General features: G+C 38.7%; 2 protein-coding genes across 2 annotated transcripts in view; one reads left to right on the top strand and one right to left on the bottom strand.

Annotated features, from left to right (window-relative positions):
• Window positions 1-39,143: 39,143 nt before the first annotated feature.
• LOC123462856 (endogenous retrovirus group K member 25 Env polyprotein-like) lies at window positions 39,144-41,315 on the bottom strand. Its single transcript, XM_045157000.1, has one exon. It carries the CDS (start codon window positions 41,313-41,315, stop codon window positions 39,144-39,146), a length of 2,172 nt encoding a protein of 723 aa, XP_045012935.1.
• A 30,693-nt stretch (window positions 41,316-72,008) lies between these two features.
• The window catches only part of LOC123462978 (COP9 signalosome complex subunit 9-like), a 316-nt gene continuing 235 nt past the window's right edge, over window positions 72,009-72,089 (top strand). Inside the window, exon 1 of the mRNA XM_045157747.1 lies at window positions 72,009-72,089. This exon is cut by the window's right edge and continues 235 nt beyond it. Coding sequence (XP_045013682.1) covers window positions 72,009-72,089 — 81 coding nt within the window.

Raw genomic sequence — 72,089 nt, 5'->3', positions numbered from 1 at the left:
TCGCCGTGAGTTCAAGGCCACCCTGAGACTCCATAGTGAATTCCAGGTCAGCCTGGGCTAGAGTGAGACCCTACCTCAAAAAAAAAAAAAAAAAGAATCTGGTCTTCAAATAGGCTTGGAATAGTTTAGACTGGACATGTACTCTACAGCAGAAAATAAAATTTATACTTATTCAAAGGCTACAAAAGGCAGAAATACATGACTCTTGAAAAATCTCCACGTGAAAGGAACATTAAAAATATCCACAGGAGTGTGTGCATAAATTAACTCTATACAACAATATCATTAGGTAGAATTTCAAAATAGGAAAATAATAGTATAGAATAAAAGGCCAACATGTTTTGGAAAGGTTCCATTTATGGCTCAAAGGTTTTACCAAAGTGTTGAGAGGAATAGAGTGGTAAGGGCAACCATACAAGATCAACTTTTGATTTAAATGTCTGTTACCGGGGTTGGGAATTTAGCTCAGTGGATGAGTGTTTGCCTAGCAAGTGCAAGGCCCTTGGGTTCAGTCCTCAGCACCGGAAAAAAAAGACAAAAATCACAAAAAGACCAAAAAAAATAGGGGAACTAAATGTCTCTTACCTTCTATTAAGTTATAGGAGGCACATTTTTAAAAGAAAGAGAAATTCAATAGATATTCTTCATTTCTGAAACTAATACTCATAAAGACAAAGCTAAATGTCCAATATTATAGTGGCAAAAAGTTAATTAGCTGCACAGGGGAGTGATCATTGATCCCATGGAGATAGCCACTACTCAGCTCATTTGTAGTGTCTCCTGGGAATTTGACTTTTAAGTTGCTCTGTTTTTCCCATGTGAGAAGCATCAAAAGAATTGCATGGTTACAGAAGAAGGGAAGTAGAAAGATTTTGAGGTAATGTATTAGCTATTATACAATAACCCTCATTCAGAGGAGATAAGCTTGGAGTATGAATTGCTTGGAATGACTAGATGAGGGATTTTATACTTGCACTCATGGTTTTATAAATGCAATTTGAAAAAAAATGAATCTGAAACTCCTGATCTGAAAACACAATGCCTATAATTGATGATAGGGGAATATGTAGATCTTATTCCTATAACCAGTTATAGAATATTTGCTGCTGGATGCCTATGTGTGATCCAAAATAGTGTTGGGTGATAATGGGGATGTAGTTGAAAGTTTTTCCTTTATCTTTTGAGTTGATTGGTTCTACATAAAACTTGTGTATCATTGGATGAATTTATTTCAGAGATTTTGAGAACACAGACACAAAAACATAGAAAGAAAATATAGGAAGTTGTTTTGAATTGTCTGTATCTAGAGTCCATGGACTGGAGAGATTGCTCAATGGTTAAAGAAGCTTACTTGCAAAGCCTGGACACCTGGGTTCGATTTTATGTGGTAATGACACATAAAGCCAGGTGCACAACATGGCATGTATTTGGAGTCTGTTTGTAACGGCAGGAGGCCTTGATGTGCTCATACTCACTCTCTTTCTGTCTGCCTCTTTCTCTGTCTGTCAATCTCTCTGAAATAAAATATTTAAGAGATTCCAGTGACCTGAGAAGGAGATAATCATGCTGTTATTCCTCACTAAAGAATGTGCTTTTTACATATAGCAGAGAATACCAAGGAGACTCAAGACCCACTGGTATGACAAGGAAAGAAAGCCACTGTCTAGCAGGAAACAAATCATCTCTGTCATATCTACCAGGGCCCAGGTAACAATACAGAGGAAGTGGTAGATTAAATAGGAGTGGACTTCTCACTGCTGAGAACCTCCTCTAGGGTGATGGCAGTAGACACTGAGGAGACTCAAAACTCCTCAAAGCAGAAAAATCAGAGACTGCTGAGAACTCAGCACTAAAGGATACTTACACCCTCCAAAGCTCAGGGAACATTATAAAAAGAGGGGATGGAGCCAGGCATGGTGGTGCACGCCTTTAATCCCAGCACTCGGCAGGCAGAGGTAGGAGGATCGCTGTGAGTTTGAGACCACCCTGAGACTCCATAGTGAATCCCAGGTCAGCATGGACTAGAATGAGACTCTACCTCAAAGAAAAAAAAAAAAAGAGGGGATGGAAAGAATGTAAGAACCGCAGAGCAAGAAAGTGTACTCTGTACTGTACCCACCGCAAAGACTAACTGGTGCACTCATAACCCCACAGTGAATACAAATGACCCCACTGAAGAGGGCCTTCAGTGAGATGGAGTGGAAAACAGGGGACATAAAAGTGTAACACAATGTAACTATGACCAACATGAAAGATGTTCATACAATAAAGTTCTCAAAAAAATAAAAATAAAAACAGCATCTGTATGAAGTCATTAGGAAGAGCCTAGTGGATCCTGCAGAGAAGATAGGTTTTGTTATTGATGTATGCAGAGCATAATATCTCTATGGATTTGTTTGAAGTCTAAAAGTTTCAAGGTCTTATCTTTGTATATAAGTGTCTTTAAGAAGGTTTTTTACTGAAAGCTGTGTTTAATTTTCTCTTATTTAGAAATGAGGGAAATAATTTTCTTTAAATGAGCCAAAGAAAAAGGAGGTTGATTCTAAATTAATTTTTGCAAAAATAATGACAATGTAAAAAATTTATGAATAAGAAAGTCTAGAGAATAATTTTATCATAAATATAACATAAAACCATTACTTATATAGGATGAGGTAATAAATTTGTTGTTTATGGGAATCATAATCAAACAGAAGAGATAGAAAATTTTTCTGTTGATTCACAGAAATTTCTTCTACAACCCAGTGAGCACTACAGAGCCCAAAAAAATTATTCCACTACAACACTATGCTCCTGTCCTGTATGTCTTTGCTCTAAATGGGAGATCACATGCCCAGCAGAACAGCATGTTCAGATAAATGAGGAATTATCTAGGCAAAAACAGTTGGTGATCTGGACATAGAGCATGCTGTAGTTTGAGGTATATTGGATAATGGATTTTCTTCATACTAGAAAGTTGTTAGGTGAACAGTGGGACAGAAGATAAGTTGATGGGAGACCTAACAGAACCAGAAGAAGCAATAGTTTAAAGCCACATCACCTGAGAATGGCTGAATTTTGAGCTAGACTCAACCTTCAAAAGGAATTCATCAGAAAGCCCATAAACTTGCAAACACAGAGGTAGAGAAAAGTAGCTGAAAGGAGAAAAGGAAAAAGAATGGGGGAGTAAATTCTTTAATCATATGAGCTTTGCTTAAACATGTGAGGATAGCCTAGACACCGTCCACTAAATTACTCATGCTGCAATTTGTCCACAATTTGTTGGGTTTGTGATATTATGGCAGTGAGATAACATTTTGCTGACATGGAACATAAAATGAAACCAATAAGGCATATATGAAGAAACCAAGAGTGATTAATGTTATCAAATGGAAGGAGCTCTCCTAGATTTAGCTTTAAGGAAAAAAAAAAAAAAAAAAACACTGAAGCTGATGATCTGAGGAATGAAGAGATGTTACAGCCAAAAAAAATGAAAGACAAGAATTAAGAATTTGGCTAGACAGTATAGATAAAGCACAGCTTCAGAGATAAGACAAAAGTTTTTACGCAAACAAGCAAAAAGCAAAGAGTCTCTTATATTGCAAGGAGACAGTATGATATTTTGTAGTTTGGATTAGTAAAATGGAGGTCAGGCCTTGGAATACTTTATACAGTCTAGAAAGGATATAATATAATCAAATAATATATACATATATCTTAATATGAATAATATATAATAATATAATAAAAGTATAAGGAAGTATGTTAAGCATCTTAATAAAAGATAGTATTAGAAGGAGTTTAGGGTAAGATGTTGGGATGCAAGCCACATTTGAGAATATAGAGGAACAAAGACATAGAAACAGAAACTTCTGGGTGACCCCTCTGCCCAGTTGAACTGCAAGTGCCAACTCCAGGACAGACAGAGCAATAACTATGATGCACCTGGATGAATACCTCTTGCCTCAAATGTCATTGAACAGTCAAGTGCTGGCTGCTATGGGCCCCACCAGGGCCCAGCCTCCCCAGTATAGAACACAGACACTGCAGAGAGTAAGACTGGGCCGATCTCTAAATTCCCCTCCCTGGAGTAGCTGACAAGAACACCTGTAAGAGTGACCACATGGCTTTCCTCTGGCAGTGAAGAGTTAACTTTCAGGTGCCCAGAGGAGCTTCAGAGATGCTGGTGAGTTCGTCCTAGCCCCAAAGACCTGTCACCAAGGCTGCTACAAAAACAAACTTCAGCAACTTTCTGATAGACAGATCTATAATTCCCAGCATGTCACACCAACACCTACTGGGGGCACTAGCTGTTCCTTGACAAAAGTTGGGCTTTGGAAATTAAGCACTTTCTTGGGCAGTCGGAAGCTGTGGTTGCAGGGAAACTCAGTGTCTCAAGCTATTACAGTGGCCCTTCAGTGGGCAAGAGGTCCAAATTCCTCCAGCCTAGGAAAGTCCCTAAGAGAGGCCTAATCTCAATACTATAGGGGAACAGATTCCATTTTAGCTAGCTACCAGAGCAGCCTGGGCCTGAAAACTGACAAAAAGGGATATTTTGTTTTGTTTGTTTTATTTTGTTTTTTTCGTTTTGTTTTCTGAACCAGGCTGACCTAGAACTCACTCTGTAGCTGGTGCTGGCCTTGAACTCAAGTGCAACCCCCTACCTCAGCATCTGGAGTACTGAAATTGTGGAGGTGACCCACTAAGCCCAGCTGTCTTCACTATAAAACTTGTTCTTTCCTGAATGGCTTACACCCAGACTTAATCTGGCTGACTTGGGGTACTGCCATTACAAAGTATAAGCCAAGGTAAGGAAGAAAGGATATTTACATTTTCATGTGTATGTATATGTGTGTGTGTGTCCATTCCCTTTTTCATTTTTGTTTTGGTTGCTGTTCTTGTTGGACAGTGTAATTCTTCTTTATTCCTGTCTATTTTTTCTTCTTCTTTCATCTCTCTTGTCACTTTCTTTTTTTCTTTTAAAACAGACTGTCATGGATTTTGTGGTTATCTTGACTTTTATTATTGATATTGTTCTTGTTTATTGATGTCAATGCCATAGTACTTTAGCCATTTTAACAGCATATTGGTATTAATACCTGAATTGTTAAGCTAATCAGAGTTAATACAAGAGTATCACAAAACCAAAAGTACCAACAAATATATGAGGGTCACAATAAGATCCTAAACCTCAAAAATCTCACTGGAACACATTTCCAAGTGAAGCTAAAAGGACCTGCACAAGTAAAAAGAAACAACCAGGGCTGGAGAGATGGCTTAGCGGTTAAGCGCTTGCCTGTGAAGCCTAAGGACCCCGGTTCGAGGCTCGGTTCCCCAGGTCCCACATTAGCCAGATGCACAAGGGGGCGCACGCGTCTGGAGTTCGTTTGCAGTGGCTGGAAGCCCTGGCACGCCCATTCTCTCTCTTTCCCTCTATGTGTCTTTCTCTCTGTGTCTGTCGCTCTCAAATAAATAAATAAAAAATGAACCAAAAAACTTTAAAAAAAAAAAAAAAAAGAAAGAAAGAAACAACCAAATGGAGCAGGGAAGGGGTAAAGAACAAAGAAAACAGCAGAGTTGGGGAAACATTGATACCAACAAATGTGCAAGACCCTATAAAGTGTAAGGGAAAACAAACCACCACAATACACTCTCAAAATCTTAACTCCCCCATTTTTGGAGCAGAAAACAGATTGCTTAAATGTTAGAGAAAAAAATTTAGAACTCTACTTCTAAAATACAACTATCAACATATAGACATCTCAAATAGGCAGATGAGTGATTATGTGTGTGTGTGTGTGTGTGTGTGTGTGTGTGTGTGTGTGTACATATATATACATTCTCAAGATCTCCACAAGATATCCTCCAAAGTGAAAGAAACAGTGAAACACTGGAGAAAAAAATAGTAAGGATATTAAAATACTAGAATAGAATTTAAAATGTGAGAATGAAATCAATTGTGGTGGTTTGATTCAGGTTTCCCCAATAAACTTAGGTGGTCTGAATGCTAGGTTCCCAGCTGATGGAGATTTGGGAATTCACACCTCCTAGAGTGTATTGTTGGGGGCGGGATTATAAGTATTATAGCCAGTGTCACCTTACCAGTGTTTGGCACATTCTGCTGTTGCTATTATCCACCTTATGTTAGCCAGGGAGTAATGTCCACCCTCTGCTCATGCTGTCATTTTCTCTACCATCATGGAGCTACCCCCCAAGCAAATGGAAATAAGAAGCAAACAGGTGTAGCTATACTTATATCAGATAAAATAAACTTCAAATCAAAAGTAATCAAAAAAGACAAAGAAGGCCACTTCTTACTTATCAAGAGAATGATCCAACAGGAGGATATCACAATCATTAATCATTATGCACCAAATACAGGTGCAACACAATTCATAAAACATAACCCACTTGACAATAAAACAGAAATAACCACCAACACCATCATAGTTGGGGATTTCAATACTCCAATATCAGCAATAGATAGATCATTCAAACAGAAAATTAACAGGGAAGTAAGAGCACTCAACAACACCACAGATCAATTAGACCTAATGGACATCTACAGAACATTCTACCCAAAATCTATACATTACACATTATTCTCAGCAGCCAGTGGAACCTTCTCTAAAATAGATCATATATTGGGTCATAAAGCCTGCCTCCATATATTTAGGAAGATCAACATATTTTCCTGCTTGATATCAGACCACAATGCTGTATTGTTAGAAATCAGCAACAAAAGATGTGCTAGGAACAAAACTAACTCCTGAAAACTGAACAACACACTCTTAAACAATAAGTGGGTAGTGGGTGACATAAAAAATGAAATTACAAAATCTATAGAAATAAATGACAATGAGAATACAACATACCAAATCTTATGGGACACAATGAAGTCAGTCCTTAGGGGAAAATTCATTGCGCTAAATGCCTTTATAACAAAGACAGCGATAGTCCAAATCAATAACCTAACCACCTAACTAAAGGTGTTGAAAAAACAAGAAGAATCCAACCCAAAAAGTTCCAGATGGAAAGAAATAATCAAGATCAGAGCAGAAATCATTGATTTGGAAACTAAGAAAACCAGAAAATTGATGAAACAAAAAGCTGGTTCTTTGACAAAATAAACAAGATTGGTAAACCCTTGGCCAATTTGATCAAGCAAAAAATTTTTAAAAAGGAAATGCTTCAAATTAACAAAATTAGAAATCAAAAAAGAGAGATCAAAACAGACATAAGTGAAATTGGGAGAATCATCAGGACTTACGTTAAAAACCTCTACTCCACAAAACTGGATAATATGGATGAAATGGATGAATTCCTGGACACATACCACCTACCAAAGCTAAACTCAGAGCACATTAATCTCCTAAACAAACCTATCACAAACACCAAGATTTAAAGGATAATCAAAAACCTCCCTAAAAAGAAGACTCCAGGACCAGTGGCTTCTCAGCTGAATTCTACCAAACCTTCATGGAAGAACTAAAACCAATTTTTCTCAAATTGTGCCACACAATCAGAAACAAGGAAAGCTCCCTAACTCCTTTTATGAAGCTAGCATCACCTTAATACCAAAACCAGGCAGAGATGCCACAAGAAAACAAAACTAAGAGCCTATTTCCCTGATGAGCTTAGATGCAAAAATCCTGAACAAAATCCTCGCAAACCAAATTCAACAGCACATCAAAAGCATTATTCATGTGGATCAAGTAGGCTTTACCCCAGGAACACAGGGATGGTTCAACATATGTAAATCTGTCAATGTAATACACCACATAAATAAGCTTAAACACAGAAACCACATGATCATCTCCATAGATGTAGAAAAGGCCTTTGACAAAATACAACATCACTTCTTGATCAAAACATTAGAGAGAATAAGAATGTACAATCTATATCTCAACATAATAAAGGCTATATATGAAGATCCTAAAGCCCAAATAATACTTAATGGGAAGAGACTAAAAGACTTCCCATTGAGATCAGGAACAAGACAGGGGTGTCCACTCTCAATTCTGCTCTTCAACATAGTACTGGAAGTTCTAGCTCAATCAATAAGACAGGAGAAAGAAATAAAAGGGATACAAATTGGAAAGGAAGAAGTTAAGTTAGCCCTATTTTGAGATGACATGATTCTATGCATAAGTGACCCAAGAACCTCCAACTCAAAACTCTTAAAAGTGATTAACTCCTTCAGTAAAGTAGCAGTATACAAAATCAATGCACAAAAATAAGTAGCTTTCTACATGTAAAAGACAAAGATACAGAGAAAGAACTAGGTAAAAAGGTCCCATTTTCAATAGCATCAAAAATAAAACAAAATACCTCAGAATAACATTAACCAAGGAGGTGAAATGCGTTTACAATCAAAACATAAAAACACTCAAGAAAGAAATTGAGGAGGACTTGAGAAAATGGAAAAGACCTCCCATGCTCCTAGATAGGCAGAATTAACATTGTGAAAATGGCAATCTTACCAAAAGCAATATATAGATTTAATGCAGTATCAATAAAAATCACAACATCTTACATAGACGACTGGGGGAAATGACCAAGATCTGTCCAAGCAACACACTGTTTAACCTAATTAGCAACAAATAACCGGATGTGATGCCCACACAAGTGCAATAGTGGTACACAGCCATGGTGAGGAATCAATTGCTCTTGATTTGGCTAACTGATCCACTCAGTGGTACTAGACCCTTAGCTGGAGCTGGGAAACAAGTCAGAACCATACCCAAACACAGCCCACTCTACAATATCAAGCTACCATCAATCACGGGGTATAAGAGGGCCTACACCTATCAAACTGTCTATCAAAAAAGTAAGTGTTATCTCAATTTTCTGGGTGCTAACTTACTCTCCGTTGGAGAATCTGCTTCTCTTTTCCAGATAGATGCAGATCCTAAGAAGAGAGCTGCCCCAACATACCTCAAAAGGGTCCCAGCTGAAACTAAGGACAACTGGCGAAATTAGCAAGGGTGATGTTTTCCTGTGAACCGGATACCAGCACAAAGGGGAAGGAGATCAACGCAGAGAAAAATCAACTCCTACCAAATCAGAGAGCCAAAGCCTCAGAGGCCCCCAACACCTCAGCACTGAAGCAGACCAAAAATGAACCCAACATGGCTCAGGGAAATCTTGCGGAAGAGGGGGCGGAAAGAATGTCAGAGTTACATGTTGGGTCATGATTTGCAGAGACATTTATCATACTAATAACTGGGGGCTAACTCCACAATACACGACCCATTTTCATTAACAAGGAGGGTCTAATGGGAGGGGGTAGATCACAGATGAGCCTAAATAATGGTACCAAACTGCCTGTGTTCACTGAAATGAAAACTAATAAATTAAATTTTAAAAAAAAAATCACAACATCTTTCTTCACAGATATATAAAAAATGATCTCAAAATTCATATGGAATGGCAGAAGGCCTCAGATATCCAAGCATAACCTCTGCAAAAAAAAATACCTATGGAGGCATCACAATACCTGATCTAAAGCAATACTAGAAAGCCATAGTAATAAAAACAATGTGGTACTGGCATGAAAACAGGAACATAGACCAATGGAAGAGAATCGAGGACCTGGACTTTGGGTCAAGTAACTATAGCCACTTGATATTTGACAAATGCCCTAACAATGTAGACTGAAAAAGATAGCATCTCCAACAAATGGTGCTGGGCAAACTGGATAACCATATGCAGAAAAATGATATTTGATCCATACATTTCACCATGCACAAAAATCAAGTCCAAATGGATCACAGACCTCAATGTAAGACCAGAAACTCTGCTACTCCTGGAAGAGAAAATAGAAGGATGATATAGGAGTGGGGAAAGACTTCCTGAACAAAACCCCAGTAGCTCAGGAAATTACACAATCACTCAACCATTGGGATCTCAGGAAGCTGAAAAGCTTTTTCACAGACAAACAAATAGCAAGCAGACCCAATAGATTTCCCAGAGAATGGGAGAGAATCTTTGCTGGATACACATCAGACAGAGGCCTAATTTCTATAATATATAAAGAACTCAAAAATCTAAACAATAAAATGTCAAACAACCCACTCAAAAAATGGGGCAGAGAATAGGGAGTTCTCAGAGGATGAAATACAAATGGCAAATACAAACTTAAGAAAATGTTCAACACCCCTAATCATCAGGGAAATGCAAATTAAAACTATGAGATTCCACCTTACCCCAGTAAGAATAGCAAACATTAAAAAATCTAATGACAACAAATGCTGGCAAGATTGTGGAGAAATAGGAACCCTCATTCACTGTTGGTGGGAATGCAAGCTGGTACAACCACTGTGGAAAGAAATATGGAGAATCCTAAAAAGGATGACTATAGAGATACAAACAGACCTAGTTATTCCCTTACTGGGCATTTACCCTAAAAGCTCCAGACCTCAGCTCAGAGATATTTGCTCAACCATGTTTATAGTTACTCAGTTCATAATAACTAAAAGCATGAATCAACCCAGATGTCCATCATTAGATGAATGGATAACTAATATGTGGTATATCTACATGATAGAATTCTACACAGCAGTAAGGAAAAAAATGACATAATAAAATTTGAAGAAAAATGGTCAAACTTAGAACAGATCATTCTCAGTAAACTCACCTGATCACAGAAAGATAATTGTCACACCTGTTTTACTCATCTGTGGCTCCTAACCTGAATTTGCCTGTGATGTTGACATACCTAATAAACATCTCTATGACTGGACAATATGGATGGTGGAGCAGGAGGGGAAAGTAGGGGTGAGAGGGGACAAAAAACTGGACCCAAACGGAAATGACACCATAAAATCCTACATCCTCACAGATATACTAAAAAGTCAAACCTTCATCAGATGTGCAGAAAGAATACCTGATTCACAGGGTCCAGGAGAGGGTATGATAAAGACTATCCTCAGTCTTCTCCTGTTTCTCTCCCTCTCTTTTCTCTTTTATATTACCTATATTTTTTGTCCTTCTTCTCCCTTGGGACTGACCTGTAACTCCCAGTACCAGAATGGGGGTAACATCCACAATAAGCTTTGATCAGAGAGACCTACAAGGTTTCCAAAAGAAGACAGAATTCTGTCAGAGTACTTGATGACCCACCAAAGGTTAATGGCAAGACCCTATTGCCAAAGACACCATATGATGTTGGCATGGAACATGGAGCAACCTGGCTGGAAACTGGAAGAGAGTAAATCCCCAGACGGTTATCTGGTCTAGTGCCAGAAGGTATTACATGAATAACTGGGAGAAAATGACCAACATCTGTCTAAGCAACTCAGGGTCTAAGCTACTCAAGAGCAATCAACCAGATGTGATGCTCACACAAGTGCAATAGTGGCACACAGCCATGGTGGGTTACCAACTGCTCTTGATTCGGCTAACAGATCTATTCAGTGGACTAAACCCATACCTGGAACAGGTAAACAAGTCAGAACCATACCCAAAAGTGTGCCATCTCTCCAATATCAAGCTTCTACCAATAGTAGGCTACAAGAGTCCCTACACCTATTAAATTCTCTCTAAAATAATAATGGGTATCCATATATCTTGCACTGACTTCACTCTCCCTTGGAGAATTTGCCTCTCTTTTTCAGATGGATACAGAACCTGAGGAGACAATCAGCCCATCACAGCCCACCTGGGCCCCCCCTGAAGCCATAAAGTTAGTGCGGTAATAAGCAAGAGATGCTTTCTCAGTGAACCTAGTATCAGCACAAGGGTGAAGGAGACAGACACAGAGAACACTCAACTCGCACAAGGGTGAAGGAGACAGACACAGAGAACACTCAACTCCTACCAAATCAGATATCCAGAGAGAAACAGAGACTCCCAAGACCTCCTGTCACTTAAATAGACCTAAAATGAATCCAACATGCCTCAGGGAAATTCAAGGAAGAGGAAGCGGAAAGATTGTTAGAGCTATAAGTTGAGTGATTATTCACAGAGACATTGCCTCTCCCCATAACTGATGGTTAACCCCATAATGCAATACTCACAATCCACAGGGGGGATGACAGGGAGAAAGCTAATGATGGTATCTTCATGGCTGTATACATACTATATATATAGCTAATAAAAAAGAAAAGAATTTTACATGAAGTGGTGAGGTAACCCAGGCCCATAAAGCCAAATGTCCATGTTCTCTCTCATACATGGATCCTTGCTACAAATGATTGGACTTCTATGTGAGTAGGAATAAAACTCAGTGTCAGAGGCCAGTAAACTACAAAGGGGATATAAAAGGAATAGAAAGGAAGAAAGGGGGTCTTAATAGGATGATATTATATAGATGTAAGTAGAAAAACAGATTAATGGGGGTGAAAAGGTCTAAGTGAGGTCAGGGGAAGAGATTGAGTAAAGGGAAGGTAGAAGAAGGGCTAATCTAAGAGAATACAAATAAGTCATATGGAAACATACCTTTTTGGACAATGGAACACACAGAAGCTATAGATGGTTACTAGAAAATTTTCAGTGCCAGGGATAGGATACCTTCCAGTGAGCAGTTGGCCAGGGAGGTCATTGATTCCCATAAAATAGTATAGGCCATTGCCAAGACTGTTGGTTTCCCACCAGGAATAGATAGTAAAACCCTATTGCTGAAGACTCCACATATGTGGACTGCAAGGTCACTGAGAAATCCTGCTGGAGCTGATCTGCAAACCTCCTCCATGTAGACCAGCTGACAGGATGCTAGACAAAGCTACACTGCATGCAGTTCAACAGGAGAGAGAAATCACCAATGGAGATACTCAACAGTGGACACTGCAAGCCTTAAATTTGCTGGCCAGGCCAAAAGAGCCAATGGGTGCAATAATGGCATGTCTATTATGGAGGAAACCAACCACTCTCTAATTGGACTGGAGGCCCACTCCATGGGAGGGAATATATCCCTGATATGAAAACCTACAACAGGGGTAGACATGAGCCCTAGGGGTGTAATGTCTGCTGGTATCTGACTAAATGTTTATACTATGCTCACCAAACTGCCTAGTAAGCACTTTTCTTAATGTTCATACCCATACATTAATGCTACTCTCACTTTTGGTTAGAGAAACTTCTCTTTTCAGATTGTAGTGACCTTGGGATGACTCAGAAGGCACCATGGTGCTGAGAAGGCGTGACAGAGGAGTGCTCAGCACTGAAATGTCTCTATCACACCTTACAAGGCTCAGGGTCTATTGTGGAAGAGATAGAAGAAAGAATGTAAGAGCCAAAAGAAGGTTAGGACTCCTTACAACATGCTCCTCCAGACACAAAATGGCCTGGATATCCATGTCCTCACAGTGCCTGACACTACCTACACAAGACCATCATAATTGGAGGGTAAGATCATGACATCAAAATAAAAGACAGAATGATTGAGAGGGGGAAGGAGTATGATGGAGAGTAAAGTTTCAAAGGAAAAATGGAGGGGGAATTACCATGAGTTGTTGTCTACAATTATGGAAGTTGTCAATAAAGAATTTTTAAAAATTCAAAATAAAAAATAATACTAAAAGCTCTCAGGGAGAAATGCCAACTCACATACGAAGGCTAGAACAGCAGAATATGGGCTAAAAGTGCAGGATCATCTCAGATCTTTCAATAGCAAACCAAAAAGCCAACAAATAATGGAATGACATATTCCGAGTTCTGAAGGTAAATAACTACCAACTGAGAACCTAGCAAAATTGTCTTTGAAAATTGATGAAGAAATTAGGATTGTGAGACAAGCACAAACTAAGGCCCTGAGTCATGTCAACCAAACCAGCTCTACAGAAATTTTTGAAAGGATTACTATACAGAAAGAAGAAAGATAGCCACATCTGTGAGGACAGAAGATAGGATATACTTCATGAAAGAAACAGTTGTACAAGGAAGAATATAAAATCAGGCTGAGAAAATGGCTTAGCAGTTAAGGTGTTTGCCTGAGAAGCCTAACGACCCTGGTTCAATTCCCCAGGACTCACGTAAGCCAGATGCACAAGGGGCCGCATATGCATCTGGAGCTCCTTTTCAGTGGTTAGAGGCCCTAGCACACTCAGTCTTTCTCTCTATCTGCCTCTCTCTCATACTCTCTCTCAAATAAATAAGTAAAATATTTTTTTAAAGAATAGAAAATCAATTATGCCTAACACAACAAATCAGCGAAGTCTGATATAAAAGGAAAAGAAATGCCAGGAATCAAGCCAACCAGAACATTACCTAACAAAATATTAGGTAGAAATAAATAAGATCACCAAAACTTTAGTTAAATTAACAACAACAAGAAGAGAGAAACCCCAAATAACAAAATAAGGGACAAAGGGAAGTTGTTAAAATAGACCACAAAAAGTCCAATGCATTATTACAGAATACTTTGAAAACTTATATTCCAAAGACAGAAAACCTAGAAGAAATGGACAAATTTTTAAACACATATAACCTCCCAAAGTTTAAAGTGGATAACATGAATAACTTAAACAGACTCAATGACAAGCAATGAGATACTTGCATACCCATGTTTATTGTGTCTCTATTTACAAAAGTGAGTAATTGGAATCATCGTAGAGGCTCCTGCTCCCTTTCTCCTCCCTCTCCATTGGTGATCCACCTCCTCAAGTCCTAGCTAAGGACATGACCCCCAAACATGAGCTGTGTGTATGTGGTTTATTTTTTTAATAGTGATGCCTTCTTTTATTGAGTGGATGGCAGTAATAATAATGGGGGAGCAGTATCCCACATGTCCTCACTCATCTGTGGTCCTAACTTAGACTTGAGTTGCTGGCATACTGAATAAGCAACTTGAGGCCAAGACAATAAGGATGGAAGGGTTTGCTGGGGAGAAGAATTTGAGCACTGGGTGGAATAAACACAAAACTAAACCCAATATGAACTGGTACCATAAAATACTTCCCCTTGAAGGCAGACTAAAATATATAACCTTCAACAGGAGTATAGGGAGAGTACTCCCAAAAAAGAGCCCTGGAGGAAGAGGGAGATGAAGCCTAACATTAAACAACTTTGACTCTGATCTGTAACTCATAGTACCAAAATTAGGCACTACCCTCATTGAGCTATTGATCAGAGACTTATAAGGTCCCCATAACAAGGCAGGCTTCTGTCTAAGCACTTGATTACCTGCCTAAGTTAAAAGGTAAGATTCTACTGCTTAAGATACCATATGCTCCTGACACAGAACATGGAGAGACCTAGCTGGAATCCAGAAGACAGCCAGTCCCCAAACAGCCCAACTGGTGCTAAACAGCGCTACAGGAGCTACTGGGGCAAAGTGGCCAACAACAGTGTGACCAAGCAAAGAGTCTAAACTACTCAAAAACAACCAGCCTGACAAGAAATACACACCAGTGCAATGGTGGTACACAGCCTTGGTGGGTAACTAACAGCTTTCTGATTATCTAAGAGATCCACTCAGTGGAAGGGAATCCATATCTGAAACAAGAAGCCAGGTCTGAATTCTATGGAGACAAAGACTTGCTCTCCAATGTCAAGCTTCCACTAGTCTTTGGCTAAAAGAGGGACTACACCCATCAAATGCTCCCTAAATTAATAACACTTATCCAATTCAACCTATGCTGACTTCACTCTCTGTTGGAGAATCTGTTTCTCTTTTTCAAAAAGTAATGAGACCCAAGGAGATAAACCACCCCTCGAATCTCAGTCAAGGCCCAGGTGAAACCTGGAACAGAGGAAGTGGAGAGGCTAGCAAGAGTGCTGCTTCCATAGTGAGCCTGACAACCAGGGCCAGGGTGAAAGAGACAGATGATGAGGATACTCAAAACATACCAAAACAGAGGCTTCTAAAAGCTCATCACTGAAGTAGCTTTAAAACACACCCACCAAGGCTCAGGGAATTTTGCAGAAGAGGGGGAAGAAAGATTGTAAGCACCACAGATTGGGATTTCATGCTCAGAGGCACAGTCTCCCCCCAATAATGGACTGCTGTTCCCATAACACATAACCCACAATCCCATGGCGAATACCAGCAATCCCATTGAGGAGGGTCTCACTGCAGAATGGGGTCAGGAAGGAGGAAATAGGTGGTATCAACACATGATGTATCCATACAAAGTATGTTCTTAGTAATAAAAAATAAAATAATAATAAAGAAAAACTGCATGGTTTCTTATACATAAAATTTACAATGAATATACAAACAATACAAGGAGTGCTGATTCTCAGGGTAAGGACAGTGGATTGATGAAAGAAGAATACTGCGAGAGTTTTCTGCTCCTCAAAGACAGGTTTTATTGCCTTTGAGTAAACAAACTTGGCAGCCAACCTGGCATTGGTTTTAGAAGCACTAATATGCCAGAAATATAGGATCATGAAACACACACAGTCTTGGCAATGGCAACTAAGTGACATGAGGCAGGGCTGAAGTCTTTGAATGGGGGGCTGGAGGGGCCCTAGCATGAAGCTGTGAAGATGAACAGTGGGTTGAACTGAAGACCCCAAGAATTTGAAGATTCTGCCAAGGAAATCTTCTGGCTTGGTGGATTGCCTGGGATGCAAGCAGCACAGCTGGAGGTATAGATTTGCCCATCTTTTGGAGCCTAGAAGGTTTCATCAAAAATCCACAAATTGGTGCTAGAAAACTGACTTAGTGGTTAAGGTGCTTGCCAGTGAAGCCTAAGGACCCAGGTTCAGTCCTCCAGATCCCACATAATGGCCCTGGCGTGACCATTATCTTTCTCTTGTTCCCTCTCTCTCTAAAAAATAAAAACAAAAAATGTTTAAGAAATCCACAAATCCAGGAGCTGGGCATGGAGCTGCAGGATTTGATGTTGCCTTGCTGGTTTTCAGTCTCACATTGGTCCAACCCTTTCATTTATGTGGCCCTGCTAGTTGGTGTCCCAGATGGAAGTAACCCCTTCCGGGAGCCCAGGTCCTGTGCTTTACTCTGAAAACTGTAGGGAAGAACTTTATTGAAGAATGCCTTCAAGCACCAAGTGATGAATGAATGCCTCCAAGTCTTAACTAAACAGTTTTCTTTAGCCAAATGACTTCGGTATTTCAGACATGCTCTGGTCTGGTCCTATAGGCAAAATTCTACACAAATTAATGATTTTTCTATTCAAATATGGAAACCAAGTAAAAGAGTGGATTTCAAAACAAAAGTTATTCCAAAAAAGATTTTTACAAAAGGCCACAGCAATAGAGAATGGATCCACCAAAATTAAATTAAGGAGATCAACAACTTAAACAGATCCCTAATACATACATCATGTGCATCTGATTTATGTGGGTACTGGAGAATCAAACATAATGATATTGAAGCTATAGTAAAAGTTTGCCTATAGGGCTGGAGAGATAGCTTAGCAGTTAAGGCACTCGCCTATGAATCCTAAGGACCCATGTTTGATTCTTACTTTTGGGTTGGGAATGTTTACTCTGTGACATTATGCATTGGAAGTTGAATATAAATTACTGCCATTGAGGAGCATAATATCCAGTGAAAAATATTAAAATCAATGGAGAAATAAAGATCTTCCAAGAATAAGAAATACTAAGATAGTGACAGCTTATCCAGCACTACAGAAAATATAAGAATTCTGCACACACAGAAAAGTCACAACATGAAAGTACAGAAAAGAATAAATCTCATGAGATGAATAGAAACATATGAGAAAATATGAGTACTATGAACAAATGAAAAGTATAAAACTCAGCAAATATGCAAAATCTGGTTGAGAATGTTGGTAAACACACAGGTTGTAGTAAGTTCATAGGAAGGCACACGTGGCATCATAAGCAGTCAGGGAGAAGCATTTTCAGTGGTGTGGGTCCATTAGTTACCAAGAGAATACCCAAGCACAGCTGACTGCAGGAGGGAATTTGCCTATGGTGCTGTGGTTTCACTTGGAGTCACAAGAGACAGAGAGGCACACGGAGGAAACTTAGCCCTAGAAGCATCTGGCTCTACTGGGTGATAGAAGGAACATAAGGGTGATGCAGACTCAGGGAACTCACCCTTGGCAACATGTGGATCCACTGTGTGCTGGCAGGGGAAGGGACATGCAAGCACAGCTGGGGGAATCCCAAGTTACTTTACATTCCCTAAATGAAAGGTTTTCCCTTTGTATGTCATATACCACTTGCTTTATTTCATAAGTGTGTACAAATAAATGTATTATTAGTAGTAGACACATAACTATTTTGACTAAAAGAATTCATAAAAATAGTGAAAGAACAAAGGATGGGCAAATGAAACAAAAAGAAGTCAAGGTGAGTACAGGTTCCTCAGATCCCTGGCAGAGGAGGGAAGCAGAAGCCCCTTCCAAACTATAAACCAGGCATTCATAATGAAAAAGATGTTAGCAATTTTACCTCAGCACAAACTCACAGACCTTAGAAACCTCAAATCCAGTTGCAGGTATTGATTGTCTGGCAAATTGATCAATAGTGAAAAGGACTCTCATTCTGTCATTTCTTAAGGACTTGGAAAGCAGTGATTGGATGCCCTCTTTAAAAGGAATCTGTTGGAGCTGGAGAGATGGCTTAGCAGCTAAGGCACTTGTTGCCAAGCCTAACAACTCATGTTCTAATCTCCAGACACACAGTGACAGAAGCATGCAATGTTGCACATATGCACAAGGGTGTGCAGTCTGGAGTTCATTCACAGCAGCTGCATGCCCTGGTGTGCCCATTCTCCCTCTCTCTCTCTCTCTCTCTCTCTCTCTCTCTCTCTCTCTCTCTCTCTTTCTAAATAAATAAATAATAAAAATTCTCAAAAAAAAAATCTGTTGGTCCAGAATGGTGGCTCATGCTTTTTATTTCAGCACTTGGGAAGCAGAGGTAGGAACATCACTGTGAGTTAGAGGCCACATGATGAAGCATGCATCTGGAGTTCATTTGTTTGCAATGACTACAGCTACAGGCCCTAGTGCGTGCTCACTTTCTCTCTCTCTCTCTCTCTCTCTCCTATCTTAAATAAATAAATTAAATTAAATTATTTCTTTAAAGTTTTCCCATAAAGAAAAGCCCAGAACTGGACATAATCACTGCTTAATTCAACAAAATCTTTAGAGAAGAGCTAACATAAATACTCCTTGAACAGTTCCACAAAATACAAAGGGAAAACTCACCAGCAAATGTTTCTTCTAAGCCAGTATTATCCTGAAACCAAAACTAGATAAGAAGTTTAATTAAAAAGAAAAGTGTTGACCGACTTATCTAAGGAAAATAGACTCAAAAATTCTCAAAAAATACTTATAAGTCAAATTGAAGGACACATTAAGATCATTCACAATGAGAAGTTGTATTCATCCCAGGAATGCAAGCTTTGGGATTTTAAATGTCTATTGTAGTCAGTTTCATGTTGCTGGGATGAACATCAAAACCAGACATAGATTATTTACTTAATTCCCAAAAATGGTTAGAAACCAAAGGAATTTTGAGCTGGAGAAATGGCTTAGCAGTTAAGGTGCTTGCCTGAAAAGTCTAAGGACCCATGTTCAATACCCCGGATCCCACAAAGGTGATGCATGTGCAAGATTGCATATGCACACAGGTGGCACACCTTGTCTAGAATTTGATTACAGTGACTAGAGGCCCTGGCACCCCAATGCTTTGTCCCCCACATGTGCATGCATGCATACACTCTTGTTCTCTCTCATAAAAAAGAAGGCCAATAGGCTGGGGTTGCCTCAAAAAAAAAAAAAAGAACACTAAGGAGTTTAAGTAGCAGTTAGGCAAAGGATATTAATAATAGAAAAAGATAAAAGAATGGTGAAAGGCAAAAGTAGAAAGTAAAAGTAGTGATATGGGAATTTGGGGTGTCTTTGAGAGCATTGGTGCCTTATGTCAGGTCTTGGGTAGGCAATAACTCAGGAGCTAAGGCCTTAGAAGACCAGTCACTAAAGCTTGCACTGACTCAGCGGCCTACACATTCTGTCACATGAATTTCAATGAATGAAATCCACAGACCAGAGGATAAGATTTACAAATATTTTATAATAGGGATTGTACAGCTCATATATGTTGATCTTAAGAGACAGAAAAAATAAAAAGCTCATGAACAGCAGGAGGGTATTTCTAGAAAAATGGAAAGCCTATCTTAAGACCTGGACTGGGGTCTTTTATGTGAGTACTCTGGATGGGCATCTGGGCTGGTCAGTTTAATGACAAGTGCTTGGGGTCAGGTTTACTAGAAAATGGCAATTGTCATTAGCTTCACATTGCTGGGCCAAACATCCAACCAGAAGCAGTTTATGGGAGGAAAGAGTTTATTTCAGTCTAACAAATTCGAGAAAAACACCATCAATGGCAGAAGCAGCTGGCTAATTTCCACAGATCCAAGCAGACATCTAAGTAAAACACCAACACCAGAAAGCACCAGACATTCACACTGCTCTTACCACACCTAATAGAGCTGGACTCAAATCCACCTCCAGTGACAGGCCTGTTTCCCAGTAGGGCTCTTCCCACTGGACACTCAAGTTAGAAGTACTTTTTAAAATATATATTTACAAGCAGAGAGATGAGAGAGAATGGATGTGCCAGGGCCTCTAGCCACTGCAAACCAACTCCAAGCACATGTGCCACCTTGTGCATCTGGTTTTACATAGGTCCTAGAGAATCAAATCTGCATCCTTTGGCTTTGCTGGAAAATGCCTTAACTGCTAAGCCAATTCTCCAACCTCTTGTTGACTTTTTACTTTCAAAAAAAAAAACTTTTTACTTTTTTGCTTGGACATTTTACAGGAAAAAAAAAAAGTTTGTTGGTCCTACTTCAGAATTAACAAGTTTGGAAGAGGAACAGGCTTTGTCCAAAAATCGTGTATGGGTACCTTCATCTTCATATATACTTGAGGCTAAAGATACAGGGGAAAATCCAGAAGTTCACTATACCTCCAGTGATGCTACATATATAATGTCAGGGCTCAATGCAAAATGAATTTCTACGGTCTCTCATTAAAATTTTAAATATTTTGGGCTAGAGAGATGGATTAGTGCTTTAGGCACTTGCCTGCGAAGCCTAAGGACCCAGGCTTGATGCCTCCAGATTCCATGTAAGCAAGATGCACAAAATGGTATCTGGAGTTTGTTTGCAATGGCTAAAGGCCCTGGCATGCCCACATGCCGGCTCACTCTCTCTCTCTCTTGCTCTCTCTCCCTCTCTCTCTCTTCCTTTCTCTCTGTCTCAAATAAAAATAAATAAATAAATAATACAAACCAATTTTTTTTCAATATTTCAAGACATAAACATCAGGATGTTGTAATACATGTGTAATCTTTAAGTGTTGGATCCCATACAACACAAGTCACATGTCCTTGAAGCTGGACTTGCCTGGAGTATGCTAAGAATCTTTAATACTTCAGTTGTAAATAAACGTGATGGGCATTTAGGATGATGTGTATTCCTTTAAAATTCCAAGGCATTTACAATAGGACATATGGCATATATTAACCAATAAATGTGTTAACTCCGTACTATAGCGATCTGAACTAGTTGAGGTAGAACCATACAGTTGTCTTCTTTAAAAATTAAAATAATTTACTTTTGAGCAGCAAAGTACACACACATATGTACAAATGTGTATGTATGTGTGTATACATACATTTAAGCTTGGCTCCATCTGTGCACACAAGTTTTATAATCTGGGAAAGTCACTGTAAAAACTGTCTATTTGTTAGAGCCACAAAATGGCAAATTTATAATGAAAGAAAATGGAGATACAGCATGGATCACTCCTATTACCAAACCAATGACTACAAATGAGACACATCTTTTAGGGTTTCTAATGTGCAAGTAGTGAGAAGGCTTACATATTGCTATATGCCTGTCAAATGTCATGGCTATGAATAGCACCAACTCCATGTCTCCCATGAAGTGCATGAAACATTGCTTTGAGTTCATTTAAAAAAGCTAAAATCAGCCAGGTGTGGTGGAGCACGCCTTTAATCCCAGCACTTGGGAGGCATAGGTAGGAGGATCACCATAAGTTTGAGGCCAACCTAAGACTGCATAGTGAATTCCAGGTCAGCCTGGGCCAGAGTGAGACCCTACCTTGCAAAAAAAACAAAAGAGCTACAACCATCTTGGGAACTGTCATAGGAGAAAAGCCCACATAAATGAGAGATAAATTAGCCAGTAGAAAGTACAAAGGAGACTATAAGAGAGAATCAGTCATTACCAAAAACAATAGGAAGATTCCCAAATTGATTCCTGAATAGAGCAAAGAGAAGCTGAACATGAGAAAAATTATACTTCCTAACAACTGGAGAGACCCAGCACAACAACCTTGGAAGCTATAAAATCATGAATTTGATCCAAATACTTGGGCAGAGAAGCTAATCACAAACTGTCAACAGAAAATGACAAAACTCCATATCAGTGCTGTCAAAATATATTCCCAATTGATCCTGCTATAAGTTGCCTATGTGGGTATTAGAAGTCATTGAATTTAGAGCGGGAACCAAGCAGGAGCAGAGTTCAGCAGCAACATCAGTGGCTCTGGCACCAGTAACAGCAGTGCCAGCAGCAGCAGATCCAGTAGTGGCAGCAGGGGCAGAGCCATCAGCAGCAGACCCAGGAGAAGCAGGAGCAGCAGATCCCGCAGCAGCAGCTTCAGTGGCAGCAGAGGCAATGGACCCAGCAGCAGCAGCTTCAGCAGCTGCAGCTACAGACCCAGCAGCAGCAACTTTAGCAGCAGCAGTTCCAGTAGCAGGGATGCTGATCTGCAGGGCCACAATTGCCAGGCTCAGTTTGCCCTGCAGGAAAAGCCAGTGCCCAGCTCCAGAAATAAGAACAGCAGCTGACGACCCAGGCAGCAACTTCACTGAGACCAAAATCATCCAAGGTAACTAGGACTGCACAAGGAAGGGTCTATCATGGTCACAAGCTGACTTGGAACCCTCGACAGACCAGAAATCTTAACCTCTTTGTGGATAGAGGATCTGGTCATTATAATAATAACTATTCTTGCATAAATACTTGGGGCTGTTTTTGATTGAATGTGTACAGTGTTTAGTTAAATTTTAGAATCTACCTGTATTTTATTCCACTCAGCCTACTTGAATACTCCCATAGCAGGGAAACTCAACCCCTAGGAACACTTTGTACATACTCTGAGAGTCTTAAGAGCCATACCTAACACCTTAAGCTCCTACCCTGAAAATATATAACGTCAAATCAATTGATACAGCTAAGAATACCCAGCTAGCTAAAAACTCCAAGCATTAACTTAATCCACAATGCAAAAATATATACATTATAACACAAGAAACACTAAAAAGCGAGACGATATAAATACACCTAAAATTATTAATACATCAGAAATGACCTCCAGTGAGAACGAGTTAGAGGAAATGACTGAGAAAGATTAAAAAGAATGATTGCAAATATGTTGAAGGAGTCAAAGAAAAAGTCAAAGGAATCAAAGAGGAAATCAAAGAAGACACAGGACAGCAATTTAATGATATAAAGAAAGCAATACAAGACATAAATAAGGAAATAGAAATAATAAAGGAAAACCAATCAGAATTACTAGCAATAAAGAATACAGTTAATGAAATAAAAAGCTCTGTAGAAAATCTCACCAGTAGGATGGATGAGGGAGAGGACAGAATATGTAAGCTAGAAGACCAGGAGGCAGATCTAATACAGGCCAAAAAAGAAAAAGACAAGTTTATAGAAAAGCATGAGTGGGAATTTCCAGATATTCAGAACACTATGAAAAGATCAAATATAAGAATTCAGGGCAGGGCTGGAGAGATGGCTTAGCGGTTAAGCTCTTGCCTGTGAAGCCTAAGGACCCCGGTTCGAGGCTCGGTTCCCCAGGTCCCACATTAGCCAGATGCACAAGGGAGCGCACACTTCTGGAGTTCGTTTGCAGAGGCTGGAAGCCCTGGCGCGCCCATTCTCTCTCTCTCCCTCTATCTGTCTTTCTCTCTGTGTCTGTTGCTCTCAAATAAATAAATAATTAATTAAAAAAAAAAAAGAATTGTTAAAAAAAAAGAATTCAGGGCATAGTAGAATGAGAAGAATTCCACTCCAAAGGCATAGTAGGCATCTTCAACAAAATCATAGAAGAAAATTTCCCCAAAATTGGGAAAGAAGTGCCAATGCAGATACGAGAAGCCTTTAGAACCCCAGCCAGAAAAAACCTGGAAAGAACCTCTCCTCGCCATATTATAATCAAACTTATAAACACACAAACCAAAGAAAAAATATTGAAAGCAGTTAGACAGAAAACTCAAGTTACCTACAAAGGCAAGCCCATCAGGATTACAGCAGATTATTCAACACAAACTTTTAAAGCCAGCAGGGCTTGGAGTGATATATTCCAAGTTCTGAAAGATAACAGCTGTCAACCAAGGTTACTGTATCCTGCAAAACTATCCATTCAAATAGATGGAGAAATAAGGACATTCCATGACAAAAGCAGGTTAAAGGAGTATTTGAAGACAAAACCAGCTCTACAGAAAATACTTGATAGAATCCTCCATGCTGAAGAAAAGGAAAAGCACACATATAAGGAACCTAGAAAAAACAAGCAATACTCAAATACTAGTTAACACAAGAAAGTACAGGTAGAACCAGAAACACACAAAAAAAATGGCAAACATAAACACACACTTTTCAATAATATCTCTTAATATCAACTGCCTCAATGCCCCAACGAAAAGACATAGGTTTGCAGACTGGGTTTAAAGGCAGGCTTCTACAATTTTTTGTCCCCAAGAAACTCACTTTTCTACAAAGGATAGACATTATCTAAGGGTGAAAGGTTGGAAGACGGTGTTTCAAGCAAATGGGCCTAGAAACAAGCAGGTGTTGCTATCCTAATATCTGACAAGGTAGACTTTAGTCCAATGTTAGTCAAGAAAGATAAGGAAGGTCACTTTATAATGATGAAGGGCACACTTCAACAGGAGGACATTACAATCCTAAACATATATGCACCTAACATGGGAGCTCCCAAATTCATCAAACACTATTAGAACGAAGACCACAGATAACACCAAACACAGTGGTGGTGGGTGACTTTAACACCCCAATCTCAAAATTGACAAGCCATCCCAGGAAAAAATAAACAGAGAGGCATCTGGACTAAATGAGGCCATAGAAGGAATGGACCTAACAGATATATCAGGACATTTCATCCAAAGTTTGCAGAATATACATTCTTTTCAGCAGCATATGGAACATTCTCTAAAATAGACCATATATTAGGACACAAAGCAAATCTTAACAAATTCAGGAACATTTAAATAATTCCTTGCATTCTATCTGACCACAATGGAATTAAACTACAAATCAGTAGAAAGAAAGGCTATAGAGCATACACAAAATCATGGAAACTAAACAATACACTACTAAATGATGAATGGGTCAATGAAGAAATCAAGAAGGAAATCAAAAAATTTATAGAGTCAAACGATAATGAGAACACAATATACCAGAATCTCTGGGACACAATGAAGTCAGTTCTAAGAGGTAAATTTATAGCCTTAAGTGCCTATATTAAGAAATCAGAAAGGTCGCAAGTAAACGACCTAATGCTTCACCTTAAAGCCTTGGAAATAGAAGAACAAGGCAAACCAAAAATCAGTAGATGGGAAGAAATAATAAAGATTAGGGCAGAAATTAATGAAATAGAAACAAAAAAAAAAAAATCCAAAGAATTAATGAAACAAATAGATGGTTCTTTGAAAGGATAAACAAGATTGATAAACCCTTAGCAAATCTGACCAAGAGAGAAGAGACACAAATTAATAAAATCAGAGACGAAAAATGTAACATCACAACAGATTCCAGAGAAATTCAAAAAATCATAGGGACATACTATAAAAGCATATACTCCACAAAGTATGAAAATCTGAAAGAAATTGATGATTTCCTTGATTTATATGACCTACCTACATTAAATCAAAATGAGATTAATCACTTAAATAGACCTATAACAAATATGGAGTTCTGAACAGTTATCAATAATCTCCCAACTAAAAACAGGCCAGGCCCAGATGGATTCACTGCTGAATTTTACCAGACCTTTAAGGAAGAGCTAACACCATTGCTTCTTAAGCTTTTCCAGGAAATAGAAAAAGAAAGAGTTCTACCAAACTCCTTCTATGAGGCCAGGATCACCCTGATACCAAAACCAGGCAAAGATGGAACAAAAAAAGAAAATCACAGACCAATCTCCCTCATGAACATAGATGCAAAAATTCTCAACAAAATATTGGCAGACAGAATATAAGAATATATCAAAAAGATCATTCACCCTCACCAAGTAGGCTTTATCCCAGAGATGCAGGGATGGTTCAACATATGCAAATCTATAAATGTAATACATTACATAAACAGGTTGAAGGACAAAAATCACATGATCATCTCATTAGATGCAGAGAAAGCATTTGACAAAATCCAACATCCCTTCATGATAAAAGTCCTACAGAGACTGGGAATAGAAGGAACATATCTCAATATAATAAAGGCTATTTATGACAAGCCTACAGCCAACATATTACTAAATTTGGAAAAACTGGAAGCTTTTCCACTAAAATCAGGAAGAAGACAAGGGTGTTCGCTGTCCCCACTTTTATTTAATATAGTTTTGGAAGTCTTAGCCATAGCAATATGGAATAATTGGAAAGGAAGAGATCAAGTTATCATTATTTGCAGATGACATCTATACATAAAGGACCCTAAAGACTCTACTAGCAAACTGTTAGAGATGATCAAAAGCTACGGCCATGTAGCAGGATACAATATAAATACACAGAAATCAGTAGCCTTCATATATGCTAACAACAAACACACAGAGGATGAAATCAGAGAATCACTCCTTTCACAATTGCATCAAAAAAATAAAATAAAATAAAATACCTTGCAATTAACCTAATGAAGGACTAAAGAATCTCTACAATGAGAACTTCAAAACACTCAAGCAAGAAATTTCAGAAGACACTAGAAAGTGGAGAAATATCCCTTGTTCCTGGATTGGAAGAATCAATATTGTGAAAATGGCAATCTTACCTAAAGCAATCTACACATTTAATGCAATCCCTGTCAAAATTCCAAATGCATTCTCCATGGAAATTAAAAAAAAACAATCCAAAAATTCATTTGGAATCACAAAAATCCTTGCATATCTAAAATAATACTGAGCAACAAAAATAAGGCTGGTGATATCACCATACCTGATTTTAACTATACTACAGAGCCATAGTAACAAAAACAGCGTGGTACTGGCACAAAAACAGACATGTAGAATAGAGGACCCAAGTAGCTACAGCCACCTGATATTCGATAAAAATGCCAAAAATACTCATTGGAGAAAAGACAGCCTCTTCAGCAAATGGTGTTGGGAAAACTGGATATATATATCTGCAGAAGGATGAAAATAGATTCTTCTCTCTCGCCATGCACAAGAATTAAGTCCAAATGGATTAAAGACCTTAACATCAGACCTGAAACTCTGAAACTGCTAGAGGAAAAAGTAGGGGAAACCCTTCAACATATTGGTCTTGGCAAAGACTTTCTGAATACAACCCCAATTGCTCAGGCAATAAAACCACAGATTAATCACTGGGACCTCATGAAATTACAAAGATTTTGCACTGCAAATGACACAGTGAAAAAAGCAAATAGGCAACCTATGGAATGGGAAAAAATCTTCTCCAGCTACATATCTGATAGAGGATTAATATCTAGGATATACAAAGAACTTAAAAAGTTAAATAATAAGGAATCAAACAAGCCAATCAAAAAATGGGCTATGGAGCTAAATAGAGCATTCTCAAAGGAAGAAATACGAATGGCATATAAGCATCTAAAAAAATCTTCTATGTCACTAGTCATCAGGGAAATGCAGATTAAAACTACATTGAGATTCCATCTCACTCCTGTCAGATTGGCCACCATCATGAAAACAAATGATCATAAATGTTGGCGGGGATGTGGAAAAAGAGGAACCCTTCTACACTGCTGGTGGGAATGCAATCAGGTCCAGCCATTGTGGAAAACAGTGTGGAGGTTCCTAAACCAGCTAAAGATTGATCTACCATATGACCCAGCTATAGCACTCCTAGGCATATATCCAAAGGACTCATCTCATTTCCTTAGAGGTACGTGCTCAACCATGTTTATTGCTGCTCAATTTATCATAGCTGGGAAATGGAACCAGCCTAGATGTCCCTCAACTGATGAGTGGATAATGAAGATGTGGCACATTTATACAATGGAGTTCTACTCAGCGGTAAAGAAAAATGAAGTTATGAAATTTGCAGAAAAATGGATGGACCTGGAAAGGATTATACTAAGTGAGGTAACCCAGGCCCAGAAAGCCAAGTGCCACATGTTCTCTCTCATATGTGGATCCTGGCTACAGATGATTGGGCTTCTGCATGAGAAGGAAAATACTTGGTAGCAGAGGCCAGTAATTTTAAAAGGAGACATAAAGGGAAAAGAAAGGAAGGGAGGACGGTACTTAATAGGTTGATATTGTATATATGTAAGTACAATGATTGAGATGGGGAGGTAATATGATGGAGAATGGAATTTCAAAGGGGAAAGTGTTGGGGGGAGGGAGGGAATTACCATGGGATTTTTTTTATAATCATGGAAAATGTTAATAAAAATTTTAAACAAAAGAAGTCATTTAATTGAGCTGGGCATGGTGTCATATGCCTTTAATTCTAGCACTTTGGAGGCAGAGGTAGGCAGATTGCCGTGAGTTCAAAGCCATCCTGAGACTACATAGTAAATTTCAGATCAGCCTGAACTAGAGTGAGACCCTCCCTCAAAAAATAAAAAGAAGTGAATGAATAATAAGGAACAGAAATAGTGAAGTGATCAAATTTTAAAGAACAGAAAATGGCTTGAAGATTTGGTTTATGTCTTTAGCTGATACACTGATGAGGCTGAGGCAGAAGAATAAATTCCAAAGGTAATGAGATCATGTCTTAAAAAAATAGAAAGAAAGAGATTCACATATTAGATGGATGCACATGATAACTTTTCTTCTTTCCTCTTTATTCCAGAAGTAGGCATTTGCTTTGATTTTTTTGTTTGTTTGTTTTGTCTCTCAAAAATTTCCACACATTTTTCATGACTAATTTTCTACGTGTCCTCTAACTCAAATAATCTCAGGTGACAATAACTTCTATTATGTTTACATTAACATTTTTAAATTTTTTATTTATTTGAAAGCAGAGAGAGATAAAGAAAAGAGAGGCAGAGAGAGTAAGCATGCCAGGGCCTCCAGCCACTGCAAATGAACTAACTCCATTGGCTGGATGAAACTCACTGACCAACAACTCACTGGAAGGTATCCTATCCCTAGCACTGAAACTTTTCTAGTAATAGTCTATGGCTTCTGGATGTACCATTCCAAAAAAATAAAACAGCAAATTTCTATATGGACTATTCACACCATCTTGAATTTTGATTAACCCTACCCCCACATTTCATTAACTAAATCTCTTCCCATGACCTCACTTATCCCCAGTAATCTGTTCATCTACTTACATATATATAATGCCATCCCCTTAAATCCTCCCCTCTCCTCCCTGCCTTACAGCATTTTTCTAGCTTATTGGCTTCTGATTCTGGTTTTTACTCCAACTCACATACAAGTCTATACATTTGAAGCTAGGATCCACATATGAGAGAAAATATGTGATGTTTGGCTTTCTGGGCCTGGGTTACATCACTTAGTATAACCCTTTCCAATTCTATCTATTTCATTGCAAATTTCATAATTTCATTTTTCTTTGCCACTGAGCAGAACTCCATTTTATAAATGTACCACATCTTCATTATCCATTCATTAGTTAAGGGACATTTAGGCTGCTTCCATTTTCTAGCTACTGTGAATAGAAATGCAATAAATATGTATTAGCAAGTATCTCTAAGGTAGTGAGATAAGTCCTTAGGATATATGCCTAGGAGTGGTATAGTTGGATCATATGGCAAATCTATTTTTAGCTATCCCAGGAACCTCCACAATGGCTGTACTAGATTGCATTCCCACCAATAGTGTAGAAGGCTTCCTCTTTTTCTGCATCCTCACCAACATTTATTTTCTTTGAGCCATTAGGACTTAGTTCTTGTGCATGTAGAGATATGGATATATTTTCATCCTTCTACATATACATATCCAGTTTTCCCAGCACCATTTGTTAAAGAGGCTGTGTTTTCTCCAATGAATATTTTTGGCATTTTTGTCAAAAATCAGATGGCTGTAGCTGCCTGGATTTACATCTGAGTTCTCTATTCTGTTCCACTGATCTGTGTAGCTTTGTGCCAGTTTTTGTCAGCATGTCTCTGTAATATAGCTTAAAATAGGGTATGGTGATACAGCCAGCCTTATTTTTGTTGTTCAAAATCGTTTTGGCTGGGCTGGAGAGATGGCTTAGTGGTTAAGTGCTTGCCTGTGAAGCCTAAGGACCCCGGTTCGAGGCTTGATTCCCCAGGACCCACGTTAGCCAGATGCACAAGGGGGCGCACATGTCTGGAATTTGTTTGCAGTAGCCAAAGGCCCTGGCGCACCCATTCTCTCTCTCTGTCTCTCTCCCTCTCTGCCTCTTTCTCACTCTGTCGCTTTCAAATAAATAAACAATTTTTTTTAACTTAAAAACATTGTTTTTGCTATTTGAGGCTTTTTTGTGCTTCATATGAATTTTAGGATGTTTTTCTATTTCCATGAAGAATGCCATTGGAATTTTGATGGGGATTACATTAAATATTTAGATTGCTTTGGGTAAGATTGACATTGTCACAAGATTGGTTCTACCACTCCAAAAATATGGATGCCTTTCCATTTCCTAGTATCTTCTGCAATTTCTGTTTTGAGTGTTTTAAAATTTTCATCGTAGAGACCCTTTATTTCCTTGATTAGATTTATTCCAAGATACTTTTTTTTTTAGGCAATTATGAAAAGGAGTGATTCCCTGATTTCATCCTCAGCATGCTTGCTGTTAGTATATAGGAAAGGTACTGAACTTCGTGTACTTATTTTATATCCTGCTACATTGCTCAAACCCTTTATCAGCTCTAATAGTTTACTGATAAAATCTTTAGGGTCCTTTATGTATAGGATCATGTCATGTGCAAATAATGACAATTTGATCCCTTTGAATTTGTATTATTATGTGCGTGTGTGTGTGCTCCTTATTGTTATGGATAAGTATTCTAGTACTATGGTAAATAAAAGTGGGGACAGTGGACCCCCCCTTGTCTTGTTCTTGAATTTAATGGAAACGCTTCAAGTTTTTCCCCATTTGGTATTATGTTGGCTGTAGATCTGTCATAAATAGATTTGATTATGTTGAGATATGTTCCTTCTATTCCAAGTTTCTTTAGGAAGGGACGTAGAATTTTGTCAAATGCCTTTTCTACATCTATTGAGATGATTATGTGACTTCTGTCCTATAGTTCATTTAATAGTGTATTACATTTATCAATGTATATTTTGAATCATTCCATCCCTGAATCTCTGGGATAAAGCCTACTTGGTAAGGGTGAATGATCTTTTTGATATATTCTTGTATTCCATTTGCCAATATTTTATTCAGAATTTTTGCACCTATGTTCAGGAGGGAGATTGGCCTGTAATATTCTTTTTTTGCCCTGTCTTTCTAGTTTTCATATCAGAGTGATGCTGGCTTGAAGGAGTTTGGTAGTATTCCTTCCTTTTCTATTTTATGGAAAAGTTTGAGAACCATTGGTGTTAGTTCTTTCACAGAGGTCTGGTAAAATATATCTGTGAGTTCATCTACTCCTGGACATTTTTTAGTTGGGATTTTTTTTTATTAACTACTTGGATCTCCATATTTATTATAGGTCTATTTAAATGGTTTATCTCATCTTGATGTAATTTTGGTAGGTCATAAAAATGAAGAAAATCATTCATTTTTTTTCAGAATTTCAAACTTAGTGAAATATAAGTTCTTAAATTATATCCTTATGAGTTTCTGTAATTCTTTGGTATGTGTTGTAATCATGCCTTTTTCAACTCTAATTTTATCAATTTCTGTCTCTTCTTTCTTTTGGTAAGATTTGCTAAGGGTTTATCAATCTTGTTTATCCTTTCAAAGAACCAACTTTTTTTTTTTCCATTGATTCTTTGTATTGTTTTCTGTTGTGGTGGTGGTTGTTTCTATTTCATTAATTTCTGCCCTAATCTTTATTATTTCTTCCCATCTACTGACTTTTGGTTTGTCTTACTCTTCTTTTCCCAAGGCCTTAAGGTGGAGCATTAAATTGTTTACTTGCAACCGTTCTAATTTCTTAATATAGTCACTTAAAGCAATAAATTTCCCCCGTAGGACCACCTTCATTGTGTCCCAAAGGTTTTGATATGTTGTATTTTCATTATCATTTGATTCTATGAGTTGTTTCATTTCCTGTTTAATTTCTTCAGTGACCCATTTGTAGCAGACAGCTTCATGTTCACTGAGATGAACTTCCAGACAAGACACAGTTATAGAGAAATAGATTTATTGGAGCTTACAGACCCAGATTCCATAATGACAGAAGAAGATGACCTGCCTTCACAGGTCCAAGCAGAGAGAGAAAACCAAGCCAAAAAGCCACACAGCACAGCACACTTCAGGAACTCCAGCTAGGCACACTTTGAACATCTTTAGATTGGAATATCAAACCCACTACCACACCTTGGGGCTGTACCCTAAAAGCCACCTGGTGACAGTGCCTCCAGCCAAGTGGCTACAGATCAAAACTACACGCTAATAAAACATTGAATATATCAGGGGCCATATATTTAAACTACCACACCATTCATCATTCAGTAGTGTACTGTTCAGTCTCCATGATGTTGTGTATGCTCTGTAGTTTTTCTTGTTGCTGATTTATAGATAATATCATTGTGATCAAATAGAGTACAAGGAATTATTTCAATTTTCCTGAATTTGTTAAGATGTACTTTGTGTCCTAATATATGGTCTATTTTAGAGAATGTTCTATGTGTTGATAATAATATATATTCTGTAGGATTTTAATGGAATGTCCTGTATATATCTGTTAGGTCCATTTGTTATATGACATTTAATCCAGATGTCTCTCTGTTTATTTTTTGCCAGGATGACCTGTCAATTAATGAAAGTAAGATACTGAAGTCACCCACTACAACTGTATTTTGTGTTATCTGTGACATTAAATGTAATAGTGTTCATTTGATGAAATTGTGAGCCTCCATAATAGGTGCATATATGTTTAGAATTATAATGCCTTTCTGTTGAATTGTTCCTTTAATCAATATAAAATGACCTTCTTTATCTTTCCTCACTGATGTTGGTTTGAAGTCTATTATGTCAGATATTAGGATAGCAACAACTGCTTGTTTCTTGGGCCCATTTGCTTGAAATACCATTTTCTAGCCTTTCACCCACAGACAGTGCCTGTCTTTTATGGTGTAAAAAAAGCAAAATGTTTCTCTACATTTCTTTATGTCAAGCTTAGAGAAAAATAGAAGTCACTTCCTTGTAGGAGCTCATAAAATAATGGAATGAAACACTTGCTTAAGCAGATCAGGATGGTAGATAAACAGGATATTCTGCTTGTCTGAATAGCATTACCCTGGGCCTGCATTGTTAAGCAAAATTCTTAAGGGAAGATAAGTAGACATTCAGAGAATCTTGGTCACAGGCCTACCTCACACCCCACCCCCAGGCACTTCCTGTATCTGACCAAATCCAACCATCATCAGGTCTAACATATAACATGACCTGACATGGAAGGTGCAATTAGCACTTCCAATGCAGGCCTATATACCAGGCTTTTTGGCAGGTACTGACCTTGTATAAGTAGGCTCTGTTACCTTTTGGGATGGCTCTGGTATCAGCTATGCTCTGTGCCTGCTTGGGTCCCTCTTTAATGCACTTTGGGCTCAGCTAGGCTGGCTGTGTCAGTAGGTCTGCTGCTCTGATCACCTGTGCTGGGTGCTGGGTGCTGTGTGAGTGATCTCCTTTCCCAAGGTCTCCAGTGGTTGCTGGTGTTGGCAGTTGGGATAGGGGAAGCTGTAAGGGTACCTGAAGTTCTACTGTAGCTGTATGGCTAGTCCCCATGATCCTCTTCATCATGAGCCACTCAGCTGGTCTCTGCTGTCTTCTTCAAGTTTCTTGAGTTTCAAGGAGGCTGATATGAGTGGAAAATCCCTTCCTTGGCTTCTCCTGTGGCTCAGAGAATTCAACTTTAGCTTTTCTTGAAGTATTAAGATAGGGAACTTTTCTTTAATAACACTTGTCTGGTATAGTGGCACACATTTGAGTTGCAAACACTTGTGAGATATGGCAGATCTTCCTTGACTACTGTAGTAGACAACTTCAGGTCACTGAGATAAACTTCCAGACCCAGCATAGTTATGGAGTAAGGGATATTTATTGAGGCTTACTGATCCAGGTGAAGTTCTGTAATGGTAGAAGAAGCTGGCCTGCTTTCACATGGCAAGGCAGAGAGAGAAAATCACCAAGCCAAAACAAATAATAGTAATATGCACAGGATCTTCAGGAGGATCCATAGCACTTTGCATATCTTTAGACTAGAATTTCCAATCTAGTCTAGGGCAGGAAACATGTTTTAAGTATAAATATCTCTATAAGCAATGAACTTAAGATACTAGAAATGAGACAATTAATTAAATGAAACCTTGATTGAGACTGATTATACACAGCTCAAGAATAAAATAAAACTCAGTCATTATTGAATTAAGCAAGCCTGTTTATAACATGCACTAGAGACAATATGACAGGGCATAAAAGCAATAAGTTTGACCTGAAGCCATACATAGGTCCCCTTGTTTCTTAAAAAGTAAATCTAATCCTCTTCTATTTTGCCCCCTCCACTTTCACCGCCATTGGAGTGGTTAGAATGACATGGTGCGGTCACTTCCAGTGGGGGTCCAACATCCCAGTGTGGTGTCTCTTGATCCAAACCCTGTTGTCAGGCTGAAAGGGGTGGGGGCAAATAGGGTGGTCTCAAGGCAGCTTTGACTGCCAGAACAATGGGCTCCTGGACCCTTTGTAAGGCTTGGATAAAACAAAGAAGCCTTTTATTAGTAAAGTCAGTTATCTGTTCTAGAACCATCTGGGGCAGGGTAGAGGGGAGTGGTTTCCATACATAATTTTAAATGGAGCGATTCCTTTTACATAAAGGGTGTACCTGGCCTTTAACGGGGTGAAGGGAAGGAGTCCCACTCATCCTTCACTGGTCTCTAGGGTTAATTTAGTTAAAGTCTCCTTTAGGGTCCAATTAATTTTTTTTTTTCCTGTCCTGAACTTTGGGGATGATAGGCACAACGTAGTTTCCAATTAATCCCCACCATCTTGGTCAATTCCTTGGTGATTTTTGACACAAAGGCAGGCCCAAAATCTGATCCTATCCTGAGGCACAATCCGTAATGGGGAATTGTCTCTTCTAACAATTTCTTAACTACTATTTGGGCTGTCTCACTCTTGGTCAGGTAAACTTCCACCCATCCTGAAAAGGTATCAACATAAACAAGTAAATATTTATATCCAGACTGACCTGGCTTTGCCTCTATGATGTCAACTTCCCAGTATCTACCTGACTCTGTTCCCTGCTCATTCGTCCACATTGGTGGTAACTTACCCAAGGAAACATTTGTCTACTGGCAGGCCTGACAGTGGGTGGTGGTGTCCTTAACAATTGAATCCATACTTGGGATTATTAGTATGGATAGCTTGTTGCTTCCTAAGTGAGTTCCTTCATGTAGTTGTTTAGCCAGTCTCTATCCTAGGGCTTCGGACAGCAACAGCCATCCATTCTCCAGTTGATACAATTCCTTGTTGGGTCTGTTCCTTCATCAGATGAGAGGTAAGATGTAGGTCCTGTTCCATGTATGCTGGTCTCTCAGGAAGAGTGGGTGCTCTGAGGGTGACCAGACAATCTGACGAATGCTGCGAGGCAGGACTCTTTGTTGCTAGATCTGCCAGTCTATTCCCTCTCACTTCTGTGGCCCCCCCCCTTTCTGATGACCCAGACAATAGATTATAGCCACTTTAGCAGGCACCCAAATGGTAGCCAATAAGTCCAGAATTTTATTTTTATTTTTAATGTCTTTACCTTCTTCTACTAATAACTTTCACTCCCAGCAGATGGCCCCATTTACATATGCCATGGCAAAAGCATAATAGTTGGCTGTGTAGACATTCACTGTCTTGTCTTTTCCCAATATCAGAGCCTTGGTAAGTGCTATAAATTTAGTTTTATGAGCTGATGTACCCCAAAGCATGGCCTCAGCCCACAGGGTTTCTTCCATAGTCACCACAGCCACCCCTGCATACCTGATTCCATCCATGACAAAGCTGCTGCCATCAGAGCACGTCACCAGATCAGGATCCAGCCAGACCATATCTGTCAGGTCTTGAAGGAGTCCATAGAAGGTGGAGGTGATTTCTAGGCAGTCGTGCAGAGGAGCTTCTTCAGTTTCTGGCAGCAGGGAGGCTGGGTTCAAAGTCTGGGTCTGGCAAAATTGTTTCCTTTGCTGATCTAAGAGCAAGGCCTGATAGTGGGTTATAAGAGGGTTGGTGAGCCATCAGTTGGTGGGGGGGGCTTTTTAAAATATTCTCTATTGCATGTGGGGCTGTAATCAATAAAGCCTCTCCCAAGATTAATTTTTCAACATCCTTTGTCAGAATAGTAGCAACTGTAGTAGCCCAGAGACAAGAAGGCCAACCAGCACCTACTGCGTCTAGCTTTTTAGAAAAGTAGGCCACTGAGAGATATCATGGATGCCCATGATTGTCCCCTTTTTTTCATCTATGTACAAATGGAAGGGTTTGGTTAGGTCTGGGAGCATCAGAGCAGGGGGCTGATGTAAGGGCTGACTTTAGTTCTTAGAATGTTTCTTCCTCATTTTCAGTCCAATTAAAATCTTTTTTATTTTTTCCTCTTGTGGCCTCATAAAGAGGCTTGGCAAACCTTGGAATCCAAATTCTACAATATCCTACAGCTCCAAGGAATTCTCAGATCTGTCTCTTAGTGGGGATTTGAGTGATGGCCTGAATCCTAGAGGCTTACAGCATTCTCTTACCTTCTTGGAGTTTGTATCCCAAGTAGGTTACCTTACACACAGTTGAGCCTTCCTGGCACATATGCAATAGCCCAGATGTTGTAAGTTTTCCTCCTCCATTTCTGCAGCTAGGAAGAGGTCATCCACATAGTGTAGGAGAGTTGCCTCAGGTGTTTCTTGTGAAAGGCCTGCAAGTCTCTATGAAGAGCCTCATCAAAGAGAGTGGGGGAATTTTTAAATCCCTGTGGAAGCCTAGTCCAGGTAAATTGCCCACTGGTGCCTTGTTCCAGGTCTTTCCATTCAAAGGCAAAAATGGGGTGACTTCCCTTTGCCAATGGGATACTAAAGAAAGCATCTTTTAGGTCCAGCACAGAATATATTTGCCTTTCAGGTGGAATCATACTGAGCAAAGTTTAAGGGTTGTCTCATGGAGCCTTTTGCCTTCTGGAAGGTAGCCACCATAACCTTAGCCATTTTCTTAGCCTGTCTATCTTCTGGAGTGTCTCTATTATATATGCCCTGGCAGCAATCTCTACTAACTCTGAAAGAAGTTTACCCTCAAAGTCTTCTGTCTTCTGAATCTTCTTTCTAGTATCTGGTGTGCAATGTTAAAAAAGAATGTTAATAGCTTGCCTATTCTCAGGGACCTCAGGATTTATGGGGAGGGTTATGTCCTATATGCTTCTTTCAGCCTTCCTAAAAAAGCAGTGGGGAATTCTGTGTACCCCCATGGGTCACTTCACTCACCTTAGACAAATTTGTAGGGGGTGCCAAGTGAGGAGCTGCCTGTAGACCACCCATCAGAGTCCAGCAAAAGAGGTTAAGGATGCCTACCTTCAGTGGTGTTGGGATTCCAGTCTGGTCATGTGGAAGCAAAGACCTCATCAATAACATTAGGGTTCTTTGTGAGGTGGCCATCAGCTCCCAACACTAGTTTCTTGGTTTCCATTCTGATTCCTTCACATTCCTCTGTGGTGACGAGGGTCTGCAAGAGTTGCTGACAGTCCTCCCATGTGGACTGATGAGCATAGAAGATGGTCTCAAGAAGGGATATCAGAGAACCTGCTTTTGCCAGGATCCAGCCTTGGCTTGAAGGAGGGTCCCCAAAGAGAGGTGTGAAAGGGAGCAGTGAAATAAGGACTCAAAGTCAAGTTCTGGTGCAAGCTGACAGGCTAATGCTGAAGGCAGCTGAGTTTCTCCATCTTTCTCTCTTTCTTTGCTTCTCTGTTTCTTTTTTTTTTTTTTTCTTTTTCTCCTTTTCTATTTTTTTCTCTTTTTTCTTTTTCTCTTTTTTGGCTTGTTCTCTGTTCTCTGTTTTTCCCTGCTTCTCTGCTGCCACAGCTCTTAGCTTCAGTCTTTTATTTTCTGACCATGTCATGCAAGAACAAACTTCAAGAAAGGTACAGTTTCACAGAATTCATAGAAACTTTTTGTTATTCCTTTACATCAAACAATCCCATAATTGTTCACCGCAAGTAAAGTTGTTAGGCCCCTATAATGATTAACTGTTTTCACATTTTCCCCATGCATGTGTGGCCAAACACTTGTGATTTCCTGAACTTCTACTTTCAATTAGTGTATTAAAGGTGGGAGACAAAACAACCACAAATGGGGGTTCCCACCATTAATCATTGATCCAATAGATCCATTTATCCCTCAATCATTTATTTTGAATTTTCCTTTTCATGTCTCTCCAATACTTAGACTTTGGTCCCCCCAACTGAACTCTCTCTGACTTCAGTTGTTTTCTGTAAGGATTCTTGGTAAAGAGTCATAGTTTTCTGCAATTGCCACCATTTGGAAAAATTATTCATAGAACAATTTTCACATTGTTCCAGGAGGTTCATTGTTTCCTCCTAAGTGTACTGTACTCCATGCCTGACTTTCTTTAAGGCCTTTAAGGAAAACAATTGTCTCTGACCCATTTTCGTGTTTTTCCAATTCTATGCCAGAGCCTCTTTCAGATGCATTGACCAACACTTCACAAACACCAATTTTTGCTGGAAAAGTAAACTTAGGGATTGGTACACCAAGTTAAAGACAGAGAAAGACAAACATTATATAGAAAACTACAGGTATCTGTAGCGTAGAGAGCCAAAGATTTTTCTAGAGAGGTGCCACATTGGACTTCAGGGAAGAGACAGCTGGGCTGGAACCTCATGATCCTGAAGTGTTATGCTTGCCATCTTCTGCATCTTCCCCTTTTTGTTTTAATTGAATGGCTTGAACGTCCACAGTTAATGCTGAAAGTGAGTAGCAGAGTTGTCTGAAGATGACTGGGAGAAGAAAAAGAAGAACAAGAACAAGACCAGCAATGATACAGATGTTAAATAAAAAGTTGCGCCAGGAAGTGTTGGAAACGAACTCAGTAACTGCAGAAGCAAAGACTGTAGAAACTTCCTCTAGAGAGGCAGATCCTACATGAGAATTACTAATATCCGAGATCTTTTCATGCAAAAGACCCATATCCATAGTCAGCTGAGAATTGTTCCAAAGGCCTTGTAAGTGGGATTTAACTTGTGACCAATCATGTTCGGAGTCATTATAGGGCAGTGGAGTAACACATATCCATCTATATAATGAGTGGCATTGCACTGAGAGTCTAATTTTTATGTTTTGAATTTCATTTCCTATAAAGAGGACTGCCTCTTCCAAAGCATTGAGTCTATCCTGTATTCCTCTATCTATATTTTCCTGAATCATAAGTGCTAGGCTGACATTCTTAGAAAGCTGATTAACATGATTAGCAGTATGTATTTCTTTTACCAAGGACGTAGTTGAGAGAGAAAAACTTGAAATAATTCCAATTAAAGCTGTAATACCTAAAATTAAAGTTGCTACAAATCTTTTGGGGCGTGTGATCAGAACCATAGCTCTATGGAGAGCTTCAATTCCAGGATTAGAAAACCAATTTCCAGTAATATTTACTGGTAGCATAACATATGGAGGTTGACGTAAAATCAAGAAAACATCCTCAGAAGTTTCCGTGATACAATTAGAGAGAATACAATTAGAACAAGAAACATGAAATATCCCATGAGAACTTTGTTGCAAATAGAAGTGGCCCTCCATTCCAGGATGAATAATGGAGAAAGGGGCAGCCACACAAGCAGTCACGGGGGCAGAGGTTTGTATAACTGTCCCCCGGGGTCTGATTATAGTGACTTTACGGGTGGCTGCAAACAGTCTAAAAAGATCCAGTTGTACTGGGAAGTCCTTTTTTCCCAGCATTTGAGGACGAAATGAGGGTGCAACCCAACCTGGACCATACCAAGCACTTGCCTTAACAGTAGGCATAGTATTGTCTCCTCGTATATATTTTGCTTGTTTTAAAGTCTGTGTATAGTCATGGTCTGGACTACTGACTGACCAATCCAACAAGGACAGAGAGGAATTAAAAAGAGAATATTTAATAGTTTTAGTAGGAAAGCCACATGAAAACCATTTTGGGTACCCTGAAGGTGGTATTTTTTCCCAAATGGAATCTAAATCTGTACTATTTTGACAAACAGGTAATTTTTTGGGTAAGGCTGTAGGCTCTATCTCATAGGCAGAAGTATTATACTTTTTTGGGAGATATAACTTAAGGAACCATACATCTCGTTGTTCCTGTCCATCATCCCCTTGAGTACTAGTAGGAGGAGTAGGGGAGTCAGCAATTAACTGATGTTCAGCCAAAGGAACACAGCCAGACATGTCCTTATTAATAGAGAAGCAAACAGGAAGAGTGTCTGACATGCCCATATAACTAAAATTGTACTCAGTCTTTTGTGTCAAATAAGAATTACTTTCTCCCCCCAATAAATCGGTGTTATTAGTGGTGACCTTAATAGGTCCAAAGTCCCAACTAGCAGGATGGAACATTGGAGGGTCTGGAAGATAGGCCCAATAGGACATATCTGCAGCAACAACAGGAAAGAGCGAGAGACACCATATCTCAGCAGCCAAAAGTGAAAGCATAGCAACAAACAGATTCGGTGCTGAGGGCAGTAGATGAGCTGCAGCCACCAAGGAGTGAGCTCCTTCAGCCAGCGCCTTGAGTTGTCCCCAGGATGGCATCACACCGCTGCGAGTTGCTGCTGATCTAGGAACACACGGCGGCTGTCGAGGTGAAAGCTGAAGGCGGACGAAAGCTGTAGTCAAAGGATTTTCTTTCACCTCGTCTGTGGAAGCCGGAGCCGGAGCCGATGCAGTGGTTTCAGTTGGACAAATTTGTGCCACAGACAGGCACCATGGATGGCGCGGTCTGCTCTTTCTTTTCAAACTCAGAGCCGGAGGCCCTGAAAGGCCGAACGAGCCTGTCAGGAATCCAGATTGGTGACTCGGCATCCTATAGGAAAACACAAGCATAGCCTTGCCCCAATGTTAAAAGGAGGTTTGGCCCCTTCCATGTAGAGGTTAAAAGATCCTTCCACGTGACTAATGATTTAATATTACAATCAGAAGCCTCCCAAGGCCTTTCAATAGCAGAATGACCTTTTACTATCTTTATTAAGAAAATTAAGTGTAAATGGGGCATGATTTAATAAGTGATGAGGGGAGGAATAGGGGAAATCCCCAGAGCAGAGTTTTTCAATCTCACCCCTTAAACTGTTGATGAATTCTCTCTATAATAGCTTGTCCTTGTGGATTGTAAGGGATTCCTGTAGTATGCTTAATGGAAAACTACAGGCAAAAAGGTTCTAAAAGCTCTACTAGTATAAGCAGGAGCATTATCTGTTTTTAAATGTTGAGGCATCCCAGTAATAGAGAAACAGTGAAAAAGGTGCTGAACTACATCTTTATATGCTTTACCAGTCCGAGCTGTTGCCATTACAAGATGGGAAAAGGTATCTACAGTAACATGTACAAAACCCAATTTTCCAAAAGGAGCATAGTGAGTAACATCCATCTGCCATAAGTTTCCAGCTTTGAGCCCTCTAGGATTAACTCCCATTGGAAGGGAAGGAAATGACTGAGGACAGATTTTGCAATTTTTAATAATCTGCCTTGTAGTTTTTCTAGAAATTCCATACTGCAAATGTAGTGCTTGCGAGTTTTCATGGTGAAGGGCATGGGATTGAGTAGCCTCAGCAAAAGGATCTAATAAAGCCATAACTCTCGTCAGAGAGTCAGCATATGCATTTCCCTCACTGAGAGGACCTGACAGGACAGTATGGGCTCTAATATGGCACACATAGTAAGGTTGAGTCCTGATTTGCACCAAGTTCTGTAGCTGGGTGAGCAAATTATTAATTTGAGTATGATCATCATTTATCATTGCAGTTTCATAACAGGAAATAGTCTTGAGAATCAGTGTAAAGGTTAAAAGAAACATTCATAAGAACTTTAAAGGCCATAATAACTGCATAAATTTCAGTTTTTTGTGCAGAAGAAAAGGAAGTCTGTTTCACTTTTGCTTCTGTGGGAGTCATGAGTGTGGCCTTCCCATTAGAGGAACCATCAGTAAAAATTACAATAGCCCCTTCTATAGGGTCTGGAGAATAATTTGAGGGAAAAATAATATTTTGGCATGACAGGAACTACAAAAGTGGGTGCTGGTGTAAATGGAAAAGGATTTGGCCTGTGTAAGTAATTAATGCAATCTGCCATTCCTCAGAAGAGTTAAGTAACCAATTGAATTATTCATTATGACAAGGTATAATAATTTCCTCAAAATCTTTACCCAATATTTCTCTTAACCTTTTTTGCCTTTATTATAATCTAAGTAATTAACAAAGAGAAATGAGATAGGATCTTCTTGGGGCTTGAGGGTAAATGCACCCATTCTAGAGGCCCCTCCTGCCAAATCACCCCAGTAGGCATATGTTTAGTGGCTAGAATGATCAATTGACATTTAGAATTTCTAATATATTGTTTTAACTGTTGCTGATTTAGAGCATTCTGGGCCAAATTCAAAGCTTCATTTGCTTCAGGAGTTAATTCCCTGGGAGATCTGGGATTACTGCCTCCCTTCAAAATATCAAACAGAGGCTTTAAATCAGCTGTGGTTATTCTTATGGGCTACAGAATCACTTTTTATAATTCTCCCTAAATAATTATAAGGGGGTGTTATTTGAATCTTTTCAGGGGCTACCTTCAAACCATAAGCAGCTAGGGTAGAAATCATTTGTTGTAATAAATTTTGTAGAATTTCCCTATCTCTGTCTGCTATTAAAATATCATCCATATGGGCTGGAGAGATAGCTTCATGGTTAAGCGCTTGCTTGTGAAGCCTGAGGGCCCCAGTTCGAGGCTCAATTCTCCAGGACCCATGTTAGCCAGATGCACAAGGGGACACATGCGTATGGAGTTCATTTGCAGTGGCTGGAAGCCCTGGTGCACCCATTCTCTCTCTCTCTCTCTCTCTCTCTCTCTCTCTCTCTCTCTCTCTCTCTCTTTGCCTCTGCCTCTGCCTCTCTCAAATAAATAAATAAAAATGAACAAAAAAGTTTAAAAAATATCATCCATATAGTGAATAATCATAGGAGATTTGTAACTTTTCCTAACAGCTTGCAAGGCCATATCCACAAATTTCTGACGTTGGGTAGGTGAGTTTTTCATCCCCTGAGGTAGTATTTTCCAATGATATCTCAAATAGGGTCTTTGTAAGTTTACTGAGGGAACACTAAATGCAAAAATTTTACAATCGTGTAATATGATGGAGAATGGAATTTCAAAGGAGAAAGTGGGGGGGAATTAACATGGGATTTTTTTTATAATCATGGAAAATGCTAATAAAAATTTTAAAAAGAACACAATCTTGAGGACTCAGGGGGATGGTAAAAAAGCAATTTTGCAAATCAATTACAACAAGACTAAAATCTATAGGTATAGCAACTGGACTAGGGAGGCCTGGTTGTAAAGCCCCCATTGTCTCCATGGTGGCATTTGTTTTTCTTAGGTCCTGCAATCATCTCCATTTTCTGATTTATTTTTTATAACAAAAATAGGTATATTCCACTAGCTTGTGGTTCCTCAACATCATCTGCATCCTCAGGGAAAATCACAGGGAAACAATGGAGCAACTTCTCCCCCTTCATGGCCACTTCTCAGGCTGCATCCATTAAACAGGAAGTTCTCCCTAGGTTTGTAGGTTTCCTTTTTGGCCTGGCTTTAAGGGGCTTATAAGTAGAGATCTTAGGTGGAGGCCAGTCAGGATTATAATACTTAGCAGCCTCATCCTCTAGTTCAACTTCTTCTTCAGAATCCAATGATTCCTCACCTGAGGTATCTATGTCTGATGCCTGGGCAAGCTGCACCTCGTGTTTGTTTTGAGAGGCACATCTAAATTTGGGCAGCAAGGGTAGAACATCAACATCTGACAACTTTAGAGTTTCATAGATAGTGGATTTTGTACTTTTTCCTGACTTCATAGATGCTGAATCAGGAAAATCTGCAGCTAAATCAGTTCTTAAAGCTTGCTTGATCATAACCCATAGGGTGACAGCATTCTCAGGAGCCTCATCATTATCATTAACCAAGAGTCATTTTGTGAGATCATTTCCTACATTCTGCCAATTTTCCAGGTCTAATGTCCTCTCCTCTGGCAACCAGGGGCTTACTCTTTGTATAAATTGAATAAATTCTATGAGATTATTCTTCTTAAATTCTATTCCTTTATTCCTCAGCATATTTCTCAGTATCTTAATGTACATCTGCCTTTCCTTAGATTATGCCTGTCCCACTTTTCTTTGATTACTCACCCCTCTTTTTCCCAGCCTTACTCTTTCACCAGGGGGTCTGCAGGTCCCTGGGTGAGATCCATCCCTAACCAAGCCTTGACTTACCTCAATTCAGGTCCCTGTTCAGGCGCCACTTGCTGAGGTCCAGCCCTGGCTTGAAGGAGGGTCCCCAAAGAGAGGTGTGAAAGGGAGCAGCGAAATAAGGACTTGAAGTCAAGTTCTGGTGCAAGCTGACAGGCAAATGCTGAAGGCAGCTGAGTTTCTCCATCTTTCTCTCTTTCTTTGCTTCTCTGTTTCTTTTTTTTCTTTTTCCCCTTTTTTCTTTTTTTTTTTTTTGTTTTTTGCTTTTTCTCTCTTTTTTGTCTTTTTCTCTGTTCTCTGTTTTTCCCTGCTTCTCTGCTGCCACAGCTCTTAGCTTCAGTCTTTTATTTTCTGACCATGTCATGCAAGAGCAAACTTCAAGAAAGGTACAGTTTCACAGAATTCATAGAAACTTTTTGTTATTCCTTTACATCAAACAATCCCATAATTATTCACCGCAAGTAAAGTTGTTAGGCCCCTATAATGATTAACTGTTTTCACATTTTCCCCATGTATGTGTGGCCAAACACTTGTGATTTCCTGAACTTCTACTTTCAATTAGTGTATTAAAGGTGGGAGACAAAACAACCACAAATGGGGGTTCCCACCATTAATCATTGATCCAATAGATCCATTTATCCCTCAATCATTTATTTTGAATTTTCCTTTTCATGTCTCTCCAATACTTAGACTTTGGTCCCCCCAACTGAACTCTCTCTGACTTCGGTTGTTTTCTGTAAGGATTCTTGGTAAAGAGTCATAGTTTTCTGCAATTGCCACCATTTAGAAAAATTATTCGTAGAACAATTTTCACATTGTTCCAGGAGGTTCATTGTTTCCTCCTAAGTGTACTGTACTCCATGCCTGACTTTCTTTAAGGCCTTTAAGGAAAACAATTGTCTCTGACCCATTTTCATGTTTTTCCAACTCTTTGCCAGAGCCTCTTTCAGATGCATTGACCAACACTTCACAAACACCAATTTTTGCTGGAAAAGTAAACTTAGGGATTGGTACACCAAGTGAAAGATAGAGAAAGACAAACATTATACAGAAAACTATAGGTATCTGTAGCGTAGAGAGCCAAAGATTTTTCTAGAGAGGTGCCACATTGGACTTCAGGGAAGAGACAGCTGGGCTGGAACTGTGTCATGCAGCTCTTCAGTGCTCAATTCCTCATGATCCTGAAACGGCCTGCTTGCCGTCTCTGGCATGCTTTAACTCAGATTTGGGTTTAGCAATAAGAATGGGGGTGTTGAGGAATTGAACCTAGGTCTTTAGGCTTCCCAGGTAAGAATCTTAACCATTAAGCCATCATTTATTTGATGCCTTTTTCATAATCTGTATCCTGATATACATTTTAGGTAAGTCTGATATTTGCCTTATGTAAGGATCAAGTACCTTGACTCAGTTTACCTGTTTAACCTTTTTGTAGACTGATAAACTTCATCTAATGGATGTGACTTTAGGTGTTTAAAAGAGAGGAACTATAAAGAGAAACAATGTTATATGCCGTTTGTCATTCCCTTTTCCTTGTCAGAGACAATTGGCTATTTTGTCTCTGGACAAGGTCAAGGGGACACATGGCTTAAACATGCATTGTGTCTGAGATAAAGAGGGAGTCATCCCTTTTTCTAGAGTCCAGCTTGCCATGACTTAAAATAGCATATAACAGTAAGCAAGAGTAAAGGGAAATTATAGAGCACAGAACTAAGCATCTGAAATTCTTTGTCTTACTCTGAAATTATTTGTTTTTACCTAGGAAATTTATTTTACCCATTTGTAATACATAAGGTGATAGGGTCTTGTCTATGTCTAACCTGGCCAGACCTCCAAAGAATATAAATTACGTCTGTGCTTATGACTTTGTGAGCCTCCTAGCATAGGACATCACATGTGACTAATGTAAGCTGAATGTACATTAAGTCCATGTCCCTATATAAAAGTTTTAGAGCATCCTTAAAAGTCTACAAACAGTTGAAAAATCTTTTACTTTAGGCATGGTGTTTAGGTTTAGCCTGAAAATTAGCTTTCTTTTCCTTATAACAGGAAATTAATTTTAGGCAAAATTTGGTCTTTTTAGATTTCCTATATCTTACCTACATATGCACACCTTCATCCACATACTTTAACATTTTAATTTAAGTTCCACTCAATGAGCATTCTGTGTCCGGCATTGAAAACTTCCTTCCCAGTTCCTTCAATCATCTCATCTCATCTCATAATCAGCTTTCTTACAAGATTATTAAGAAAACTACACCAAATTGATTAATCTTATTGCCCACTGACAAAGAGGCAAGGAGTCTACCTTTAAAGATTTAACCATCTTATTATTGGAAATTTGTAGGGAAAAAGCCTTTCTTAGTATTTATGTCACCAAAAATCTCTATCTGACAACCAGACTTGTTTTACATCTACAGATTTTATATAACCCATTGATTTATCTCATACTAATAAACTCCATGAAATAGACTTTTAAGTTATAAACCTATGAATACAGGCAAAACATGACAACCATTTTGGAAATAATCTCTGTCAATACCTCTAACACATTTGGAAATACTTTTGTTAAGAGTAGCTAACGCAAAAAAAAAAAATTTTTTTTGTCTTGAGGCAGGCTAGCCTAGAACTCAGGTCATTTGCCTCCTCTTTTTAAGTAACAGGACGGTACAGTCTTTTCAAATACCTGGCAAAGTTTTCTATAATCCTCTATGTAAATTGAAGTTGACTTAGTACATCAGTAATTATATTTATGATATCATGTTACAAAATATGGCTTTGTTTACATAAAATTTCAGCTTACCATAGGCTTTAGTTAAATCTGACTTTTAAAGGCAAAAACCAAAAAAAAAAAAAAAAAAATTGAAATAAATCTAATGCCAGAAAAACCTTAGGAGAGACCTGTTGGACTATTTAGATTAATAAAGAAACAAAAATGTGCCTATAAACAATGTCTTATTTATTTAAAGCCCAAACAAATGAGGAAATATCAGGAACAGTTCAAATTAAAATTATGTACTTATTTTTATCAAGCAGTTTGAAAATCACATGGTTTAAAATGTGGAGTCGGGCTATTGCATTGGAACCTTGAATTGGAGATCCTCCTGTCTCAGCTTCCCAAGTAGCTACAATAATAGGTCTAATTCATGTTATTGTTTATAATACCTGCATGAATAAATGAGTTACAGCCACCCTGAAACCACATAGTTAACTCCAGGTCAGCCTGGACCAGAGTGAGACCCTACCTTGAGAAAAAAAAAAAAAAAAAAACTTCCCAGCCAGGCGTTTGGGCTCAGGGCTTGGCTGGAGCATTTTCTTTAGTCAAGAAGGGGGTTCCTCCCCAACATAGTGCCATGCAACACTGTGAGGAGCCTGGTCTAGGTGAACTGGAAAGAGAAAAAAAAAAATCTTTTTGTACAGAGCAAATTAAAGATAAGTTAAAGGTGCCCTCTGGTGGCCATTCTAGTTAAATGCTGACCAATCCATTGAATAATTAGTTTTCCAGGAAAGACTTGGTCGCCCAATTTTGATGTTTTTGTTTCCATGAAGATCTTTAAAAGGCTTTTTAACCAGTTTTAAAGGAGATTTTCCAACAGAATAATTTTGACCCATATCTTCAAAGACAAGGACAAGATAAACAAACACACCACCAAACACAAACATGCTAGCAATAATTGCTCTCCTGACAGTGCCCACCACTACCAAACCAAAACTGAATCCAGAACAGACCTCCATTCAAAATTTATGAACAGAACCAGAAAAGGTAAGGGCAGCCCCTCCATCCCTCATCCAGGGGAATTAATACTGCATCCAGCTTCCCTCTTGGACCCAGAAAAGCATGCAAAGCCAGGGGGGCAGGGGAGTGGAAAAAGCACCTGCAGAGGTTTCTTACCCAGCAAAGGAAGGTTCTGGCCATCCTAGGAGAAAGCTCCCCATCACCAGCTTGCTATTGGCTTCAAGACCAAGAACATGCAGATGGGCAGATATCCAGCTCTTGGGACAAGATTGGAGGTCTTTCCTCAGGCTGGTTGCCACAGAGTCAGGAGGGGGCCCTTGAAATGTGGATCCCAAATGAGCCCCCAAGATTTTGTAGGCTACAGTGTTACACAAGTAAGACCACTGACTCACAGAATGCTGGGTAAGAGCTGATGCATCAGGACTGCACTCTAGAGGTTGGGATCTCTGAGAGCAGCCCCAAACTGCTCAGTGTGTCAGCTTTTATTAGAGAAAACCACAAAATGTTCATTGCAAAAACAGGATGGGAGTTAAACCACAAACTTACACAAAGTTACTGTTAAACAAAGAGGGTTGTTACAAAAAAATCACAAGTATTCATTACATAAGTCACGTAGGCAGAACTGAGGCAAGAAACATTCTTTGCTATATAATCACAAAAGTATTTAGAAAGAGAGAGGTACAAGAAGGTTATGGTACATTGCACAGAGGAGTCATCCCATTCCTTAAATAACAGAAAACACATGCATTTTGCAATAAGGCCTGTGGTAATGATTCCTGGAACTTCCTTTTTTTTCTGTCAGGAAGGTCAGCTTGGGTAGTGACTTCCATTATGTGTGCCTAAAGGCAAGGGCTGTACAGAATGTTTAACTAGGTCTACTGTGTCCCTCTACGTTCCATTTACCATCATGAGAAACTGGCTTCTGCTTATGCCACCATGCTTTCCCACAATGATGGAATGTAACCCCCTGGAACTATGGCCAAGTATTTTGTTCACACATTTGAAAAGCAATGACTTTTTCAAAAGTCAGTTCTATCCCTAGAAGCAAGTGAAGACTTAAAGTGGTATTGAGTGGTATGCTCCTATAGATGAAAATAGTGTTTGCTATATTGTGTACCCATTTGAAGTCCATTTAAAGCAGTTGATATCTCCTTTTAATTGATTTTTTTATTTAAAAAAAGACTGTACTTGGGCTGGAGAGATGGTTTAGTGGTTAAGACACTTGCCTGCAAAGCCAAAGGACCTAAGTTCAATTCCCCATGATCCACGTAAGCCAGATTCACAAGGTGGCACATGTGTCTGGAGTTCATTTGCAGTGACTAGAGACCCTGGTGTGCCCATTCTCTCTCTCTCAAATAAATTAATAAAATTTTTGTGAAGTTGTACTCTTTGACTCCCTCACCCCCACCCCAGTTCTTCTGAGGGTCTTCTTCAGTAGAGTTTTTGGTCTTCATTATGGGGACCAAGAGGCCTCGTTTGTCTGTGGGAGGAGTGAATACATTGCCTCAAGCTATTCCCACCCACCCTGAGGCTCTTAAACTATTTCCACCCCATCTTTCACAATGTTCCCTGAACCTTGGTGGGCAAGATAGGGATCTGATTTAGTGTTGCTCTGTAGCCTCTGGATCTCTGTTACATGACATTTGAGTGACTACAGTATCTGTTGTCATCCCCCTGGAACTTGTTTTCAGGCTAGATATGACAGCAGTATTCCTCACCATTTCCTCTGTGATGACTTCTGTACCCAGGCAGATATGGTGGAGGTGATTCATCTCATGGTAGACAGTTGGCTGTCTTCTTGATATATTATTGATGTATCCTGTTTCTCCACAGTATTCTCCACCATCTGTAAGATAGTGTAAGATAGAACCGATTCTGCAACCAAAAGTGAGAGCAGTTTGCATTAGAGAGGATAAGCCTAGTTAGTAGAGAGACTTTCTGATAGGTATGTCCACTCTTATTAGTTAAAGAGCAGTGGAAGTTCTCTTTGGAGCCTAATGGTGTCCTGTCATATGGAATCTATCTTGGTTCTCAGAGCCACATGTTCAATCTGTCAGCAGCTGGTTACGTGCACCAGTTGTGTGCCACTATTGCACAAATGTACACTTGTTAACTTCTGGCTGGGCTGATTTTGTATCTGGCAGCATCTGATTATTCAATCTGTTGACAACAATTATTCTCTAGCTGCACTTATAGCACTTTCCAACACCATGAGGGCTAGCTGGGAGGGAACTGGTTTCCCTTTCAGTTCCAGCATGGTCGCTTTATGTCCTGTGGCCATAGGCTGTGGTATCTTCAGCAATAGGAACTTACCTTTTAGCCCTTGCAGGTGACCAAGTGTTTCGGCAATAGCCTGTATTATTTTGGAGACCTCGTGTCTCCCTGACCAACAGTTCACTATGAGGGGAACCCAATTCTGGCCCTGGGAATTACCAGCCAGAGCCAGTGGTTTTAGATTTTAACAATATTGAGTATTTTAATTATCTAATATCTCTTTACTTAGAAACATTATTGAATGTACCTTTCTATTTATGTTTTCAGTCAAATTCATGTAGTTCATTAACTTTTTATATTTTTTATTTTTTTCTCCATTTTTATTAACGTTTTCCATGATTATAAAAAATATCCCATGGTAATACCCTCCATCTCCCCCCTTTCCTCTTTGAAATTTCATTCTCCATCATATCCTCTCCCCGTCTCAATCAGTCTGTCTTTTATTTTGGTGTCATGATCTTTTCCTCCTTTTATGATGGTCTTGTGCAAGTAGAATCAGGCACTACGAGGTCATGGATATCCATGCCATTGTATGTCTGGAGGGAGCACGTTGTAAGGAGTCCTACCCTTTCTTTGGCTTTTACATTTTTTCTGCCACCTCTTCCACATTAGAACCTGAGCCTTTGAAGGTGTGATTGAGATGTTACTCAGTAGTCAAGTCACTTCTTTCCAGCACTATGATAACTTCTGAGTTGTCCCAATGTCACTGCCATCTGAAAAGAGAAGATTCTCTACCCAAAGTGAGAGTAGCATTAATATAAGGGTATGAATATTAAGAGAAGTGCTTACTGGGCAGTTTGATAAGCATGGTATATATATTTTTCCAGACATCAGCAGATGTTACACCCCTAGGGCTCATGACTACCCCTGTTTTAAGTTTTCAGTATCAGGGATGTGTTTCCCCCCATGGAGTGGCCCTCCAGTCCAATTGGAGGGCTGTTGGTTTCCACCATGACAGACGTGCCACTATTACACCCATAGGCTCATTTGGCCTGGCTGGCTAATTATAAGGCTTGCAGTGTTCACTGTTGAGTATCTTCACTGGTGGTATCTCTTTCTTCCATTGAACTACATGTAGAATGACTTCTTCCAGCTTTCTGTCAGATGGTCTACATGGAGGAGGTTATCAGCTCAGTTCCAGCAGGATTTCTCAGTGGCCTTGCAGTACAAGTATGTGGAGTCTTCAGCAATAGGGCCTTACCATCTATTCCTGGTGGGAAACCAAGGGCCTCGGCAATGGCCTATAATGTTTTGAGGGCATCAGGGACCTCCCTGGCCAACAACTCACTGGCAGGTATCCCATCCCTGGCACTGAAAATTTTCTAACAATGATCTATGTCTCCTGAGTGTTCCATTGTCCAAAACCAGAGGATTCCATATGATTTATTTGTATCCTCTTAGATTTTGATTAGCCCTCCCTCCACCTTTCCTTTACTCAATCTCTTCCCCTGACCCAATTTGGGTCTTTTCACTCCTGTTAATCTATTCTTCTACTTACATATATACAAAACCAACCTATTAATATAACCTTCTCCCTTTCTTTCTTTTCCCTTTATATCTATATGTCAGCTTAAGGATTCTTCTACTGAGTTTTTTCTTCTCACACAGAAGCCCAATCATCTGTAGCTAGGATCCACATATGGGAGAGAACATGCTGCTTGGTTTTCTGGGCCTGGGTTACCTCACTTAGTATAATCCTTTCCAGATCCATCCATTTTCTTGCAAATTTCATAACTTCATTTTTCTTTTTTTTTAAAGGAAAAAATATTTAATTACTATTTTACATTCTTATATGGAATAAATATAATATACCTTTTATTATGTTTAATAATTGCCTATCTAAAAGTTAATTTCTTCAGTACACATTTTTCAATTTGCAAAGCAACTTTATAATATTCTTTTTTTTTTTATTTTTCGAGGTAGGGTCTCACTCTAGCCCAGGCTGACCTGGAATTCACTATGGAGTCTCAGGGTGGCTTCGAACTCACAGCGATCCTCCTACCTCTGCCTCCCAAGTGCTGGGATTAAAGGCGTGCGCCACCACGCCCGGAGCAACTTTATAATATTCTTATCAATAAATATTAGTGATGCTAGGGAGATACTAGAGTCCTTAGTGCATTGAGAATTGGTATGTAAAATGCTTCATCTTCTGTGAACTCCACTTTGTCAATTTCTTTTTTTTTTTTTCTGCCTAACACACATACAACACTTATTTATTAAAATAGCACCCTAGACAACATTAGCTTTTGTTTTTCTTCTTTTTTCCCACTCTGGCTATTACAGAAAATTAATCCTCAAGCTCCAGAAATTCCTAATTTCTTTTTTTTTTAATTAAAATTTTTATTAACATTTTCCATGATTATAAAATATATCCCATGGTAATTCCCTCCCTCCCCACCCCCACACTTTCCCATTTGAAATTCCATTCTCCATCATATTACCTCCCCATTACAATCATTGTAATTACATATATACAATATCAACCTATCAAGTATCCTCCTCCCTTCCTTTCTCTACCCTTTATGTCTCCTTTTCAACTTACTGGCCTCTGCTACTAAGTATTTTCATTCTCACGCAGAAGTCCAATCATCTGTAGCTAGGATCCACATATGAGAGAGAACATGTGGCGCTTGGCTTTCTGGGCCTGGGTTACCTCACTTAGTATAATACTTTCCAGGTCCATCCATTTTTCTGCAAATTTCATAACTTCATTTTTCTTTACCGCTGAGTAGAGCTCCATGGTATAAATGTGCCATATCTTCATTATCCACTCATCAGTTGAAGGGCATTTAGGCTGGTTCCATTTCCCAACTATTATGAATTGAGCAGCAATAAACATGGTTGAGCACATACTTCTAAGGAAATGAGATGAGTCCTTAGGATATATGCCTAGGAGTGCTATAGCTGGGTCATATGGTAGATCAATCTTTAGCTATTTTAGGAACCTCCACACTGATTTCCACAATGGCTGGACCAGATTGCATTCCCACCAACAGTGTAGAATGGTTCCTCTTTTTCCACATCCCCGCCAGCATTTATGATCATTTGTTTTCATGATGGTAGCCAATATAACAGGAGTGAGATGGAATCTCAATGTAGTTTTAATCTGCATTTCCCTGATGACTAGGGATGTAGAACAGTTTTTAGATGCTTATATGCCATCCACATTTCTTCTTTTGAAAACTCTCTATTTAGCTCTATAACCTATTTTTAATTGGCTTGTTTGATTTCTTATTATTTAACTTTTTGAGTTCTTTGTAGATCCTATATATTAATCCTCTATCAGATGTATAGCTGGCAAAGAATTTTTCCCTTTCTGTAGGTTGCCTCTTTGCCTTATTCACAGTGGGCTTTGTAGTACAAAATCTTTGTAATGCCATAAGGTCCCAGGGGTTATGTATGGTTTTATTGCCTGAGCAATTGGGGTTATATTCAGAAAGTCTTTGCCAAGACCAATACGTTGAAGGGTTTCCCCTACTTATTCCTCTAGCAGTTTCAGAGTTTCTGGTCTGATGTTTAGGATTTAATCCATTTAGACTTAATTCTTGTGCATGGAGAGAGAGAAGAGTCTATTTTCATCCTTCGGCAGATATATATCCTGTTTTCCCAGCACCATTTGCTGAAGAGGCTTTCTTTTCTCCAATTAGTATTTTGGGCATTTTTATTGAATATCAGGTGGCTATACCTACCTGGACTTACATCTGGCTCCTCTATTTTGTTCCATTGATCTACATGTCTGCTTTTTTGCCAGTACCATGCTGTGTTTCTTACTATGGTGCTGTAGTATAGGTTAAAATCAGGTATGGTGATAACACCAGCTTTATTTTCGTTGCTCATTATTATTTTAGATATTTGAGGCTTTTTATGACTCCAAATGAATTTTTTTTATTTTTTTTTCTATTTCTGTGAAGAATGCCATTGGGATTTTGATGGGGATTGCATTAAATGTGTAGATTGCTTTTGGTAAGATTGCCATTTTCACAATATTGATTCTTCCAATCCAGGAACAAGGGATGTTTTTCCATTTCCTACTGTCTTCTGCAATTTCTCACTTCAGTGTTTTAAAGTTTTCATTGTAGAGATCATTTACTTGTTGGCTAGGTTTATTTCAAGGTACTTTATTTTATTTGATGCAATTGTGAATGGGAGTGATTCTTTGATTTCATCCTCTGTGTGTTTGTTGTTAGCATATAGGAAATCTACTGATTTCTGTGTATTTATTTTGTATACTGATAGATGGCTGTAGGTGTTTATCAGCTCTGACAGTTTGCTGGTAGGGTCTTTAGGGTCCTTTATGTATAGAATCATGTCATCTGCAAATAATGATAACTTGATCTCTTCCTTTCCAATTTGTATCCCTTTTATGTGTGTCTCTTGCCTTATAGCTATGGTTAAGACTTCCAAAACTATATTAAATAAAAGTGGGGACAGTGGACACCCTTGTCTTGTTCCTGATTTTACTGTAAAAGCTTCCAGTTTTTCCCATTTAGTAATATGTTGGCTGTAGGCTTGTCATAAATAGCCTTTATTATTTTGAGATATGTCCCTTCTATTCCCAGTCTCTGTAGGACTTTTATCATGAAGGGGTGTTGGATTTTGTCAAACGCTTTCTCTGAATCTAATGAGATGATCATGTGATTTTTGTTCTTCAGTCTACTTATATAATGTATTACATTTATCAATTTGCATATGTTGAACCATCCCTGCATCTCTGGGATAAAGCCTACTTGGTCAGGGTGAATGATATTTCTGATATATCCTTGTATTCTGTTTGCCAATATTTTGTTGAGAATTTTTGCATCTATGTTCATGAGGGGGATTGGTCTGTAATTTTCTTTTTTTGTTCTGTCTTTGCCTGTTTTGGTATCAGGGTGATGCTGGCTTCATAGAAGGAGTTTGGTAGGACTCCTTCTTTTTCTATTTTATGGAAAAGCTTAAGAAGCAATGGTGTTAGTTCTTCCCTGAAGGTCTGATAAATTTCATCAGTGAATCCATCTGGGCCTGGGCTTTTTTTAGTTGGGAGATGTTTGATAACTGCTTGGATCTCCATGTTTGTTAGAGGTCTATTTATGTGATTAATCTCATCTTAATTTAATTTAGGTAGGTCATATAAATCAAGGAAATCATCCATTTCTTTCAGATTTTCATACTTTGTGGAGTATATGCTTTTATTGTATGTCCCTATGATTTTTTCAATTTCTCTGGCATCTGTTGTGATGTTACATTTTTCATCTCTAATTTTATTAATTTGTGTCTCTTCTCTCTTTCTTTTGGTCAAACTTGCTAAGGGTTTATCAATCTTGTTTATTCTTTCAAAGACCAACTCTTTGTTTCATTGATTCTTTGGATTCTGTTTTGTTTGTTTGTTTGTTTCTATTTCATTAATTTCTGCCCTAATCTTTATTATTTCTTCCCATCTACTGACTTTTGGTTTGCCTTGTTCTTCTTTTTCCAAGGCTTTAAGGTGAAGCATTAGGTCATTTACTTCTGACCTTTCTAATTTCTTAATATAGGCACCTAAAGCTATAAATTTACCTCTTAGGACTGCCTTCATTGTGTCCCAGAGATTTTGATATGCTGTGTTCTCATTATCATTTGACTCTATAAATTTTTTTATGTCCTTCTTGATTTCTTCGTTGGCCCATTCATCATTTAGTAGTGTGTTGTTTAATTTCCATGATTTTGCATATACTCTATAGCCTTCTTGCTATTGATTTGTAGTTTCATTCCATTGTGGTCAGATAGAATGTAAGGAATTATTTCAATTTTCCTGTAGTTGTTAAGATTTGCTTTGTGTCCTAATATATGATCTATTTTAGAGAATGTTCCATGTGCTGCTAAAAAGAATATATATTCTGCAGCATTTGGGTGAAATGTCCTGTATATATCTGTTAGGTCCATTCCTTCTATTTAGTCCAGAAGCCTCTCTGTTTATTTTTGCTTCAGATAACCTGCCAATTGATGAAAGTGGGGTGTTGTAGTCACCCACTACCACTGTGTTTTGTGTTATCTGTGACTTTAGTTCTAATAGTGTTTGTTTGATGAATTTGGGGGCCTCCATGTTAGGTGCATATATGTTTAGGATTGTAATGTCCTCTTGTTGGAGGGTGCCTTTAATCAATATAAAGTGGCCTTCCTTAACTTTCTTAGCTAATGTTGGACTGAAGCCTACCTTGTCAGATATTAGAAAAGCAACCCTGCTTGTTTTCTAGGTCCATTTGCTTGAAACACCATTTTCATATCAAATTTACGGTACTTCAATTTTTTTTATTACTTGTATATGTGTGTAAAATATGTGTAGTGTAATGTATTATGTGTGTAGTATCCATATGTGTACAGGTATGTGCACAGTGTATAGAGGCCAGAGAACAGCACTGAGAACCCTTGTCTGTTTCTTAACAACATACCTCCTTGAGATAAGAGTGCTGTTTGTTTAATGTTTTCTTTTTATTTATTTATTTGACAGAATGAAAGGGGAGAGAGAGATGGAATGGGTGTGCCAGGGACTCCAGCCACTGCAAAAAAATTCCAGATGCATGTGCCACCTTGTGCATCTGGCTAATGTGGGTTCTGGGGAGTGAAACCTGGTCCTATGTCTTTAGAGGCAAACACCTTAACTGCTAAGCCATCCTCCAGCCCAAGACTGCTATTTTTGGTCAATGGGCCCCAGAAATTCTTCAGTCTCTGCCCTCAGGACTGTAGTTACAGATGTGAACACATTACCTTCTGATGGGTTCCAAGGAGTCAAACTTAGGTAGTCTCATAACCTCCAATGCCATCCATGCTTAAGCATCAAGCACTCAAATATTAAGATATCTCCCCAATCCCCCCTTGCAGTGTTTTTAAAAATAACAACAATTGGGCTGGGGAGATGGTTTAGTGGTTAAAGATGATTGCTTTCAAAGCCTTCCAGCCCAGGTTAAATTTCCCAGCACATACCTAAAGCCACATGGCACCATGCATCTGGAGTTCATCTGCAGGAGAAAGAAACCCTGTTGCAACTATGTTCGTCCTCTCTCTCTCTCTCTCTCTCTCTCTCTCTCTCTCTCTCTTTCTCTCTCTCTCTGTCACTCATAAGTAAATAGAACTATTTTAGAAAATGAAAAAATTTTATTGCCATGTGTGGTGGTTTGAATAGATGGTCCCCAATATATTCAGTGTTTTATTAGTTTGTAGTTTGGGTCTGCAGCCACCTGGCTGGAGGAGGTGTCACTGGGCAGATTTTAAGGTGTGGTGGTGAGTTTAAAATTCCAATCTAAAGACATGCTAAGTGCCTAGTTAGCTCCTGGAGTTCCTAAAGGATGCCATGTGGCTCTTGGCTTGGTTTGTGCTCTCACTCTCTCTCTCTCTCTCTCTCCTTGGACCTGTGAAAGCAGGCCAGCTTTTTCTGCCATTATGGAATTCTCCTGGATCTGTAAGCTTCAATAAATATCCCTTCCTCCATAACTATACCTTGGCTGGAAGTTCATCGCAGTGAATCTGAAGCTGTCTACTATACCATGTTATTTGCACAAAATAATGTTTCATCATGATATTTTCATGAATGTACACAATGTATCTTTATCATATTCATCCTGCTTATTACCCTCTATTATGCCCTCCACCTCCTAAAATTGCTTCCTTTTATCTTCACCAAGTAGCCCCCTTCTTGTTTCATTTTATAAAATTATCTAAATTGTACATATGAGAGGGACAACATGTGATATTTATTTTCTTGAGTCATATTTATTTGCCATTACTGGATGCTTCCTTTTGCATCTATTTTCCTATAAACCCATGACTTGGTAGTTCTTAATGAATGAATTATACCTAATTTTATGTATATGACATGTTTCTCATCTATTTATGCATTTATGGATGCCTGGGCTAATTTTGTGACTTTGAAGTATAAATAGTATTAATGGGCTAATGGGGTGTGCAGGTATCTTAACTGTATGCTGACTGACTCTTTGGGGTAAAACTGATCATAAGCTATTGTCCCATAATTCTCCCTGTGACATTTTTATTCTTTATTAATGAATAAAATCTATTGCATAAATACCATATTTTCTTTAGTCATTAATTTCTTAGAGGATATCTATACTTGTTTTATATTTTGACTATTGTGAATAGCACTGAAATAAACCTGGTTGAGAATGTTAACTTAGATTCCTTCAGTAACATATCTAGGGCTGATATAGCTGGAGCACATAGTAGTTCTGTTTTAGTTTCTTGATGAACTCCAGAATGATTTCCACAGTTGACTATCTACATTTCCACCAACAGTGTACAAGGGTTACTTTTACTTCCACAATCTCACCAGCATTTTTTTTCCTTTGTTCATGATGGCAGCCATTTTGAATTTGGTGAGACAGTCTCAATGTACTTTAGATTTGCGTTTTTCTGATAGCTAAGGAATTGTGCCGCTTTCCAAATAATTATACATTTTTAATTCTTTTGAGAATTAAATATCCAATTTATTTGCTTACTTTTGATTTATTTCTGTTGTGATAATTTTTGAAACTTTATACATTTCCATTTTAATCCCATATCAGAAATATAGTCAGCAAAGATTTTTCTTAATCTGCAGGCTGTCTCTTCATTCTGTTGATTGTTTTCTTTGCCACAGAATAGATATCATTGTTAACGTGTTTCTATTCCCATGCACTATAATGTTGTCTATAGGTTAATTGTACATAACCTTCATTATATTTAGGCATGATCTTTATATCTCTAGTTTTGTTAGGTTTTTTATTATTAAGGGATTTTAAAGTTTGCCAAAAGATTTTCTGTATTTACTGAGCTGATCATGTGATTTTGTCCTTGATTATATTCACATGTTATATTAATCCTGGTATTCATAATGTGTTGGTAAATGTTCATTACAAGTGTTTTTGCCTTTATGACCATAAAAACTATTGACCTATGCATTTTCTTTATTCAGTTGTGTTTTCATGTTGTTTTGATATCAAAGTAAACTGTATTCATAGAAATAGTACAGAAATATTTCTTCCATTTCTGTTTTATGAAATAGTGAGTAATTATGGTGTTCATTCTTCTTTAAATATCTGCAGTATTCATCCATCCAGTCTTGAGCTTTTCTGTGTTGAGAGACTCTTCAATACTGCTTCAAGATTTTTGTTACTTATATATCCTTCCAGGTTTTCTATCATCTTAGCTCAATTTTGGTAAGTTAGATAAACCTATAATTATGGCCCTTTCATATAGATTTCCCAATTTATTGGAATCTAAGTTTTCAAAATATTTACAAACCAGCCTCTGGATTTCAGTGATATGTATGGTGATATCTACTTTTCATCTTTAATTACTAATTTTTGAATACTTTGGCTAATGGCTTGTTAGGCTTTTTGTAAAGAACCAGTTCTTTGTTTCATTGATACCTTCAATGTTTTAGACATATTTCAAATTATTTTCACTCTTTTTATTAGATGTTTCCTCTGTGAATCTTTAATTTGGTTTTTATGTGACTATAGAAGACCATGAAGAACTTGTTGGAGATCTGTGATTTTTCAGTACAGGCATTCAAAAGTATGAACTTCTCCACTGAAACTTTCTGTATACCTAAATTTCAGGTCACTTATTTTTAATGTCATTTTATTCAAACAAAATTTTAATTTGTGTCCATTATTCAATGGTCTAAAGCTCATTTAAAAAGGCCTATCATTCTGGGGCTGGAGAGATTGCTTAGTGTTTAAGGCAAAGTCTAATGACCTGAGTATAATTCCCCAGTACCCATATGAAGCCAGATACACAAAGTGAAGCATGCATCTGGAGTTCATTTATAATGGCTGAGGGCCCTGGAACACCCATTCTTTCTGTCTGTTTTCTCTTTCTCTCTCTCTCTCTCTCTCTCTTTCTCTCCTTGAAAATTAAATAAGTAAAAATATTTTCAAAAGCTTATCATTTGTTTTTATGTGTTTGTTCATTTTTCTATTGACTTATAGAATTATAGTATCCATTATGGTAAGGTAAAATAAGCTATTTCAATTATTTGTGTCTGTTGAGACTTGCTTTCCTTATTGCCTAAAGTGTAATCTGCTTTTGAAAAATATTCCATAGTGTGTTGAGCAGAATGTGTACTCATCAGCTATTGATAAAATTCTCTGTAGATGCCTGTTAAATCTGTATAATCTATGGTATAATTAACTCTGAAGTTTCTTTGTTGATTTTGTTTGGTCTGGATGGTGAGACTTGGAAATAAAATATCTATTATAATATCTTTTTATTTCTAGTATTATTCATAAACTTGTGCAGATTATTTAGAGGTACATATATTTATAGTTTTTATATCTTCTCTATAGATTCTTTATTAATATGTCATAGCCTTTATAACTTCCAATTTTTACTTGAATTCTTTGTCACACATAATTATAGCTGTTTCTTTCTTTTCTTTCTTTCTTTTCTTCTTTTTTTTTTTTTTTTTTTTTTTAGTCTGTTTGTTTGGAATATCATCTTTTGTCCTGTCCTACTTAGTCTGTGTGTATTTGGCAGTTAGGTGAATTTCCTCTGGACAGTAGGTAGTTAAATTAGAGCTGCTTGCATGATTATGGATAGATTATTTACTGTAGAATGAGCAACCTATGAGTGGTTACACCACACATTAACCTGATCCCTCCCCCAAGCCAAAGTCCTTGTCCCAGAAATCATTGGCTGCCATTAGAAATTCTGGCATGACAGATTTGATGTAATCCCAATCAAAATCCCAACATTATTCTTCATAGATAGAAAAAATGATCTCAAAAATCATATGGAAAGGCTCAGATTTCAAGCATATCCTCAGCAAAAGAAACACTTCTGGAGGCATCATCATACTTGATCTAAAGCTATGTTACAAAGTCATGGTAATAAAAAATAGCATGGTACTTGCATAAAAACAGGTGTATAGACCAATGGAATAGAATTGAGGACCTGGACTTTGGGTCAAGTAACTACAGCTAATTGATATTTGACAAAGGCCCTAACAATAGAGGCTGGAAAAAAGACAGCATCTTCAACAAATGGTGCTAGACAAATTGAATAACCATATGCAAAAAATTGAAACTTGATCCACACATCTCACCATGAAAAAACAATCAAGTCCGAATGGATCAAAGGCCTTAATATAAGACCAGAAACTCAGTTACTACTGGTAGAAAAAAAAAAAAAAAAAGGAGGAACCTTCCATGATGTAGGAATGGGGAAAGACTTCCTGAACAAAATCCCAGTAGCACAGGATCTTAAACAATCACTCAACCAATGGTATCACATGAAACTGAAAAATTTCTTCACAGACAAACATATAACAATAGGTTACCCAAAGAATGGGAGAAAATAATTGCTGAATCTCCAACTGACAGAGGCCTAATCTCTAGAATCTACAATGAACTCAAAAACCTAAACAATAAAAAATTAAACAACCCACTCACAAAATGGAGCAAAGAACTGGACAGGCAGTTCTCAGAGAAATACAAATGGCAAAAACACACTTAAGAAAATGTTCATATCCCTAATCATCAAGGAAATACAAATTAAAACAACTATGAGATTCCACCTTACCCCGATAAGGATAACAAACATTAAAAAATCAAATGAAAATAAATTCTGGCAAGGATGTGGAGAAATAAGAACCCTCATCCACTGTTGGTGGGAATTTAAGATGGTATGACCACTTTGGAAAGCAACATTGAGACTCCTAAAAAAGCTGGCTATAAAGTTACCAACACACCCAGTTGTTCCTTTACTGGGTATGTATCCTAAATGCTCCATGCTTCAGTTCAGAGAGATTTGCTCAACCATGTTTATAGCTGCTCAATTTGTAATAGCTAAGACCCAATGTCCATCATTAGACAAATGGATAACTAAGATATGGTATATCTACACAATGGAATTCTACATAGCAGTAAGGAAAAACAACACAATGAAATTTGAAGAAAAATAGTTGAATATGGAACAGATCATTCTCAGTGAACTCATCCAATCACAGAAAGATAATCATCACATAGTCTCATTCATCTACAGCTCCTAACCTGAATCTACCCAAGATGTCAACATACCTAGCAAGCATCTTGAGGACCAGACAATAGGGTGTGTGGGAAGGGAGCGGAGGGTAAGGGAGGAGGTGTGGGACACAAACCTGGACCCAAACAGCAATGGTACCATAAAATTCTACATCCTAAAAGACAGACCAAATGGTTGAACCTTCACCAGGCCCTTAGAGGAAACACCTGAATCACAAGGCCCTGGAAAGGGCACGATGAAGACTGACCTTAATCTTCTATTGCTCCCATCTTTCTCTCTCTCTCTTTCTCTCTCTCTCCCTCTTTTCTCTAATGCTTTTATATTACTTATCTTTTTCTTCCTTTTGTTCATGGGCACAGACCTGTAACTGCCAGTTCCAGCAGGTGGCTATCATCCACAATGAGCTTTTGATCAGAGAGACCTACAAGGTTTCCTAAAAGAATGACAGATTTCTTTCAGAGTACTTGACGGCCCACCAAAGGTTAGTGGTAAGACTCTACTGCTGAAGACACCATATGCTGTTGGCACATAACATGGAGTGACATGGCTGGAAGCTGGAAAAGAGTCAGTTCCCAGAGAGTTAGCGCATCTAGTGCTACAAGGTGCTACATGGGCAACTGGGGGAAAATGACCAATATCTGTCCAAGCAACTCATAGTCTAACCTACATAGCAGCAAACAACCTGATGTGATGCTCACACAAGTGCAAGAGTGGTGCACAGCCATGGTGGGAAACCAACTGCTCTTGATTTGGCTAACTGATCTGCCCAATGGAGCGGAACCCACAACTGGAACTGGGAAACGATTCAGAATCATATCCAAAAATGAGCCCGCTCTCTATTATCAAGCTCCCACCAATCATGGGCTACAAGGGGGCCTACAACTATTAAATTCTCTCTAAAAAAAAATTGTTAACCCATTTATCTGGTTCTAACTTTACTCTCCATTGGAGAATTTGCTTCTCTTTTTCAGACAGACACAGGTCCTAAGCAGAGAACCACTCCATCATACCTCAAAAGGGCCCCAGCTGAAACTAAAAATAAGTGTGGAAACAAGCAAGAGTGCTATTTTCGAGGTGAAATTGGTACCAGCACAAGGGTAAAGGAGATAGACACAGAAAACAATCAACTCCTGCCAAATCAGATATCCAGAGACACAGGGGCTCCCAAGACCTCATCACTGAAGCAGACCTAAAATGAACCCAACATGGCTCAGGGAAATTTGAGGAAGAGGTGGTGGAAAGAATGTCATAGCCACACATGGGGTCATGATACACAGAGACATTTCCTCCTACCCATAGCTGATGGCTAACCCCACAATGCATGACCCACATACCCAAACAAGGAGGGTCCACGTGGATGGGGGTGGACAGGGAGGAGGCTAACAATGGTACCAACTTGACTGTATTCACTGAATACAAAACTAATATTAAAAATAAAATAGGGCTGGAGAGATGGCTTAGCGGTTGAGTGCTTGCCTGTGAAGCCTAAGGACCCCGGTTAGAGGCTCGGTTCCCCAGGTCCCACGTTAGCCAGATGCACAAGGGGGCGCATGCGTCTGGAGTTCGTTTGCAGAGGCTGGAAGCCCTGGCGCGCCCATTCTCTCTCTCTCTCCCTCTATCTGTCTTTCTCTCTGTGTCTGTCGCTCTCAAATAAAAAAATTTAAAAAAATAAAATAAAATAAAGAAAATCTGGCAAGTCTGAAGTCTCATGTATCCTTCCCTCATTGAATGCAAAGTATTGACAGTTTAAGTTTTATGCACAAAAACAACTACTGTGAACTCATAAGTGTACTGGTCGTGATAATTTTAGAAGGCAGCTTTTCTCAGACCTTTTCCTTATCCTCTTGCTCCTACATTCTTCCCCTCCCCCATCATGAGGTTCCCTGAGCCTTGGAGGAAGGTTAGCTGTCCTGTTTGAAGCTAAACACACAGTAGTCACCTTATTCTTGGCAATTTTGCCAGCTATGTATTATTTTATCTCTACCCTCTCTAGGACTTTCATCATGAAGGGGTATTGGATTTTGTAAAATGCATAAATTGAGAGGACCATCTTACTTCTGTCCTTAGCTCTGCTTACATGATATATTTATGGATTTACATATACTAAGGCATCCCTTCATCTGAGAAATGAAGGCCACTTGATCATGGTTTATGATCTCCTTTATGTGTCTTTTTAAATTGTTTTTTAAATTTATTGATTGATTGATTGATTTTAGAGAGAGTGAGAGGCAGATAGAAAGACAGAGATAATGGGCAGACAAGGGTCTCTAGCCACTGTAAACAAGCTCCAGACACATGTGCCACCTTGTGCATCTTACTTTACATGGGTGCTGGGTATTTGAACATGGGTCCTTTGGCTTTGATGATGAGTGCCTTAACCACTAACTGTTGATCGCAAGTATTTCTTTTCATTTACTCTTTTAGGGTTTGGTTTGTTTTTGTTTTTCAAAAACTTAAGGCACAACATTAAGCTGTTTATTTGAGATCTTCCCAGTTTTTTGAGGTACACAGAGCTATAAATTTCCTTCTCAGGACTTTCTTCATTGTATTTCATAGGCATTTTGTGCTCCCATTTTCATTCAATTCCAGGTATTTTAATATTTAATGTAGATTTCTTCAATACCCATTCATCGTTTAAAAATATATTGTTTGGGATGTAGAGATGGCTTAGCTGTTAAGGCACTTGCTTGCAAAGCCTAAGGACCCAGGTTCAATTTTCCAGGTCCCAGGTTAGCCAGATGCAAATGATAGTGCATGCATCTGGAATTCATTTGCACTGGATAGAGGACCTGGCACACCCATTCTCTCTATCCCTCTTTTTCTCTCTCTCTTCCTCTCTCTCTCCTCCCTCTCGCTCTCTCTCTTCCTCTCTCTCTCTCTCCTTTTTGCCAGGTCCCTCTGTACCTAATAAATAAATTAATTTTTAAAAGATTTTTGAAAATAAAAACATATTGTTTAATCACTATGAGATTATGTGTTTTCTTTACTTTTAATTGTAGTTGATTTATAGCCTTATTCCATTGTGGACAGATAGAATACAAGAAAGTATTTCACTTTTCTTATATTTGTTGATGTCTTAATATGTAATTTTAGAGGAAGCAACACAGGCTACTGAGAGTAATGTGTGTTCTGTAGTGTTTGAATAGAATATTCAGTAAATGCTTATTAGATTCATTTGATCTATGATTTCATTTAACTCCAATGTTTTCTGTTTATTTTTTGTCAAGGTGACTGGTCTTTTGGTGAGAGTAGGCTATTAATGTCACCCATGATTATTGTGCTCAAGTTAATCACTGATTTATAACTAGTAGCATTTGTTTTATGAAATTAGGTATACTTGTATTTGATGTGCATGTTTAGAACTGTAATAGCTTCTGATTTTGTTTTTTGTTTGTTTTTGTTTTCTTAGGTTTTTTTGAGGTAGGGTCTCACTCTAGCCCAGATTCACCTGAAATTCACTACATTATCTCAGGCTGGGCTCAAACTCACAGTGATCCTAATACCTCTGCCTCCCAAGTGCTGAGATTAAAAAAAGCATGTGGGGCTGGAGAGATGGCTTAGTGGTTTAGCGCTTGCCTGTGAAGCCTAAGGACCCCGGTTCGAGGCTCAACTCCCCAGGACCCACATTAGCCAGATGCACAAGGGGGCACACGCGTCTGGAGTTCGTTTGCAGAGGCTGGAGGCCCTGGCGTGCCCATTCTCTCTCTCTGTCTGCCTCTTTGTCTGTTGCTCCCAAATAAATAAATTTTAAAAAAAGAAAAAAGCGGGCTGGAAAGGTGGCTTACCGGTTAAGCGCTTGCCTGTGAAGCCTAAGGACCCCGGTTAGAGGCTCGGTTCCCCAGGTCCCACGTTAGCCAGATGCACAAGGGGGCGCACGCGTCTGGAGTTCGTTTGCAGTGGCTGGAGGCCCTGGCACGCCCATTCTCTCTCTCTCCCTCTATCTGTCTTTCTCTCTGTGTCTGTCACTCTCAAATAAATAAAAAATTAAAAAGAAAAAAGCATGTGCCACCATGCCCAGTTTGTAATGCCTTCTTGATGGATTGTTTCTTAATCCATATGAAGTGAACTTCTCTATCTCTCCTGATTAATTTTAATTTAAGTTTTCTTTTTTCAGCTATTAGAACAGCAATACCTACTTGTTTCCTTATGCATGACATATCTTTTTCCATCCTTTTACCCCAAGGTAGTGTTTAACTTTCATGTTAAAGGGGAATCTTAGAGGCAGAAAAGAGGTAGATTCTATTTTTTATTCAGCCTGTTAGCCTTTGTATTTTGCTTGGTAAATAGACACTATTAATATTCAGGGTTATTATTGAAGAGGGTGTATTGATTCCTGTAATTTTCTAGTGTTTAATATTTTATTAGTCCTCAGTTGCTTAACAACTATCCTAACATCATTTACTTTTCTTTCTAGCTTCTTAAATGTGTTTATTCTTCTCTTCCACCTGAATTGTTCTTCCAGTATGCTGTGTAGGGCTGGCATTGTGGTCATAAATTATTTTAGCCTACTTATATCATGAAAAGTTTTTCTATCTCCTTCAATATTGACTGGTAGTTTCATTGGGCATAGTAATTTGAGTGGGCAATTGTGATCTTTCAGGATATGAAATACATCTGGCTTTTAATGGTTCCACTAAAGAGTCAGCTGTTATTCTACTAGGTGATGTTGAGTTTTGCTTTTATATCTCTTGATAGTCTTTGTTCTGCACATTCAATTTTTGTTTGTTTGTTTGTTTTGGTTTGGTTTGGTTTGGTTTTGGTTTTTCTGAGGTAGGGTCTCACTCTGGTCCAGCCTGACCTGGAATTAACTCTGTCATCTCAGGGTGGCCTTGAACTCATGGCAATCCTCCTACCTCTGCCTCCTGAGTGCTGGGATTAAAGGTGTGAGCCACCATGCCCAGCTAATTTTTGGTGTTTTTTCAACTATGATATAACATGGGGAGCTTTGTTTTTTCTGGTACTATCTATGATGGGCATATCTTTCCACAGATTAGGGAAATGTCTGCTATGATTGTATTGGAAATATTTTCTATTCCTTTGACATGCTTTTCTTTTCCTTCCTCAATTTCCACAATTCATAGATTTAGTCTTTTCTTGGTGTCTCAAAGATCATTCATGCTTTATCCATATATTTTGGTAAGTTTGCCACTTACCTAGACTAAACTTAGTCATTTCTGTTCCTTGTCTTCAAGCCTTGGCATTCTGTACTTCCCATGATCTATTCTTTGGTAAGGCTTTCCACTGAACTTTTCATTTCACTTACTGTACTTCTTTATTTTTATCATCATTTCAGTTTGCTTTCATCAATTCTATCTTTTTATTAAATTCCATTTTCATTTCTTCCATTTTTATTTCATACAGCTATTTTCTTTTCCCAGAATTCTTTAATTTCTTTAAATAAACTTATCATTTGTGATGGTTTGATTCAAGTGCCCCCTATAAACTTAGGTGCTCTGAACGCTAGGTTCCATCCAAGCTGATGCAGATTTAGGAATTAATGCCTCCTGGAGGGAGTGTATTGTTGGGGGCAGGCTTATGGGCTATAACCTCTAAACTCTGGGTCTACCACAAGTGAAGAGATAGAGGTGAAAGTATACTAACAGCAAATGTGGAATAGATCTGTTTAATGTTAAACTCTGGGTTTACCATGTGTTCAATAACTCTCTTCACTTTCTTTACTACTCCTTTTCCAGGTGTCTGAGTTTCCTGGCCCCTGTTTTAGTTCTTCCTCTGTTATATTTTCTTAAGCCCTGAGTATATCACTAATATGTAGAGGTGCAGAGCTACAGCTTTTATGCTTTGCTCTGTGCAAGATTATGAGTGTTTATTCTAAATCTTTTGTCATGGGCACCCAGGGCCTATCTTCTATGTATATACCTCTTCCAGCCTTTTCCTAGATACCAGTTTCTCCCTAAATAAATTCAATAATTCATAATTTATCCTCATCAATCTGGTTTTTTTTTTTCAATTTCTGTTAAAAATAGACATGAGCCTAAAAGTTTGGGTATGGTGGTTTGATTCAGGTGTTCCCCCATAAACTTATGTATTTTGAATGTTAGATCTTCAGCTAGTGGCAACTTGGGAATTAAAGCCTCCTGGAAGTAGTGTATCATTGGGGGCAGCCTTATGGGTGTTATAGACAGCTTCCTCTTGATAGTGTCTGGCACACTCTCCTGTTGCTACTGCCCATCTGATGTTAGCCAGAAGTTTATGTTCACCCTCTGCTCATGCCATCATTTTCTCCTGCCATCATGGAGCTTCCCTTAGAGTCTGTAAGCCAAAACAAACCCTTTTTCCTACAAGCTGTTCTTGGCCATGTGTTTCCTGTCAGCAATGTGAAGCTGACTACAGCAGTAAATTGGTACCAAAAAACAGGGTCATTGCTGCCAGACACCTGACTATGTAGCTTTTGGCTTTTGGAACTGATTTTTGAGAGGAATATGGAATGATTTGAAATCTTGGCCTAAGAGATACCTTGAATTGCTGTAAGTTCAGCTAGTCTGGTCAGAGTTTAAATGCAGTGAGAACTATGGACTGTGAGGTTTCGCTTATGAGGGTGAGAAAGCTTTGCCTGGACTGGGATGGAAGAAGTTTGTGTGAGAATTTTGTTGTTATGCCATGACCTGAGAACTTGTGCAAGGTTGCATTGCATAGGAATGGACTGGTATGGTGGGGGTGGCGCAAGGGGCAAGCCCTGGGCAACACGAGTGTGGGCACAGTGTGTGTGCCAGGGGAGAGCTGCCAGCATGCCTGGCTCTGGGTAAAACCATTTTCCCACCTCTTCAGCCACCATCATGGCAAGTGGCAAAGGCAGTGAACCTGAACACAGTGTGGGAGACCATGGATGTTCTACTTGAGACTTCAAGGATTTTGAATACTGGTTTAGATTTGGAAATCCTGTCTATTTGTATACAGCTTTATGAATAAGGAATTAACCCAGAAACTTTATCATCAGTCATTAAGGAACTTCGCAAGGCTACTGAAGCACTGAAGGCTGCTAAAAACATGACAAGCTAACTTCCTGGAGAAGTGCTGATGAAGTGCCAGGCTTTACAAGAAACTCTGAATATTGTGTTGTTGTCAAGAATGTGCAGTGAAATGACTGCACACAGCAGTGTATAAAATGGTTCATTCTTAGAAGGCTATAAAACCATAGCTTCAGGAATTGGTGGAGAGTGGTTTACAGATGGAACTAGCAGATGAGATGTATTTACATCACATCTGACTTTTTTAATGGTCTCAGTGCTCTGGCACTGCTAGCTTCTTTTTTATGTGTTCCTTATTTATAGTTTCGATAGCTTTACTTTTCTAAGCATTCTGGATGTCAGAAGTGCATGTCTGCTGTGCCTGGTTGAAGTTAGTGGAACCCATCAGCAGTGATGTCTAGTAGTTATGACTAGTTGACATTTCCATTAGAAACTCTAATTTTGAGTTGTTTATGCATAACTGCATTTATGTTGTATTGGTCTGAAAGCTGACAGCATTTCAGCTACCTTTTGCAAATTTTTAATTTAGAGTCCCTCTGTCTTTCAGTTTTGGTTTTTAAAATAGAATTAGAAAAAAATTCTTCTAATCTGTTTAGTTTTTTAAATTTTTGATCCAGATCACTTGTTTACTGACTCAAAAATGGACTTTCCAGAAGCTTAGATTGTAGGGCTGGGGAGATGGTTCACTGGATAAACGGCTTGCTTCACAAGAGTGAGAATTTTTGAAATCCATAGATCACATATAAAGCTGATTACATCCAATCAAAATATTAGTTGAGAACATTCTTATAAGAGTATATAAAGTTCCAGGTGTGGTGGCATACACCTTTAATTCCAGCACTTAGGAGGCAGGGGTAGGAGGATTGCCATGAGTTTGAGGCCACCCTGAGACTACATAGTGAATTCCAGGTTAGCCTGAGCTAGAGCAATACCCCATCTCAAAAAAAAAAAGAAAAGAAAAGAAAGAAAGAAAGAAAAGAAAAAGAAAGAGTATATAAAGTGAAAAGGCCAACATGCAAAATTCTTTTTTACTTTTATTATATAAACCTAATAGATCTTGAATGTCCACTTAATCACTGCATTGTTAATGTGTTTCAACAGATTCATAATGTTTTCTGAAGAAGTAAGGATTTCTATTCATTAAACAAAAACTAGTAAGATGTATATCAAGAATTTTAAGTATGGTTTTCCAAAACTAATTTTGCATGTCATTCTTTTTGCCCCTTAAATTTTAAGTCATCAAAGTGATGGCTTGAAATGAATTCTAGAAAATTTATGAGGATTGGTTCTGCTCTATTACAGAATCTCAGTGGAGTCTTATTTTTTTTTTTTTGCAATGGTAATATGGATTTAATCTGATTTTATTGATATTTAAAGTTTTAACTTATGTTGGTATCACTTTAAAATGATAGTACAATAAACATGTGCTCTTCTCTAGTATTTTCTATTACACAAGCTAAGGTGGTTTTAATAACATTTAGTAGTAGTAAGTAGCCATCTTCTCTCCTTTTCAGCAGATCTCAGCTCTTGGTCAGGCACTGTGGTGTATGCCTGTAACCTGAGTTACTTGGGAGGATAAGGCAAAAGAATCACAAGTCTGAGGACAGCTTGGGGTACAGAAACAATACAGGGAGGCCCTCCTTCAAAAGACCAAACAAAAAAATTGTGGCTTTTGGCCATTTTGATTTTTTAAATGCCTGTCATCTTTACCAATTCAACTGAAATGTCTATTATTGGCAGAGCAAGTTAGGAAACAGGGATGTAAGGGATCGGTAGTAATTACTGCACGTAAGGCGTGGTGAAGACTAGAGTCCTTGTCTCAGACCTACCTTTACTCTGATGTAAGGGATCGGTAGTAATTACTGCACGTAAGGCGTGGTGAAGACTAGAGTCCTTGTCTCAGACCTACCTTTACTCTGATGTAAGGGATCGGTAGTAATTACTGCACGTAAGGCGTGGTGAAGACTAGAGTCCTTGTCTCAGACCTACCTTTACTCTGATGTAAGGGATCGGTAGTAATTACTGCACGTAAGGCGTGGTAAAGACTAGAGTCCTTGTCTCAGATCTACCTTTACTCTGATGTAAGGGATCAGTAGTAATTACTGCACGTAAGGCGTGGTGAAGACTAAAGTCCTTGTCTCAGACCTACCTTTACTCTGATTTGCTTATATTTCTAGGCCATGAAGATTTGTAGTTCTATTTATGGTTTTGCAGATTAAGTTATTAATGTATGAAATAAAGTGGTAAAATATTTTAAGAATGGGTTATGGTATGCCCAGGGCCCAAGATGAAGCCCACTGTTGACGAGAGGTTCCCCAAGGGCGCAGGGCCCTACGTGGACCTAGACAAGGCTGGAGGAAGCACCGGG

This window comes from Jaculus jaculus, chromosome 8 (assembly GCF_020740685.1).
Source record: "Jaculus jaculus isolate mJacJac1 chromosome 8, mJacJac1.mat.Y.cur, whole genome shotgun sequence".
NCBI classification, from domain to species: domain Eukaryota; kingdom Metazoa; phylum Chordata; class Mammalia; order Rodentia; family Dipodidae; genus Jaculus; species Jaculus jaculus.
This window is presented reverse-complemented; position numbering and strand designations above follow the sequence as displayed.

What these genes read in the sequence shown, in the direction of transcription:
- LOC123462856 (XM_045157000.1), bottom strand. Translation starts at nt 41,315, where the DNA reads ATGCCGAGTCACCAATCTGGATTCCTGACAGGCTCGTTCGGCCTTTCA.